Source organism: Entelurus aequoreus, linkage group LG10 (assembly GCF_033978785.1).
Source record: "Entelurus aequoreus isolate RoL-2023_Sb linkage group LG10, RoL_Eaeq_v1.1, whole genome shotgun sequence".
Classification (NCBI taxonomy): domain Eukaryota; kingdom Metazoa; phylum Chordata; class Actinopteri; order Syngnathiformes; family Syngnathidae; genus Entelurus; species Entelurus aequoreus.
Genome location: NC_084740.1, coordinates 3,988,754 through 4,060,842, shown reverse-complemented (window position 1 = coordinate 4,060,842; position 72,089 = coordinate 3,988,754). Strand labels below are relative to the sequence as shown.

At 36.5% G+C, this 72,089-nt stretch overlaps 1 protein-coding gene across 2 annotated transcripts; it reads left to right on the top strand.

Moving 5' to 3' along the window:
- Nucleotides 1-19,488: 19,488 nt before the first annotated feature.
- Nucleotides 19,489-55,507, top strand: LOC133658166 (hypermethylated in cancer 1 protein-like). 2 transcript variants are annotated; one of them, XM_062059864.1, is made up of 3 exons: nt 19,489-19,989; nt 20,101-20,323; nt 51,221-55,507. In XM_062059864.1, the coding sequence occupies exon 3, from the start codon at nt 51,238-51,240 to the stop codon at nt 53,428-53,430; it is 2,193 nt and encodes a 730-aa protein (XP_061915848.1). In that variant the 5' UTR covers nt 19,489-19,989; nt 20,101-20,323; nt 51,221-51,237; the 3' UTR covers nt 53,431-55,507. The 2 variants fall into 2 exon arrangements, with proteins under 2 accessions (XP_061915848.1, XP_061915847.1); XM_062059863.1 differs by lacking the exons at nt 19,489-19,989; nt 20,101-20,323 and adding an exon at nt 39,088-39,346.
- Nucleotides 55,508-72,089: the final 16,582 nt, after the last annotated feature.

The window sequence follows — 72,089 nt, the reverse complement described above, 5'->3', positions numbered from 1 at the left end:
ATTAAACAGTGTGTATGGGAGAGTGTACTTAGCTGCTGCTGCTAAATGGTTACATATAAAGAAGTTGAAACGTAAAACGGTGTCCTTATTCCCTAATCGGAGTACGCTCACGGGTGAAGAGTCCCAGCACAACAACAACATCAGTTCTTTAATAGGCGTAATATGATCTAACTTTATTATCGTAGTCAAAAGTCGCATTTTTGGACCAACTGTGATCTTTTAATGCTGGACATGGAAAGCCCTGAAAATAATAAGTTACATTAGGGCTGAGCGATATGGACAAACAAGTATACCTCCATATATTTTTACTTAAACTCAATATTCGATATATTTTCTGGTGAAAGTATACATACACTACCGTTCAAAAGTTTGGGGTCACCCAAAAAATTTTGTGGAATAGCCTTCATTTCTAAGAACAAGAATAGACTGTCGAGTTTCAGATGAAAGTTCTCTTTTTCTGGCCATTTCGAGCGTTTAATTGACCCCACAAATGTGATGCTCCAGAAACTCAATCTGCTCAAAGGAAGGTCAGTTTTGTAGCTTCTGTAACGAGCTAAACTGTTTTCAGATGTGTGAACATGATTGCACAAGGGTTTTCTAATCATCAATTAGCCTTCTGAGCCAATGAGCAAACACATTGTACCATTAGAACACTGGAGTGATAGTTGCTGGAAATGGGCCTCTATACACCTATGTAGATATTGCACCAAAAACCAGACATTTGCAGCTAGAATAGTCATTTACCACATTAGCAATGTATAGAGTGTATTTCTTTCAAGTTAAGACTAGTTTAAAGTTATCTTCATTGAAAAGTACAGTGCTTTTCCTTCAAAAATAAGGACATTTCAATGTGACCCCAAACTTTTCAACGGTAGTGTATAAAGATATTCTTTTTTGAGCAAAATTCAGTGAAATTGAAGTAAATGACAACTGTACTGTAAACAGTCAGTGGCACTTTTATTAACCCAGTTAGTCAAGATGGGTTTTTACAGCCCAGAACATTAACTGTTTAAGTAGCACAGAATTACATAACATAAATAAAATAGAAAAATATTCTTTCTATGTAAAATAAATAACATAAGCCTGCTCGGTGGCCTAGTGGTTAGAGTGTCCGCCCTGAGATCGGTGAGTCGTGAGTTCAAACCCCGGCTGAGTCATACCAAAGACAATAAAAATGGGAGCCATTACCTCCCTGCTTGGCACTCAGCATCAAAGGTTGGAATTGGGGGTTAAATCACCAAAAATTATTCCCGGGCGCGGCCACCGCTGCTGCTCACAGCTCCCCTTACCTCCCAGGGGGTGGAACAAGGGAATGGGTCAAATGCAGAGGGTAATTTCACCACACCTAGTGTGTGTGTGTGTGTGTGACTATCAGTGGTACTTTAACTTTTTAACTTTAGCTGTGCAAATAATACAAAATGATAAAAACTACATTTGCAGGCACTTTTTAATTCCCAGTGGACGACGTAATGGACTGTCACACACGTACGATTCCGTGGTCCTACTAGACCAGTCGGCGCGAAATAAGTGACTTGACTTCATTGTGCGGCTATGATCTTGTTGTTTGTTTCAAAATCCATCCATCCATCCATTTTCTACCGCTTATTCCCTTCGGGGTCGAAATAATTCAACTATTCAATGTCCAAAATATAGACAGTAGAAATAATGACCAAAATGTCAGCTACTGTCTTGTTGTAAAACACCAGTGCAAATGAAATGTATTATTTAGATCAGTGTTTTTCAACCTTTTTTGAGCAAAGGCACATTTTTTGCATTGAAAAAAGCCGGAGGCACACCAAATCATTAAAAAACTAAACTCAGTTGACAGTAAAAAGTCGTTGTCGCAATTGTTGGATATGACTTTAAAGCATAACCAAGCATGCATCACTATAGCTCTTCTCTCAAATTAGGTGTACTGTCTTCACCTGTCACATCACACCTTGACTTATTTGGACTTTTTTGCTGTTTTCCTGTGTAGTGTTTTAAGTTCTTGTCTTGCGCTCCTATTTTGGTGGCTTTTTCTCTTTATTTGGTATTTTCCTGTAGCAGTTTCATGTCTTCCTTGACCGATATTCCCCACACCTGCTTTGTTTTAGCAATCAAGAATATTTCAGTTGTTTTTATCCTTCTTTGTGGGGACATTGTTGATTGTCATGTCATGTTCGGATGTACATTGTGGACGCCGTATATACATGTGAATAATATAAATACAGTCTATTATACAGCATTATTCACATGTGAATAATATAAATACAGTCTATTATACAGCATTATTCACATTGAATAATATAAATACAGTCTATTATACAACATTGTTCACGTGTGAATAATATAAATACAGTCTATTATACAACATTGTTCACGTGTGAATAATATAAATACAGTCTATTATACAGCATTATTCACATGTGAATAATATAAATACAGTCTATTATACAGCATCATTCACTTGTGAATAATATAAATACAGTCTGTTATACAGCATTGTTCACATGTGAATAATATAAATACAGTCTATTATACAGCATCATTCACTTGTGAATAATATAAATACAGTCTATTATACAGCATTATTCACATGTGAATAATATAGATACAGTGTCACGGCGCGGCCTCGAACCCGCAATCCTCCTGCAGCAAGTGTCTGCAGCACTCATGTTGGCAGCATGCCAGGACACGCCCCCGCACTAGCCAGTCACTTCACGCCCACGCAAAGACGAAGCTGCAGACTATCAGCAATCTGCGCATCTGGAGGTAATCAGGACTGCAGCATAAAAGCCAGTGGACCCTTGGAGCCTACGCCGGAACGTCGTTAACTCTTCGCAGTAAGCATTCCGTCTCTGGCTTCCCCCGTGTACTTGCTCTTCCTGTCATCTTTGTTTTTCCCGCGTCCCATGTCCTTTGTGCTTCCCACAGTACCCTCCCTGTTCCGTGTGCTCGAGTTGGGTATCTCGACCTCCCTCTGGACTTTGGACTGCTTTCCCAGATCCTCGACCCTCGCTTGGACACGGACCTCGTTGTTTTTCTCCAGCCCCTGACCGCTCGCCTGCCCACGGATAACCTCTTTCCCTCGCCCCTCGGGACTGACGAAGGATTCATCCATCACGCGCCTACAACATCGTCTGGTATTATTCACATGGTTAAAATCACACATAGTCCCGCAACAAACACATAGAGTTGCATACCCCTCCCACACATTCATCAAAGGTTACAATAAACCCGGTAACCTGAGCTTCTTCGTGGTGTCGTCTCCTTCCACCCCTCGCGTACATAACATACAGTCTATTATACAGCATTAATCACATGTGAATAATATAAATACTGTTACGGCGCACGCGCAGTCCGCTTTTCCCTCTTCTGCGGGAGCACCTAGAAGCTCCACTGAGAGCGCCGCTAGACACTCCCCCGCGCTCGCTGCGCTGACCGCGCCCATGCGCCACCACAGCCGGAGACAATCTGCAATCAACGCACCTGGGACTAATGAAAGGCGCCCTGTGTACAGTAAGCTTCGCGTCTCTGACTTCCCGCCTGCTCTCTCTCGTTTTGCTTGTCTCCCTCGTGCCTCGTCCTGATTGTCCTTGTTGTCTCTTGTCCCCTACAGCCCTCCGTGTCTCAGCTTTTTCTGTGGGCTTCTGCTGCTGCTGTTTCCCCTGGACCTTGATTGCCTTCCCCAATCCTTGACCCCACGCTTGAACTCCTGGACGCTTCTCTCCTGCCCCACGACCCCGCTCGGACCCCGGACCTCTTTGCGTCTTCCCCTCTGGACTTGATCGCTGCCACATCCAACAAACCCCCCGGTATTTACATAGGGTTAATTTCCATACATAATATTCCATTCACACACATAGTAGCATACACACCCCATGTAATCATCAAGTGCTCAATAAAACCTGTTGAGCTTGGTCCTCTGTTGTCATGCCGTCTCCTTCCCCCTTGTCGACACATAACAGTACGTTCCAACCAAGATGGAATCAGACGGTACACCAAAGTCCCAGGCCGGCCCTCTGTCCCGGACTTCCCCCACTACTGACCTGTCAGCCATCCAGTCTGTCCTCCGACAACATCAGACCCGCTTTTCTACCCTGGAGGACAAATTGGACGTCGCCTTCGCCAGCCTGTTGTCTAGGTTAGACACCCTCGGTCCCGGTCAGGTGACACCTCCCACACCAGCCTTGAGCACCTCGGCGACACTCGCCACTGGAGGACCGTCCTCACTCCGGGAACCCAAGATAGCCAGCCCTAGAACCTTCGAGGGGAGTTTCGAACTTTGTCGCGGCTTTCTGGTCCAATGTGAGTTTATCTTTCAACACCAGCCTTCCCGGTATGCTAACGATGGGGCCAAGATAACTTTTATGTTTTCCCTACTCTCGGGACCTGCATTTAAGTGGGCCACATCAGCCCTTAGCAAGACTTTGGGACTAAATTCTGACTACCGTATTTCCTTGAATAGCCGCCGGGGCGCTAATTAATTTAAAACCTCTTCTCACTCCTGCGCTTACCAAAGGCATGCGGGATACGCAAGCATGCGCTAATTATTTTAAAACCTCTTCTCACTCCGGCGCTTACCTTATCATGAAAAGCACATTTAATAAAAAAAACGTTATTATGGTCTTACCTTTACCGTATTTTTCAGACTATAAGTCGCAGTTTTTTTCATAGTTTGGCCATGGGTGCGACGTATACTCCGGAGCGACTTATGTGTGAAATTATTAACACATTATTGTAAAATATCAAATAATATTATTTATCTCATTCGCGTGAGCGACGAAGCAAATGGCAGCCATCGTCACACACACGTCAGCAATCGTCACTCACACGCCAACCAATAAGAATTCGGCGGGGGCGGGTCATGGCAGAAGTGCATTGTGGGTGTTGGAATGCTAACTGCTATATGCTATACGCTACTGCCGGAGCTATTAAAATGGATCATATCAACGTTGGCGGTAACTTATAAAAACTGAGAAGGACTGAACTAAAATGGCACGGAAAAGGAAATCATATACTGCAGATTACAAGCTGGACGTAGTGAAATATGCAGCAGAAAACGGCGATCGAGCAGCAGAAAGAATGGACGCTAGCGGGGCATACCAGGAGCGACACCGGGGAGGAAGATTTCATGTTATTTAGCGATCGGGAGTGACAGATTGTTTGGTAAACGTATAGCATGTTCTATATGTTACAGTTATTTGAATGACTCTTACCATAATATGTTACATTAACATACCAGGCACGTTCTCAGTTGGTTATTTATGCGTCATATAACGTACACTTATTCAGCCTGTTGTTCACTATTCTTTATATATTTTAAATTGCCTTTCAAATGTCTATTCTTGGTGTTGGCTTTTATCAAATACATTTCCCCCAAAAATGCGACTTATACACCAGTGCGATGTATATATATTTTTTTCTTCTTCATTGTGCATTTTCGGTCGGTGCGACGTATACTGCGGAGCGACGTATAGTCTGAAAAATACGGTACTTATAAATGAGTCCATGCGCAGCTGCTTCTGATCAAAGTCTTCCTTATCTTTCTTCAGTTTTAAAAGTCTCTCTGTCTCGATGGAGATCTTTCTTTAATTATTACCTCCTGCTTCGATTGAAAGTCCAGTTTAGAAAACTGTTTTATTTTAGATATGTAATCCTCCATGTTAAAAGTGCAAGCAAATGATCGCTTCCTTGTTGCTGCTTGTTGTCTTCTTCTGCAGCACCGGTCTTCTGCAGCAGAGTACCGGTAGTCGCAAGAAGGATCACTAGCGCCCTCTACCACCAGGAGGCGGGAGTCATTTAATGACTCATATTTGACACACGCAGCTACGGTATATTAATAAAACATACGGTAGCTGCTTACTGTTCTTTTTAGCATATTCAATAGCTTGGACCTTAAATCCTACTGAATAGCTCTGTATCTTCTTCCCTTTATGCGATTTTAAATTATTGAAATTAGCCTCCTCCATTTTGGAAAATGATGCCTTGAAAGGTGAAGTGTCACTCGTGACGTGACGAGTTTGACCCGGCGGTGAAACGAGGCATACCGGTTTTTCAAAATAAAGCGCTTTGAAAGACGCAAGTCCAACAACAAAAAGTCAGCTCTCCACCACTACAAACTAACAATATTAATAATAAGAATTGCAATTACCGGTATATAATAACACAATATTGATATTTTTCTTCCCTTTATGCGATTTCAAATTACTGAAATCAGCTTTCTCCATTTTGAAAATGATGACAGGGGAAGTGTCACTCGTGACTGACGAGTTTGACCCGGCGGAAATTCTAGGCATATGCTAATTATTTTGCGAAACGAGTTTGACCCGGCGGAAGTGCCAAGCATGCGCTAATTATTTTGCGAAACGAGTTTGACCCGGCTGTAATTCTAGGCAGGCGAATACTATATTCCCGGCTGCAATTCAAGGAAATACGGTATGCAGCTTTCCGTAAAGAATTTCAGGCGGTGTTTGATCACCCTGCTGACGGAAGAGACGCCGCTTCCAGACTTCATTCCCTCCGACAGGGCCCCCGCTCCATGGCCGCTTACACCCTGGAGTTCCGCACCCTGGCGGCTGAGAGTGGATGGGGTGACAAGGCACTTCAGAGCGCCTACAGGAGAGGACTTAGTGAGACAATTAAGGATGGATTGCTGCGGGATAGGTCGTCCTCTTGCCATGAGCTCATCGAGCTAGCCCTGTTATTCGAGCAACGACTTATGGAACGTGAAGCTGAGAGGGAGAGTGACTATAGCAGCTCCGCGTCGGCAAGACCCCCTCGCCCTGCCGGCCGATCACTCACGAGACAGACAGGCACAGATAATTTGGTTCAAATCACTTCCCCAGAACCGATGCAAATAGGCAGGTCCCAACTCACTTTTGAAGAACAGGAGCGGAGGTTCCAACACCGTCTCTGCCTCTACTGCGGTCTGGGGGACCACCTTATCCACAACTGCCCCTCTCGGCCAAAAGATCGAGCTCACCAGTCAAGGGGATCCTAGTGAGTCATACTACTATCCCCACTACACCTTCTAGGAAGGATCCGGGTATTCTGTTTCCCGCAACTTTGACTTGGGAGGCTAGGACATTATCTGTGGGCGCCTACCTGGTCTCCGATGCCGACGAAAGTTTCATTGACCTTGAGTACGCACAAAAGACAGGTATTCCCTTAATACCTCTGGAGACATTCATCTCCGCCCAGGCCCTAGATGGTCATCCTTTGGGTCCTATCAAACATCGCACCAGACCTCTGTCACTGACCGTTTCTGGCAATCACACAGAGAACATTATCTTCTGGGTTCTGGACGCTCCGGTAGCCCCCCTCGTCCTCAGCCGATCTTGGTTGAGTCAACATGACCCCCATATTCCTTGGTCTACTGGCAAGATCTTGGCCTGGAGCAGCCACTGCCACGCACACTGTCTCAGGTCTGCAGTGGTTCCCCCCTGGTAAACCAAGACCAGTCTCACCCGAGACTGGTCTTGATCTCTCCCGAGTCCCGAAGATCTACCATGATCTAGCCGCAGTATTCAACAAGGAGCAAGCTCTGTCCCTTCCGCCTCACAGATCTTACGACTGCACTATTGAACTCATTCCCAAGGCTGTCCTTCCTTCCAGCCGCTTGTACAACCCGTCTCCTCCGGAGAAGCAGGCCATGAGGGACTACATCACCGAGTCTCTCGCCTCCGGTATCATCAGACCATCAAAGTCCCCTGTGGCCAAGGGTTTTTTTGTCAGCAAGAAGGATGGACCCCTCAGGCCCTGCATCGATTACCGTCAACTCAACTGCATCACCATAAAAAATAAATATCCACTACCCTTGCTGAACTCGTCCTTCGAGCCTCTCGCTCCCGCCACCATCTTCACAAAATTGGACCTATGCAACGCCTACCATCTGGTACGCATCAGGGAGGGGGATGAATGGAAAACTGCGTTTAATACTCACCTGGGCCATTTTGAATATCAGGTGATGCCTTTTGGACTGACCAATGCTCCCGCTGTTTTCCAGGCCTTCGTTAACGACATCCTCAGAGACATGATTGACTGTTTTGTAGTCGTTTACCTAGATGATATTTTCATCTTCTCTAAAGACCCACAGGAACATCATTAACACGTCCGCCTCGTCCTGCAACGTCTACTGGAAAACCGTCTCTTCGTCAAAGCGGCAAAATGTGAGTTCCACATCTCATCTGTTGACTTTCTTGGATTTGTAATAGAGGAGGGGCATATCAAGGCTGACCCCAAGAAGGTGAAGGCGGTGGTGGAGTGGCCTCAACACTACACGAACTGAGCTGCGACGTTTCCTGGGATTTGCCGGGATCTACAGATGATTCATTAAGGACTTCAGTATGCTGGCCGCACCCCTCCATTCACTTACATCCACCAACATGCCTTTTCAGTGGAACCGTGAAGCTGGAATGGCTTTCTGGTGCCTTAAGAGGAGTTTCGTCTCCGCGCCTATCCTCGTGCACCCAGACCCAGACTGCCCATTCATCGTGGAGGTGGACGCTTCCGACTCCGGTATCGGGGCAGTCCTCTCCCAACGCTCCAAGCAGGACAACAAGATCCATCCACGTGCCTTCTTTTCAAGACGTTTATCCCCTGTGGAGCAAAACTATAATGCTGGTAACCGGGAGTTACTTGCTGTCCACGAGGCCTTGAGGGAGTGGAGACATTGGCTTGAAGGGGCCAAACACCAGTTTCAGGTCCTCACGGACCACCGCAACCTTCTGCATGTCCGGTCGGCCAAGAGACTCAATGACCGGCAGGCCCGATGGTCCCAAATTTTTGGTCGTTTTGATTACGTGCTCTTTCAGACCAGGCTCACGTAACACCAAGGCTGATGCCCTATCCCGCCAGTTCTCGGAGGAGCTCACCTGCAACACTTCGGAGGAAACCATCCTTCTCCCCTCCAGAATAATCGGCATGGTCACCTGGGAAGTGGAAGGACTGGTCCGAGACGCCCTGCAGGTTAGGCCCGGACCAGGTGGGGGACCCCCAACAAGCTCTTTGTTCCCTGTTAGCTACGTCCTCGAGTTTTGGACTGGGGGCATTCCAGTGTCTTCTCCTGCCATTCGGGGTTCCAGCGCACCCTCTCCTTCATCCGCCGGCGGTTCTGGTGGCCATCCATGCCTACCAATACCCGTGAGTTTATCGCAGCATGCAGTACTTGTGCACAAAATAAACCTTCCCACAGACTGCAGGCAGGACTGCTGTGCCCTCTTCCTGTCCCCAGTCGCCATTGGTCACACATCTCTCTGGATTTCATCACTGTTGTTTCCCCTTTCCCAAGGTAACGCCACCATACTCCCCATCATTGATCGTTTTTCCAAAGCCGCACACTTTGTCCCTCTACCCAAACTTCCCTCTTCCTTCGAAACGGCTGACCTTCTCACTACTCACATAGTTAAACAACATGGCATCCCTATGGACATTGTCTCGGACCGTGGCCCCCAGTTCACATGCCGGGTGTGGCAGACCTTCTGCAAAGGAATTGGGGCCACGGTCAGCCTTACCTCTGGTTATCACCCTCAGAGCAACGGTCAGGCAGAAAGAGCAAACCAGAGTGTGGAAACCATGCTGCGCTGTATTTCCGCCCGCCAACCATCATCATGGAGAAATTTTCTGCCCCGGGTCAAGTTTGCCTACAATTCCATGAAGAGTTCGGCTACTGGGTTGTCACCATTTAAGTGTTCCCTAGGTTACCAGCCCCCGATGTTTCCTCAACAGGAAATTGAAGCTGCAGTCTCTTCCTCTCGTAAACACATCAGGAGATGCCATCAAGTCTGGAAGGCCGCCCGTGCCTCTCTGCTTTAAGTCCTCCGAGAGGATGTGCCGCAGTGCCAACCGGCGACGCATTCCAGCCCCCTCGTACTCCCCGGGTCAACAAGTGTTATTACGGGCCAAGGATCTTCACCTACAGGTACCATCCCGTAAACTCGCCCCCCGATTTGTAGGACCCTACCCCATAGAAGCCATTATTAGCCTGGTTGCAGTTAGACTTTCTCTACCCCCCTCTGTCAAATACAAATACAGCATTATTCCCATGTGAATTATATAAATACAGTCTATTATACAGCATTATTCACATATGAATAATATAAATACAGTCTATTATACAGCATTATTCACATGTGAATAATATAAATGCAGTCTATTATACAGCATTATTCACATGTGAATAATATAAATACAGTCTATTATACAGCATTATTCACATGTGAATAATATCAATACAGTCTATTATACAGCATTATTCACATGTGAATAATATAAATACAGTCTATTAAACAGTATTATTCACATGTGAATAATATAAATACAGTCTATTAAACAGTATTATTCACATGTGAATAATATAAATACAGTCTATTATACAGCATTATTCACATGTGAATAATATAAATACAGTCTATTATACAGCATTATTCACATGTGAATAACAAATATAGTCTATTATACAGCATTATTCACATGTGAATAATATACATAGTCTATTATACAGCATTATTCACATGTGAATAATATAAATACAGTCTATTAGACAGCATTATTCACATGTGAATAATATAAATACAGTCTATTATACAGCATTATTCTCATGTGAATAATATAAATTCAGTCTATTATACAGCATTATTCACATTTGAATAATATAAATACAGTCTATTATACAGCATTATTCACATGTGAATAACATATACAGTTTATTATACAGCATTATTCACATGTGAATAATATACATAGTCTATTATACAGCATTATTCACATGTGAATAATATAAATTCAGTCTATTATACAGCATTATTCACATTTCAATAATATAAATACAGTCTATTATACAGCATTATTCACATGTGAATAACATATACAGTTTATTATAAAGCATTATTCACATGTGAATAATATAAATACAGTCTATTCAAATGTGAATAATATAAATACAGTCGGCCCTTCTTAAAGTTATAAATGACATCCGTCTAAACACAGACTCTGGCAAAACTTCAGTATTAATGCTTTTGGACCTCAGTGCTGCATTTGACACTGTCGACCACTCAATACTTTTGGACAGGTTGGAAAACTGGGTGGGGATCTCAGGCACAGTTTTAAGCTGGTTCAAGTCATATCTACAAGATAGGAACTATTTTGTTTCCATTGGTGACTTTGTATCAGAACCAACCAACGTAACGTGTGGAGTCCCCCAAGGTTCAATCTTGGGGCCGACTTTATTTAACATCTATATGCTCCCACTAGGACAAATCATGCAAAATAATAACATTGACCATCATTGCTATGCCGATGACACCCAAATCTATGTAGCGCTATCACCAAATGACTATCGCCCCATAGATCTTCTGTGCCAGTGCATTGAGCAAGTCAAACACTGGATGTGCCAAAATTTCCTACAACTAAATGAAGATAAAACTGAGATAATTGTTTTTGGTGCTAAAAAAGAAAGGTTTAAAGTCATCCAACACCTTCAATCACTGTCCCTGAAAACCTCAAATAAAGCCAGAAATCTTGGGGTTATTTTAGATTCTGATTTACATTTCGACAGTCACATCAAATCAGTAACAAAATCGGCCTACTATCACCTCAAAAATGTAAAAAGACTTAGAGGGCTCATGTCAGCTCAAGACTTAGAAAAACTTGTACATGCCTTTATTACCAGTAGGCTAGACTATTGTAATGGTCTCCTTGCAGGTCTTCCCAAAAAAACTGTCAGGCAGCTACAGCTTGTTCAGAACGCTGCTGCTAGAGTTCTAACAAAGACCAAAAAATGTGAGCACATTACACCAATTCTTAAATCCTTACATTGGCTCCCTGTACATCAGAGAATAGATTTCAAAATCCTCCTGCTCACATATAAATCACTACATGGTCTAGGGCCCAAGTATATCACTGATATGCTCCCACTATATACGCCCTCTAGATCACTAAGATCTTCTGAGAGCAATCTGTTAGCGGTTCCAAGAGTAAACTCAAATCAAGGGAGAGCATCATTCAGTCACTATGCAACACATAGCTGGAATAAACTTCCTGAAGATGTCAGACTCTCCCCAACTCTCACTACTTTTAAAACTAGACTGAAGACTTTTATGTTCACCTTAGCTTTCAGCTAAATCTTTTAATCTTTTAACTTTTAACGTCTGCACTGTTCTTATTTTTATTGTCTGCATTTTAATTTTGCTTTTATTTTCTTTCATTTCACTTTGTTGTCTGTGAAGCACTTTGAGTCTGCCTTGTGTATGAAAAGCGCTATACAAATAAAGTTGCCTTGCCTTGCCTTGCCTATTATACAGCATTATTCACATGTGAATTACATAGTCTATTATACAGCATTATTCACATGTGGATAACATACAGTCTATTATACAGAATTATTCACATTTGAATAACATATACAGTTTATTATACAGCATTATTCACATGTGAATAATATAAATACAGTCTATTCAAATGTGAATAATATAAATACAGTCTATTATACAGCATTATTCACATGTGAATAATATAAATACAGTCTGTTATACAGCATTATTCACATGTGAATAATATAAATACATTATACATTTATAGCAGAGTCTATGCCTAATATTAGGCACATCTGCACAGTGGTTTTGTTTACTGTGTGAAAATGTAACATTTAGTGTGTAATCAATTGGAAAAAAACTGTCATGAAAAAACAGAACCTAAATGTTTATAAAAGGTCAAAGTTCAAGCCTTCTTTGGCGTAGTCTCCCCTGCTCTGTCATTAATCACTGCGGGCGTTTGGCGAGCAGGACCCGACAACAAAGGCGAAGAGTTGACTGAGAGAACAAGGACGTGCACAAAGCCTGCTGAACACATTGCGGACCGCCAGTGACTTAAAAACAGCCACATGAAATGCATCCAACGCTGCATTCTTTGGATGCTTGTGTCTGAAAAAGATGGAGGGTATAAAGTCAACTGGCATGACTTAGCCTGCAGAGGAACCGCTAATTATTTGGCATCAGTCGCTTTTGCCGCAAGGTGTGCGCACCTTTCACCCGCGCCGCCTCCCCCTTCCTTCCACAGACCTGATTACCCAGGTGGGAATGAAATGGAAGGGGGGAGGAAAAAAAAAAAAAAAAAAAAGCGAGATACAATTTCCAACCTCCGCTGCGCTCACCCCAACGGGCCTCCCAGAGTGCTTTGCTGTTGACATCACCTCGCAGAAACCTGGCAAGCCTGTCCCCCCCTCTCCTCGCTTCCTGCCCTCATGATGTCACACAGCATATGGTTTTCAGCAATATCAAGCCGGAAAGGAGATTTAGTCCATGGAGGGGAGACGGAGGGAAAAGGTCTGGAAAGGGTGTGTGGGAGGGGGGGCTGCAGAAAACAAAAGGCTCTTCCCTTCCTGTGACTTGAAGAAGGTCCATGTGTCAGACACCTCAACTATGGCACACAACTTCAGTCTATACCAGGGTTGTACGGTATACCAGTACGAGTATAGTACTGCTATACTAATCAATCATATTCGGTACTATACCGCCTCTAAAAAGTACCTGTCCCCCGCACCCCGTCGTCGTCACGTGGGGACATTGCTGGTTTTACGAGCAGATGAGCATGTTCGGCAGCGCGCACACACAGAGTACTTACAAGCAGACACAGTGTGTAGACAGAAAAGGGAGAACGGACGCATTTTGGTGTAAAAAGTAAAGATAAAGGTGAAGTTATAACACTGAAACACCCTCAGGAAGAGCTGCTTTAAGACATGGCTATCTAGCTAGCAGTTAACGTCCATCCACAGTGTTTTAGCTATTTTTAAATCACTAATCCTCGCCTCCATGGCGACAAATAAAGTGCGTTTCGTACAAGTTGCGTTCTCACTGGAGGACGAGGAATAGCTAAACATGCTTCACTACACACCGTAGGAGGATACAATAGCTCACCTGCGTCACAATGTAAACAAACGCCATGGGTGGATCTACACCTGACATCCATTGTAATGATACCAAGTACAAGAGCATATCTAGTCGATACTACTATGATTACATCGATATATTTTAGCATAGCTTTTTTCCTCTTTTAAAAATTCATATTATGTTTATAAAGTCAGTAAATACGTCCCTGGACACATGAGGACTTTGAATATGACCAATGTATGATCCTGTAACTACTTGGTGTAGTATCATCCAAAACTAATGTAAAGTATCAAACAAGAGAAGAATAAGTGATTATTACATTTTAACAGAAGTGTAAATAGAACATGTTAAAACAGAAAGTAAACAGATATTAACAATAAATGAACAAGTAGATTAATAATAGATTTTTACAGTTTGTCCCTCATAAAGTAGACAAAACAATAAGTAGATAAATGACACAATATGTTACTGCATACTAATTAGGAGTCTTTGTTTGTTTACTTACTACTAAAAGACAAGTTGTCTAGTATGTTCGCTATTTTATTTGAGGACTAAATTACAATAATAAACATATGTTTCATGTGCCCTAAGATTTTTTTGTTCAAATAAAGACAAAAATGACATTTTTTGTAGTCCCCTTCATTTAAAAAAGTATCGAAATACATTTTGGTATCTGGACAACACTAGTCTATACACGAATGCTATATTTGGATTAATATTCATTCAATGTTTTTATTTTTTTGTGGTCTAGTCCAGACCCAGCTACTTGAATCTGAATCCCTACACCAAGTAGGAAGACAACTCTACTTTAAAGCGGTTCTAATTCTTCAATAATTGTTTATTGACGGTGAGGCCGGTGATTCCCAACCACGTTAATAATTCTAATGAATAATACAATGAACTGGAAACCTCATGTAAAAAATATACAACATAAAGTAGCAAGAAATGTCTGATAATGTCTGACAGCTAAAAACGTTATGACAGACCGCCTTAACAATGGAATTTTCAATTTTTTTTACTGAATGAGACACCCAGAATGTACATGAAAATAAAGAATGTGGGATTTACAATATAACTATGAAGGATAAAACACTGAATATTGACTGATGATAAAATGAATTAGAAATCTCATGTAAAAAAATATACAACATAAAGTAGCAAGAAACACGTCAATAATGAATAAAGCAAAACATGTTCCGGACTAAAAATCACTTCACATTCTCTACTGCTCGCTAGTGTTACATATCTGAGTTATTGTGTAGAAATATGGGAAATAACTACAAAAGTACACTTCATTCATTAACTGTGTTACAAAAAAAATCAGTTATAGTAATACATCATGTTGGATATAGAATGTACAACAATTCTTCTCAACAAAAGAGGAGAATTATAACCTCCTCTTTTGTGTGTGTGGAATTAAATTATAGGATGGATTAAGTAAAGAAATCCAACAAAGCAGCAATATGATTCACTTTAAGAGACTGTTCAAACTACAAGTGTTCACTAAGTACACACAACAAGAATTATGATGAACATCTTGAACCTTTTTTTTATTTTTTGGTTAAAGATTATTTATGTATTCAATATGTGTTTACTTACTATGGCAAATTATTTATGTATTATTTATGTATTCACTGTTCTGTTTCAGAGAACAAGGAAATGGGATACAATTGGTATGCTTCTTCCTACTCCTTTTCGAACATGCTGTAATGAAACAAGTGGAAATATGTGATGCATGACATTGTATCGTGTGCATGTTGCACTGAAACTCAACTGAAAATTAGTGTGCCGTGAAAAATCATGGGTGGTGCCGCAAAAAATGATCCAATTTCACTTTGTAGAAAACAAATATTCTTTTGTAACAAGTTTGTGTTGCTAGTTTGTTCATCTCTCCAAGGAGGTGACCTTAAGTGACAGGCAGAACAAATGAATCATGCGCACGTCGGCTGTTAATAAGAACTTACCTTTGTTTCTCGTGTAGGTCAACTCTTTATTGCTCAAACCACACACGTGGTTTCTTAGACTTACTTCAGAGTTCTGTCTATGGCGCTGAGCCTTCTGGGTAATATAGTATGTAAATATTCACTTTTGACTTTACGTGTATTTATATACAGTACAGGCCAAAAGTTTGGACACACCTTCTCCTCATTCAATGTGTTTTCTTTATTTTCATGACTATTTACATTGTAGATTGTCACATCAAATCTATGAATGAACACATGTGGAGTTATGTACTTAACCAAAAAAAGGGTGAAATAACTAAAAACATGTTTTGTATTATAGTTTCTTCAAAATAGCCACCCTTTGCTCTGATTACTGCTTTGCACACTCTTGGCATTCTCTGGCTGAGCTTCAAGAGGTAATCACCAGAAATGGTTTTCACTTCACAGATTTGATTTAGTCGAGTCTAGTGGGAACACAAATGCTATATTCACTGGTTCTAAACTTACTGACCCCAATAAAAGCCAACCTGAATATAAGACGTCTCACTTTTTCAAGACCCTGTTTCAAAAGCCAAAATTGGATACCACAATGGTTCTTTTTACACAAAGTACCACTTCAAAATAAAATACAAAGACCATCTGTGCTTTTTCCGCTTGTCATTACCACCTTTTGTAATTTTATTCACTAAAATAATTGTATTTATTAAAACAGAATCTCAGACGTTCCTCAGTACCAGTCAGTGGCGGGCCGTGCGTTTCCCACCTAGGCCTTCAGTGATGTCCGACTTCAATGATGACCTCTCAAAATACCCTCATTGATGTCACCACATGACCATGCCTGGAGAAATACTATCCAGAAACACATTTACTGGACATTGAAACACATCAGCAGTGCACAAAACGGGTTATTTTCTGGCGCTTTTAAAAATCAATAAACCCGCATCAGCAATTAAAACATACCTTATGTGGTACTGTCAAAATTAAAATTGCAAAAAACATATTAAACGTGAAAAAATAAAGAAATTTAATATTTGAACTCACTATTTGTAGTACCCACCCGACGCCGTATAAGCCAGTGGTACCCCTCGTCGGCGGCTTATTCGAGTGGAAATGGCAGACATTTCCCCATTTCATCGCCAGAACAGCTGAGCTAGCTTCCGGTGTTGACCGATATGGTCTCACAAGATGTAGTTTCTCTTTAAATATCCTTAAAGAGAAATTACTTTTTTCAAAATGTCAAAAAGTCTGGATTTTTTCGTCAAAAAGTCTGGATTTTTTCGAAGTGTCAAAAAGTCTGGATTTTTTCGAAGTGTCAAAAAGTCTGGATTTTTTCATAATGTCAAAAAGTCTTGATTTTTTCGTCAAAAAGTCGGATATTTTTTTGTCAAAAAATCGGGATTTTTTGTAAGTGTCAAAAAGTCAGGATTTTTCGAAGTGTCAAAAAGTCAGAATTTTTTTGTTTAAAAAGTCTGGATTTTTTTAAGTGTCAAAAAGTCGGGATATTTTTTTTAAGTGTCAAAAAATCAGGATTTTTCTAAATGGCAAAAAAATCCAGAGGTTTTTCTAAATGGCAAAAAATCTGGATTTTTCTAAACGTCAAAAAATCTGGATATTTTTTTGTCAAAAAGTCTGATTTTTTTAAATGTCAAAAAATCTGAAATGTTTTCGTCAAAAAATCTGGATTTTTCTAAATGTCAAAAAATCTGGATTTTTTCGTCAAAAAGTCGGAATTTTTTCGAAGTGTCAAAAAGTCGGAATTTTTTCGAAGTGTCAAAAAGTCCGAAATGTTTTCGACAAAAAGTCGGGATTTTTTCCAAGTGTCAAAAAGCCGGGATTTTTTCTAATTGTCAAAAAGTCTGGATTTTTTCTAAGTGTCAAAAAGTCTGGATTTTTCTAAGTGTCAAAAAGTCGGAAATGTTTTTGTCAAAAAGTCAATATTTTTTTTAAGTGTCAAAAAGTCGGAAATGTTTTGGTCAAAAAGTTGGAACAGTTTTTTGTCAAAAAGTCTGAATTTTTTTTGTAAGTGTCAAAAAGTCGGACATTTTTTCCAAATGTCAAAAATTTGGGATTTTTTCTAAGTGTCAAAAATTTGGGATTTTTCCCAAGTGTCAAAAAGTCAGAATTGTTTTTGTCAAAAAGTCTGGATTTTTTTCTAATTGTCTTAAAGTCGAGTCTGGATTTTTTTTATGTGTCAAAAATTTGGAAACTCATTTGTTTTCAAAACGCTGACAAAAAAGTGGGACCCCAAAAATTTACTGTGAGACCCCAATTTTATGACTTGATTTTTAAAATTCGTAGCGCCAACACTGAATATGTCTCTAACTGTACGTGTAGCCACCAAGTCTTTTAAATATCCTTCTTGAAAATGGCCTTGCAAATATATGTGTTGTCTTGTCTAATCATAAACGATGCAGACGAGGTGTGTTGGCTGAATTCTTAAAGTTTACTCCACAGCGTGCTCGTCAAAAACATCCATCTGCCGGCATGTCTACATTTAACACTGTGCATACTCTTCACTACTGTGGCATGCTGGGTAATGGCGTTCTTATGTTACCTAGCTCATAACATCACAATATATATCTGCCTTAGGCCAGCTAGAAGGCCTTACTGACAACAACTCCTGATCTGATTGGTTATGGCAATCATCTATCAACTGTATGTGCCCGTTCACTTACAGTGCACACACATTGTTGATTCTGAAGGCTTTTATTGGTTGATTGAAACTTTTATTAGTAGATTGCACAGTACAGCACATATTCCGTACAATTGACCACTAAATGGTAACACCCCAATAAGTTTTTCAACTTGTTTGTCGGGGTCCACTTAAATTGATTCATGATACAGATATATACTATCAAATATATACTAACATCATAATACAGTCATCACACAAGATAATCATCAGAGTATACACATTGAATTATTTACATGATTTCCAATCCGGGGTGTGGGATATGGAAGGGGGGGGGTGTTAGGTTTGGTTGGTATCAACACTTCTGTCATCAACAATCAGCATCAACAATTGCATCATCAGAGAAATGGACATTGAAACAGTGTAGGACTGACTTGGTAGGATATGTACAGCAAGTAGTGGACATAGAGAGAGATATCAGAAAAACATTTGATTATTAGCAATCCGGGGAGGGTGTTAGTTTAGGGTTGAAGTTGCCTGGAGGTGTACTTTTATTGCGGTTTTGAAGGAGGCTAGAGATGCCCTTTCTTTTACACCTGTTGGGAGCGCATTCCACATTGATGTGGCATAGAAAGAGAATGAGTTAAGACCTTTGTTAGATGGGAATCTGGGTTTAACGTGGTTAGTGGAGCTCCCCCTGGTGTTGTGGTTATGGCGGTCATTTACGTTAAGGAAGTAGTTTGACATGTACTTAGGTATCAGGGAGGTGTAGCGGATTTTATAGACTAGGCTCAGTGCAAGTTGTTTTACTCTGTCCTCCACCCTGAGCCAGCCCACTTTGGAGAAGTAGGTAGGAGTGAGGTGGGATCTGGGGTGGAAGTCTAGAAGTAACCTGACTAGCTTGTTCTGGGATGTTTGGAGTTTAGATTTGAGGATTTTGGAGGTGCTAGGGTACCAGGAGGTGCATGCGTAATCGAAGGCAGATTTGGTACAGCATGGCAACATAAGCTAGCTGCATTGTGATTGGATACAAACTAAAAGTAAAAACAACAGCACTGGAAGGAGCATAATATGACATGAAGAGAATATGAATACTTTTACATATTTAGGGAAAGTAAATTAACAAATACTTTTATCTTTAATTATGATGATGATTTCTGGTTATGTTAGGCCAGCATAAGAAGGTCTTGCTGGTCATGACGCCACACCACTGCTACCAGTGGTGCTCGTACCACAATTTAATGAACCTTTTTTGTCAAGCTGTGAGTCAATTGTTTGAAGATTAGCCAACCTGCTCACAACCTTTGGGGCACTTTTTTTCGTTTTCGGTTTTGTGTAAGTGGCAGGAGAAAAAGCTCTGCTTACAGGGGAAAGTTGTTTGGCATGTATTAACTACTAGATGTTACACCTGCCGCCTCTCATTCTGCTGTGCACTCCACGTTCCTCTCCGACTCTACAATCAACACACCTGACGCTGATGAACCTCCTGCCTTCTTAAGGCAGCGCCGTCTTGCGTTCCAGTGCCAGAACGTAGCTACTTGTGCATGTACAGTAAGCCTCATACGTCTCCAGCTTTCCTTGCCTATGTGCTTCCTCGCTCTTTTGTGGTCCCTCCCCCCGTCGTGCTCACTGTGTCTCTTTTTGTGTCGTCATCCAGCAACGCGTCATCCTCCCCCTGGTTTCGAGCTGTGTGTCTCGTCTCCCACGGATCCCCTCTCGACTCTCTGCTGCCTCCCTGGATCTCAACCCTCTCGCTTGCCCTTTGACCACGACGCCTCGCTCCAGCCCTTAACCTCCTGCCTGTCCCCGGACCTTCGAGCCTGCCTTGCCCTTTCTGGACTTCAGCCCCTGGTCTCAACATGCACCTTCAACACCACCAGGTAACAACCCTCATATACTTGCTAGACATAGTCACACCTTATACATTTGGATTAAGTACACACAAGTCCCGGTCCCCATGCCATCTCCTTACACTAGATCCCACATTTACAGACCGTTTTTGTCAAAAAGTCTGGATTTTTTCTAAGTGTCAAAAAGTCTGAATTTTTTTTGTCAAAAAATTTGGATTTTTTCTAAGTGTCAAAAGTCTGAATTTTTTTTGTAAAAAAGTCTGGATTTTTTCGAAGTGTCAAAAAGTCTGGATTTTTTCGTCAACAAATCGGGATTTTTTTCGAAGTGTCAAAAAATCGGGATTTTTTCGAAGTGTCAAAAACTCAAGATTTTTTCGAAGTGTCAAAAAGTCGGGATTTTTTCGAAGTGTCAAAAAGTCAGAAATGTTTTCGTCAAAAAGTCGGGACTTTTTCCAATTGTCAAAAAGTCAGTATTTTTCTAAGTGTCAAAAAGTCAGGATTTTTTCAAAGTGTCAAAAAAAAATCTTAATTTTTTTGGTCAAAAAATCGTAATTTTATCTAAGTGTCAAAAAGTCGGAATTTTTTTTGTCAAAAAGTCTGGATTTTTTCTAAGTGTCAAAAAAAGTCAGGATTTTTCTAAGTGTCAGAAAATCGGAAATGTTTTCGTCCAAAAGTCAGGATTTTTCTAAATGTCAAAAAGTCTGGATTTTTTCGTCAAAAAGTCGGGATTTTTTCGAAGTGTCAAAAAGTCGGGATTTTTTCGAAGTGTCAAAAAGTCCGAAATGTTTTCGTCAAAAAGTCGGGATTTTTTCCAAATGTCAAAAAGTCAGTATTTTTCTAAATGTCAAAAAGTCAGTATTTTTCTAAATGTCAAAAAGTCAGGATTTTTTCTAAGTGTCAAAAAGTCAGAATTTTTTTTGTCAAAAAATCGGGATTTTTTCCAAGTGAGAAAAAGACGGGATTTTTATATAAGTGTCAAAAAATCGGGATTTTTTATAAGTGTCAAAAAATCTGGATTTTTCTAAGCGTCAAAAAGTCGGAAATTTTTTGGTCAAAAAGTCGGAAATTGGTTTGTCAAAAAGTCTGGATTTTTCTAAGTGTCAAAAAGTCTGATTTTTTTTGGTCAAAAAGTCGGGATTTTTTGTAAGTGTCAAAAAATCTGTATTTTTTTTGTCAGAAAGTCTGGATTTTTTTTGTCAAAAAGTCTGGATTTTTTCCAAGTGTCAAAAAGTCTGAATTTTTTTTGTCAAAAAATCAGGATTTTTTCTTACTGTCAAAAAGTAGGGATTTTTTCTAATCTTATCTTATATCCAGTTCCTCACCAAAATGTAATTTGTGTCACCCTGCTAACCGCATCAGTATTCATACGTTTACTCTGTGAACTGCTGTGAAGAAGGTCATTTAATGAGAGTGTTGCAGTGGTAAAGCAGCCTGTGTGAAAAAGAGCCATTCTTCGATGCTTCTAACCATGGCACCAGCATGTTTCATTGCCAGCAGATGTTCAAACCAAAATAGCAAGCAAACACTCAGTCACTCTCACGGCGGCTTCAGTCCAATGACATGCCGTGTGCGCCTGCCTTTCAAAAAATAAAAAAACGCACAAGTGCTCATTACAATGAAATAAGGCACGTCAGCGTGTAAACGCTGAAGCCATAGAGTTGAGAAAGGAAAGAAATATATATTTTTCAAACCTGCTTTTTTGACTCTACCTGAGCAGGCGCTTACACGAGGTTTCGTATGAAGAAGTGCATATGTAACTGAATTTTTTTGCCTTTGAATTTTGGGAACTGAATTTCTTTTATGCTGACAATTTATTTTCCTTAGCAAAATGAAGTGTTTTAAAATGCAGTGTATAACAGTTCAGTTTATCACAATTCATCAGGGATGGGCAAGCTACTTGGATAAAGTAGTAAGCTACAAGTGACTCTCCATTAAATGTAGCTAAGCTACAGGGGAAGCTATCCCCGGGGATTTGTAGCCAGTTACACTACAAGATACACGGCAAAAGTAGCTACATTTAACGGTATTTATATGTATGGGCCCACATGTGCAATATCAATGTTGATGTAACAGAGTGTACAATAAGGGTCCATTACTATTAACTATCTGTCATTTAGCTGGGAACACCCAACAACTACCTCTAGGGGTCCCCACACCCCACTTTATCAATCAATCAATCAATCAATGTTTATTTATATAGCCCTAAATCACAAGTGTCTCAAAGGGCTGTACAAGCCACAACGACATCCTCGGTACAGAGCCCATGTATTTATTTAGTTTGCCTTTTCTTTGGCCCACTCCTATAATGTTATTCATTTTCTCTGCCTACAGATACAAAAAGTCTAGATTTTTTCTAAGTGTCAAAAAGTCGGACATTTTTTTGTCAAAAAGTTGGGATTTTTTTAGGTGTCAAAAAGTCCGAATTTTTTTTGTCAAAAAGTCTGGATTTTTCTGTCAAAAAGTCAGAATTTTTTTGGGCAAAAAGTCGGGATTTTTTTTAAGTGTCAAAAAGTCGGGATTTTTTTTTAAGTGTCAAAAAATCTTGATATTTTTTAAGTGTCAAAAAGTCTGGATTTTTTCCAAGTGTCAAAAAGTTAGACTTTTTGACCAAAACATTTCCACTTTTTGACACTTGGAAAAAATCTTGACTTTTTGAAAAAAAAGACACTTTTTGACACTTAAAAAAATGATAAATGTATGCATTATCCTGTTATATCTCACATTCTATATTGTGTTCTGGTAAAAGGTTGTCATAAATGTTAAACAGTAAATTTTTGGGGGTCCCACTTTTTTGTATGCGTTTTGAAAACAAATTAATTTCCGACTTTTTGACACTTGGAAAAAATCTCGACTTTTTGACAAAGAAAATTCCAACTTTTTGACACTTATAAAAAATCCAGATTTTTTGAAACTTAGAAAAAGTTCTGACTTTCTGACCAAAAAAATTCAGACTTTTTGACACTTAAACACTCAAAAATCCTGAATAAGTGTCAAAAAGTCTGAATTTTTTTTGTCAAAAATTCTGGATTTTTTTCAAAGCGTCTCAAAGTCTGGATTTTTTATAAGTGTCAAAAAGTCTGATTTTTTTTTTGTCAAAAAGTCTGGATTTTTTATAAGTGTCAAAAAGTCGGGAATTTTCTTGTCAAATATTCGGGATTTTTTTCCAAGTGTCAAAAAGTCAGAATTTTTTTTGTCAAAAAAATCTGAATTTTTTTTGGTGAAAATGTCGGGATTTTTTCTAAATGTCAAAAAGTCGGGATTTTTTCTAAGTGTCAAAAAGTCTGAATTTTTTTTGGTCAAAAAGTGAGGATTTTTTCTAAGTGTCAAAAAGTCGGAATTTTTTTGGTCAAAAAGTCGGGATATTTTCTAAGTGTCAAAAAATCTGAATTTTTTTTGTCAAAATGTTTTTTTTTTTCCCAAGTGTCAAAAAGTCTGATTTTTTTGGTCAAAAAGTCTGGATTTCATTTTAAGTGTCAAAAAGTCAGAATTTTTTTGGTCAAAAAGTCAGAATTTTTTTGGTCAAAAAGTCAGGATTTTTTATAATTGTCAAAAAGTCTGATTTTTTTTCTAAGTGTCAAAAACTCAGAATTTTTTTCCAAGTGTCAAAAATTCGGGATTTTTTCCAAGTGTCAAAAAGTCGGACATTTTTTTGTCAAAAAGTCGGGATTTTTTTTAAGTGTCAAAAAGTCGGGATTTTTTCCAAATGTCAAAAAGTCGGAAACTCATTTGTTTTCAAAACGCTTACAAAAATTGGGACCCCAAAAATTTACTGTGGGACCTCATTTTTATGACTTGATTTTGAAAATTCCTAGCGCCAACACTGAATATGTCTCTAACTGTACGTGTAGCCACCAAGTCTTTGCACCGTCATGAACAGAAATGCAAGGAAGAAGTGTGAGAAAAATGGCGATAGTGTCTGCTTCAAGGTGTGAAAGTTGACATGTGTACTGCCCTGTGGAGCATCACGTGTTGCTGGCTCTGTCTGAGCAGATACCAATATCTGGTATCTGCTCCCAGGCGTCTGCATGGAAGGTACCTCCACTGGACCACCTGGTGCGAGGTACACAGCATGTCACATGTGTGCATGGAAGGTACCTCCACTGGTGCAAGGTACACAACATGTCACATGTGTGCCTGCAACACCCGCAGGAAGGTTGTGTCATTGACAGTGCGAGCGCATGCTTTGTCTCCACTTCTGCGGGGAAAGAGACAACTTTGCTCTCAGTGACACAAACTTCCTGCACATTATTGCTTACCACCAGCAAGTTTTTGCTTGGAAAAAAGAAAAAAAGAAGTTCATAAAAAGTTCAATGATTGGGGTTTATTAGCGCCAGACTGGATTTGTGTTTTGACAAGCTGAAGTTTGAAGTCCAGAGCAGGCCTCAGGAGGCTGATTGATAAGTCAGATAAAGTCTGCAAAGACACCAGCTGGGCTCAGAGGCACACGTGCAATTATATACTCGCTTTTTCCACAGCATGCAAGAAAAAAGAAGCACCGTTTGATTGTTGAGTCGTTAACCCCGTGTTGGACAATTAGAATTTCCACAAATGAGATTTCTTTCAGCTGTGGAATGTGCAAAATGCTCGTCTGACAGTGTGTGCAAAGTCTCAGGTGTTAAACCTCAACACGCTTTCACGTGGCCTGTTACTACCTACAAATGTAACCTCTCATTCCGTCTTGGTGCTTTTCACACAATCCCAGCATCTGCTACAGCTCTGATACTAACTCACATCTGCGGCTTCACTTGCATTCAACGTTGGTGATTTGAACACAAAAAGAACGAGACCATGTATTGTCGATGTGTTATGATGTAAAGGAGGGGTGGTTGAAATGTATAAGTATGTGTCAATGAGAGGACAATTTATGACTGTTCTTAATTTGATCACATGCTATAGTATAACTTTATGTTTTTGTATATATTTAATTTAGGCCAGGGACTATTGAGCTACAATCTGGTGCAGAACATATCTGTCTTTGAACTGAATGCCTCTGTGCATTGTCCCTTCAAATAAAGTGTCAGGTTCAAACACCGATGACATCTATTAAACAAGACAAGAAGCAAAGCAATCAAACAGAGACAGGATTCAATTTAGCTCACGAGGAGAGCGTGTCAACCTGTACCCTTGTACATTGTCGTCCCACGCTCTGACGAAAGGGTTCCACGCCTCCTCCTTTATTTGGGCCTTTTCCGATTACATAGCTGCAGCTGTTTCTAAGGGGGGGGGGGTCATAAACAGCTGCCGCACTCGGTCATAAAGAGTTCAAAGAAAAGGTGCCTGGAGCGGTGTCAGGTTTTCCCCCTCTCTGCTTTGTAAACCTCGGGTCTTGACGAGGTCTTCCTGTGGCTGTCCAATAGATCAAAGAAACCGACACCTCCACGTCGCATCCCATCGGTATCCCAAGCGGTAGGCCTTTTGCTTGACATAAAGACTCAACTAAACTAGAATCTGCAAAATTCACACATGCACACATGTATTAAACCAATAAAAAAATAATTAACGCAAGTATAAAACATGTAAAAACAATTTGATACAAACTACGTCAAAGTAAGAAATGAAATGAAAACATAAATAGCATAAAAGCAACATGGAACATCTTAAACAGTACAGTCAAGAAAGAATATCCTCAATACTTTTTAGATGGAGGCGGGAAAAAGGAGTCAGAGAACGTCCGGAAATATTGGACCAAACCTGGAAGAACGTATCCTAAATAACACAAAAACCCGATGATTCTGAAAGTAAAATAGACATCGATCCCAACTCAATTGGCCTAACCAATGTGAGAGTAGAGGACATAATAGCTACTGTAAACAAAAGCAAATCTAAAACCTCCACTGATCGATAAGGACTAGGAATCAATAGGAAAATGATCAAAAAGGGCATAATAGAAATATCAGAACCATTAATGTACATAAGTAACATTTCATTTTACACAGGAACATTCCCAGACCAAAGTAATACCCATTACTTCACTATAGACCAGTTGAATTACTCCCCTGATTCTTTCAAAGTAAAACAAGTATATTTAACAGCAGATTAGACAAATGTATAAACAAATGTACTTTTCTGTCAGCGAGCCGATACAAACACAGAGGAATGATATCAACATCAATAACACTAGTCGAAATATCTCAAGAAATGACTCACACAACAGATGGTAAACAGTGAAGTTTATGGATCTATTTGATACCATCAATTATTATTAGGGGTGTGGTTTCGAACTGGGTGAAAAGCTACTTAACCAATAGGAAGCAAGACTGTATATATTGTGGTGTACCCCAGGGGTCACTTCTGAGACCCAAAACTGTCTGACCTATACATGAACCCCGAAAGACCTCAAGTTAATATTATTTGCAGATGATCCGACTGCGTTCTGCTCAGGGGAAGTCATGGAAAACTTTGCCGTTAGAAAAACGAACAAACTTAAGAAATGATTTGATAAAAATAAATAATCCTTGGATTTAGGTCAAACTGAAATAATGTTATTTGGAAAAGATAAGTCAAACACTAATAGATGGTGTGGACATTGACATAGTACAGGACAATGCATTTGTTGGAGTTATCATAGATAATAAAATGAAGTACGTCAAGTACAGGCCAAAAGTTTGGACACACCTTCTCATTCAATGTTTTCTTTATTTTCATGACTATTTACATTGTAGATTGTCACATCAAAACTATGAATGAACACAAGTGGTATGTACTTAACAAAAAAAAAGGTGATATAACCGAAAATATGTTTATTTTTCTAGTTTCTTCAAAATAGCCACCCTTTGCTCTGATTACTGCTTTGCACACTCTTGGCATTCTCTCCATGAGCTTCAAGCACACCTGTGAAGTGAAAACCACTTCTTGAAGCTCATGCAGAGAATGCCAAGAGTGTGCGAAAAAGTACCGTAATTTCCGGACTATACGCCGCTACTTTTTCACCTCGTTTTGGTCCCTGCGGCTTTTACGACGGTGCAGCTTTTTTACGGTAACCAGGGGCGCGCACTACAGAGGATGCGCGAGACCGAGGCAGACATCTGGCGCCAGGTAACGAGAGCAAAACAAAGAGTAGGAGAGCGTCAGCGACAGTTTGCGCGAAGGAAGTGTTCATGCAAACACCCTCAATATGGAAAACAAATGGAGAAGTGCATATGATGCTGCTTTTAAGTTAAAGGCAATCGATCTGGCTGTCAAAGAAGGAAATAGAGCTGCTGCACGTACCCTTGACTTGGCTGACGACGCCATTTTGGACCAGTTCTTCTCCGACACCGACGAAGAGGATTTCAGTGGTTTTAGTACGCATGAGGAAGACGATGACACAATGATTAAAGACTGACTACCGGTAATACCGTTGTATTATTTGTACTCTGCACGAATGCTGTTCGCCATGTCAAAGATGTGAAAGTTTGATTGAAAGATTTATTGTTAATAAATGGGACGCTTTGCGTTCCCAAACAGTCATCTCTGTCCCAACAATCCCCTCCGTGGTAGCAGGAACCCCTATATACTACGCTAATTACACATCAAAACGCCTGCGGCTTATAGTCGGGTGCGGCATATATATGGAGCAATCTGTATTTTCCCCTAAATTTAACTGGTGCGGCTTATAGTCCGGAAATTACGGTAATCAGAGCAAAGGGTGGCTATTTTGAAGAAACTAGAATATAAAACATGTTTTCAGTTGTTTCACCTTTTTTTTGTTAAGTACGTAACTCCACATGTGTTCATTCATAGTTTTGATGTGACAATCTACAATTGAATGAGGAGAAGGTGTGCCCAAACTTTTGGCCTGTACTGTATATCAATATTGAACAAGGCCCAAAAACCCCTGAATAAAATATGGCTGCATACTTTGTACTGTTCTGTGGTACCCGAGTCACTGTGCGGCGATATAAGGTAAAGGAGCATGTGCGGTCAAAATAAATTGCGTGAGGAAATTTTGTTTACACGGGATTTATGAGCTTTTTTCCGACATGCTTCGCACGTCACGCAATGTAAGTTTGCTGGTGTCTTGACTCAGGAACATTATCCAGACTGAAGTTGAAACTGAATCTGGCAAAATGCAACAATATGCAAACCTGGAGAGAAACAAAGTGAAGAAACGTATTTAAGGGTTGAAATGTTGGCTCGTCTGATGATCTTTCTCCAGGAGGCCAGACTTCTATTGGGATTATGCATTTTTCCTCAAATAAAAATCTCAAAGATGGATTCATTAATCATGATGGCCGGGTTAATGGCGACCACTGCTCTGCTATGTAACCAGCTGCTTATTGTTTATTGATTTGGTGGATTATATGAAGAGCACCTAAGGTTAAAGTTCACCAGTAATGAGGTCAAAAATCAGTTTTCCACAAATCTCAAATTAGTAACGTGTCATCAAAGAGTAAACATGTATTTCTTTCAATATGCATCATAACAAAAAGGGTAATATTAAAAAAATGGATAGATGTTGATAGTCCAACACATACTGACTGGTATACACACATAATACATACTGACTGGTATACACACATAATAAATACTGACTGGTATACACACATAATAAATACTGACTGGTGTACACACACAATACACATAATAAATACTGACTGGTATACACACATAATACATACTGACTGGTATACACACATAATACATACTGACTGGTATACACACACAATACATACTGACTGGTATACACACATAATACATACCGACTGATATACACACATAATACATACTGACTGGTATACACACACAATAAATACTGACTGGTATACACACACAATACATACTGACTGGTATACACACATAATACATACTGACTGATATACACACATAATACATACTGACTGGTATACACACACAATACATACTGACTGGTATACACACATAATACATACTGACTGGTATACACACATAATACATACTGACTGGTATACACACACAATAAATACTGACTGGTATACACACACAATACATACTGACTGGTATACACACATAATACATACTGACTGATATACACACACAATACATACTGACTGGTATACACACACAATACATACTGACTGGTATACACACATAATACATACTGACTGATATACACACACAATACATACTGACTGGTATACACACATAATAAATACTGACTGGTATACACACACAATACATACTGACTGGTATACACACATAATATACTGACTGGTATACACACATAATACATACTGACTGATATACACACACAATACATACTGACTGGTATACACACACAATACATACTGACTGGTATACACACATAATACATACTGACTGATATACACACACAATACATACTGACTGGTATACACACATAATAAATACTGACTGGTATACACACACAATACATACTGACTGGTATACACACATAATATACTGACTGGTATACACACATAATACATACTGACTGGTATACACACACAATACATACTGACTGGTATGCACACATAATACATGCTGACTGATATACACACACAATACATACTGACTGGTATACACACATAATACATACTGACTGGTATACACACACATAATAAATACTGACTGGTATACACACACACATAATAAATACTGACTGGTATACACAAGCTATAGAGATGATAACAGTAGAAAAAACTGCATTTAGTGGAGATAATAATGAGTCATATATTGGAATATGGGATCCATTATTTAAATTTGTTTGAACTATTAAATGAACCTAAAGTATGACTTATTTTATCTTTTTGGTAAATATTGGACACAGTGTGTTGTCAAGTTTATGAGATGTGATGCAAGTGTAAGTCACTGTCACACTATTGTTCTTTTTTGAAATGTTTGAATTTTTTTTTTTTTATAAAAGGCTGTGATGATAATGTCAATGAGGGATTTCTAATCACTGCTATGTTGGAATTGTTATTAATATCGATATCGTTGTTGATATTATTTGACTACTTTTGGATTGTTTTGTGTCATGTTTGTGTGTCCTCTCAATTGCTCTGTTGGTGTTGCTGGGCCGGGTTTGCTTTTGGAACTGGGATTGTATTATTATTGTATTATTTTGTTGGATTGATTAATATTTTTAATTTTTTTTTAAATAGTACAGCCCAAATGACAGCCCCTTTTCCAGCTATAATTATAATAATAATAATAATAATTAGAGATTAAATAAATGCTTTAAAATGTAATATTGGAAATTATCTGTATCGGTTTTTTATTATCGGTATTGTTTTTTTGGTTTTTTTGAAAATAAAATCAACATAAAAAACACAAGATACACTTACAATTAGTGCACCAACCCAAAAAAACCTCCCTCACCCATTCACACTCATTCACACAAAAGGGTTGTTTCTTTCTGTTATCAATATTCTGGTTCCTACATTATATATCAATATATATCAATACAGTCTGCAAGGGATACAGTCCGTAAGCACACATGATTGTGCGTGCTGCTGCTCCACTAATAGTACTAACCTTTAACACTTCATTTTACTCATTTTCATTCATTACTAGTTTCTATGTAACTGTTTTTATATTGTTTTACTTTCTTTTTTATCCAAGAAAATGTTTTTATTTTATTTATCTTATTTTATTTTATTAATTTTTAAAAAAAGGACCTTATCTTCACCATACCTGGTTGTCCAAATTAGGCATAATGTGTTAATTTTACTCAATTTAATTAATTACTAGTTTCTATGTAACTGTTTTTATATTGTTTTACTTTCTTTTTTATTCAAGAAAATCTTTTTATTTTATTTATCTTATTTTATTTTATTAATTAAAAAAAAAAGGACCTTATCTTCACCATACCTGGTTGTCCAAATTAGGCATAATGTGTTAATTTTACTCACTTGAATTAATTACTAGTTTCTATGTAACTGTTTTTATATTGTTTTACTTTCTTTTTTATTCAAGAAAATGTTTTTAATTTATTTATCTTATTTTATTTAATACATTTTTTTTAAAAAGGACCTTATCTTCACCATACCTGGTTGTCCAAATTAGGCATAATAATGTGTTAATTCCACCACTGTATATATCGGTATCGGTAATTAAGAGTTGGACAATATCGGAATATCGGATATCGGCCAAAAAGCCATTATCGGACATCCCTAATAATAATAATAATAATAATTCATCAATATGCACTTATATAATGACATAACAATTTACAACATGTTTTACTTTGCCTGTTGAAGGTCACCAATCTCTGCCAATTTATTGAACCATTTTGACGTCCATCCATCCATCCATCCACTTTCTACCGCTTGTCCCTTTCGGGGTCGCGGGGGGTGCTGGAGCCTATCTCTGATACATGTTTAATTATGGGTAGCAAACTTCACAAATATGTGAAATAATATAAAATGAAATAAAATTAGGGGCTATTAAATTGATTGAACAGATCTGGTTGGAATTAGATGAATTTATACAATTTAGATTTATTAAAGATTTTAGTAAATAGAAGTGATGTGGAGACCAACACAGCGCGGTGGTGTACGTGTACGTTTAAACGCACCGTCTATGTGACAAAGTCCAACCTCTGTGGAAAAATAAAATGCATCCAAAAACTATTTTGGAGCCTGAATTGAAAGTGCGCAGGCTGGAGCTCCATGTCTGGGAGGTTATCAGCAGTTCATCAGGGGAACATGGAAGCCAGAGACAATGCGCTCATCCCCCTTCTAGGCTCTCGGGTGTTGCACCTCACTTCCGTGCAGCAGCAAGCAGCGGCACCTTCAACCGGCTCGGCCGTCCTGAGGAAGAGGAGCCGGCCTTATGAGATTATCAGATGCCGTCGCCATCAAAACAAACGTGGCTCAACGGTCGCGTCGCTAACGAGCCCGGTGGCGGTCCAGTTTGGGTCCTTCCTTGGGGAGCGAGGCTGACGGAGCAGGCTAAATCCCAGGCACAGTCCAGGTTTATGGAGGTCGTGACCTCTGCTAAGTGTGGTGGAAAGCCTAACAAGAGTTTAGCTTCTCGTTTCAAACAAACCACAAGTGCTGGAAAGTGGAATTGAAAACAAAAGCAAACTAATTCATTTTTTGGGGAGTCAGAAAAAACATTTGAAAATGATTAGGAATATTTACTGAACATTTATTCAAGCACAGACTTTTGACTTTTGTTGTGCACTTCAAAAATGTCCTGCATTAAAGATGAAACAGTCTAATAACTCTAATGTTACAACTCTGACCACAATTATTGAGTATTATAATTATGATTGTTTAATATCTAAAAATAATATGGCTATTCGCAGTCTTCATCATAATGACTTCAACATCATAATAATAACATGACGCACATGTGCTGAATTTGGTCTTAAATGAAACCTTTCATCGTTGTATTGATGGTTAGGTTGTAATTATTATATCATATTCTTTGGGCTTAAATCTTACAAGATAAACTTAATATGTGTCAAAGATTAATAACAATATTATTAGTGTTCATAATTACTTATTATGGTTCGTTTTTTGGTATTATTACAAATACATTGAACAGTCAAATAGCTTTTTACATCAAAAATATTTGATGTTACTCTTATGTAACTGCTCATGTGTGTTAATTGTACTGCACACATGAAGCCTGTGAGTTGAAGGTTCAAATCCCGTAGCAAAACATATATGGAAATGGTTATATGGAGATGGTTGTTATAATGTGTATATATATATATATATATATATATATATATATATATATATATATATATATATATATATATATACATATATATATATATTTGTATATAGATATATATATATATATATTTATATATACACACACGTATATATATATATATATATATATATATATATATATATATATTTGTATATACATATATATATATATACATACATATATACACATACATATATACACACATACATATATATTTATATATGTGTGACAATCATTGGTACTTGGTAATATATACATATATACATACGTATATATATATATATATATAAATATATATATATTTGTATATACATATACAGTATTTATACATATATATATATATAAATATATGTATGTATTTATATATACATACATATATATATATATATACATATATATGTATATATATATACATACATATATATATACATACATATATATATGTACATATATATATATATATATATATACATACATATATATATATAATATATATATATTTGTATATACATATATATATATTTATATATACATACATATATATATTTATATATACATACATATATGTATCTATATATACATACATATATATATATACACACATACATATATATTTATATATGTGTGATAATCATTGGTACTTAAAAATATATATACATATATATCTATATATATATGTGTGTGTGTGTATATATATATATATATATATATATATATATATATATATATATATATATATATATATATATATATATATATATATATATACAGAAAAAAAAGATGCTATGCATTGTTATTTTTTAATTAGAAAAAAATAAGTCAGACAGCCGTAGAGTAAATACTGTATTGACTAATATATATATATATATATATATATATATATATATATATATATATATATATATATATATATATATATATATATATATATATATATATATATATATATATATATATATATATATATATATATATATATATATATATATAAGGTGGTTGGGATGTATTTTATTCTGTGTATAGTGCTAACAAATATTATTTGGGCTAAGGTCCCTCAAAGTGAAATTAAACTACCGTAATTTCCGGACTATAAGCCGCACCTGACTATAAGCCGCACCAGCTAAATTTAGGGGAAAACACAGATTGCTCCATATATAAGCCGCACCCGACTATAAGGCGCAGGGTTTTGATGTGTAATTAGCGTAGTATATAGGGGTTCCTGCTACCACGGAGGGGATTGTCGGGACAGAGATGACTGTTTGGGAACGCAAAGCGTCCCATTTATTAACTATAAATCTTTCAATCATTCAATCAAACTTTCACATCTTTGACATGGCGAACAACATTCGTGCAGAGTACAAATAATACAACGGTGCAAAGTAATACAAAGTGCTCGCATGTACGTTATCAAAATAACCAGCCTACCGGTATATGAAAAGTCAGTCTTTAATCATTGTGTCATCGTCTTCCTCCTGCGTACTAAAACCACCGAAATCCTCTTCGTCGGTGTCGGAGAAAAACAGGCCGTAAATAAGCCGCACCCTTGTATAAGCCGCAGGGACCAGAACGAGGGGGAAAAGTAGCGGCTTATAGTGCGGAAATTACGGTACATATATTTATAGATATTTTGTTATTATTGAAAAAAATTGTTTCCATTTTAAAAATAACTCAAACACATAACATTCATAAGGTGTATAAAACAAACAAAAAAAAACTAAAACATAAATGGGAATGTTATTCTTAAAGTTAGAGTTTGTGCTGAAGTCTGCAAGGTCCTACTACTTACTGTCAGGTCCTCCTGTCCCAACCTGCTGTTACCTCAGTCCACCACTAGATGTCACTGTTGGCGTATAAGCTCTCTGGACTGCAGCTTTGCTTTTACACGTCCACTTAAAGACTTTCCTTCTCAATGGAGTACTTTAGTGAACCACTTTCCTTCTCATTGGAGTACTTTAGTACTTTAGTGAACCACTTTCCTTCTCATTGGAGTACTTTAGTGAACCACTTTCCTTCTCATTGGAGTACTTTAGTGAACCACTTTCCTTCTCATTGGAGTACTTTAGTACTTTAGTGAACCACTTTCCTTCTCATTGGAGTACTTTAGTACTTTAGTGAACCACTTTCCTTCTCATTGGAGTACTTTAGTGAACCACTTTCCTTCTCATTGGAGTACTTTAGTACTTTAGTGAACCACTTCCTTTCTCATTGGAGTACTTTAGTGAACCACTTTCCTTCTCATTGGAGTACTTTAGTGAACCACTTTCCTTCTCATTGGAGTACTTTAGTACTTTAGTGAACCACTTTCCTTCTCATTGGAGTACTTTAGTACTTTAGTGAACCACTTTCCTTCTCATTGGAGTACTTTAGTGAACCACTTTCCTTCTCATTGGAGTACTTTAGTACTTTAGTGAACCACTTCCCTTCTCATTGGAGTACTTTAGTGAACCACTTTCCTTCTCATTGGAGTACTTTAGTGAACCACTTTCCTTCTCATTGGAGTACTTTAGTACTTTAGTGAACCACTTTCCTTCTCATTGGAGTACTTTAGTACTTTAGTGAACCACTTTCCTTCTCATTGGAGTACTTTAGGGAGCCACTTTCCTTCTCATTGGAGTACTTTAGTGAGCCAATTTCCTTCTCATTGGAGTACTTTAGTACTTTAGTGAGCCACTTTCCTTCTCTTTGGAGTACTTTAGTGAGCCACTTTCCTTCTCATTGGAGTACTTTAATACTTTAGTGAGCCACTTTCCTTCTCATTGGAGTACTTTAATACTTTAGTGAGCCACTTTCCTTCTCATTGGAGTACTTTAGTGAGCCACTTTCCTTCTCATTGGAGTACTTTAGTACTTTAGTGAGCCACTTTCCTTCTCTTTGGAGTACTTTAGTGAGCCACTTTCCTTCTCATTGGAGTACTTTAGTACTTTAGTGAGCCACTTTCCTTCTCATTGGAGTACTTTAGTGAGCCACTTTCCTTCCCATTGGAGTACTTTAGTACTTTAGTGAGCCACTTTCCTTCTCATTTGAGTACTTTAGTACTTTAGTGAGCCACTTTCCTTCTCATTGGAGTACTTTAGTGAGCCACTTTCCTTCTCATTGGAGTACTTTAGTGAGCCACTTTCCTTCTCATTGGAGTACTTTAGTACTTTAGTGAGCCACTTTCCTTCTCATTGGAGTACTTTAATACTTTAGTGAACCACTTTCCTTCTCATTGGAGTACTTAAATACTTTAATGAGCCACTTTCCTTCTCATTGGAGTACTTTAGTACTTTAGTGAGCCACTTTTCTTCTCATTGGAGTACTTTAGTACTTTAGTGAGCCACTTTTCTTCTCATTGGAGTACTTTAGTACTTTAGTGAGCCACTTTCCTTCTCATTGGAGTACTTTAATACTTTAGTGAGCAAGTTTTCGCCATAAACACAGTAGAAGTTCAAAGTATTGAAGAGGGGACAGAATTGGATGATACAAAGTTTGAGAAGAGAAGAAGTCCAGACATGAGTCCGCCTCCAAGGTATGATGTCATGGTGCTGATGTGGACTATGATGGCACTGTCTATGAGAAGGATATGTTCACCTTTTGTGAAGGATACACACCTTTTGTCAGCTGGTGGAGACATGTTGCATTTATTCAAACATTTACAAGAACCAATAAGTAGCATTTCAATCAGAAGGTTCTGATGTAGATTTTGTCTTATTCTACTAACTACATTCTAGTGATGAGTATATATATATATGTATATTTATATGTATATATATATATATATATATATATATATATATATATATATATATATGTATATTTATATGTATATATATATATTTATATGTATGTATATATATATATACATATATATATATATATATATATATATATATATATATATATATATATATATATATATATATATATATATATATATATATATATATATATCCATTTCCATCCATTTCTACCGCTTATTCCCTTTGGGGTCGCGGGGGGCGCTGGAGCCTATCTCAGCTACAATCGGGCGGAAGGCGGGGTACACCCTGGACAAGTCGCCACCTCATCGCAGGGCCAACACAGATAGACAGACAACATTCACACTCACATTCACACACTAGGGCCAATTTAGTGTTACCAATCAACCTATCCCCAGGTGCATGTCTTTGGAGGTGGGAGGAAGCCGGAGTACCCGGAGGGAACCCACGCAGTCACGGGGAGAACATGCAAACTCCACACAGAAAGATCCCGAGCCCGGGATTGAACCCAGGACTACTCAGGACCTTCGTATTGTGAGGCAGACGCACTAACCCCTCTTCCACCGTGCTGCCCATATATATATATATATATATATATATATATATATATATATATATATATATATATATATATATATATATATATATACATATATATATATATATATATATATATATATATATATATATATATATATATATATATATATATATATATATATATATATATATATATACATATATATATATATATATATATATATATATATATATATATGTATATATATATATGTATATGAAAATATGTACATATATATATACACACATACATATATATATGTATATGAAAATATGTACATATATATATACACACATACATATATATATATGTATATATATGTATATATATATATATATGTATATGAAAATATGTACATATATATATATACACACATATATATATATATATATGTACATACACAGATTTATGTATATGAAAATATGTACATATATATACACACACATATATATATATATATATATATATATATATATATATATATATATATATATATATATATATATATATATATATATATATATATATATATATATATATATATATATACATATATATACATGTACACACATATATATATATATGTACATATATACACATTTATATAAATACGTACACATACACAGACATATGTATAGATAGATAGATGGATAGTACTTTATTGATTTCTTCAGGAGAGTTCTCTCAAGAAAATTAAAAGTAGTGTAATATATATGTGTATATATATATATGTATATATATATGTACATATATATATACATACACAGATATATACACACACAGATATATACACACACATATATATATATACACATTCACAGATACATACATACCCACATGCGCACACACACACACACATATATATATATATATATATATATATATATATATATATATATATATATATATATATATATATATATATATATATATATATATATATATATATATATATATATATATATATATATATATATATATATATATATATATATATATATATATGTGTGTAGCACAAAGCAATAAAAAAGATCTAAATATTTCCAGTACGCTCACCAGATAGTTAAGACACCAAAATAAATATAACACACCTAAATAAATTAAAGAATGAGACTGGGAGTCATTCAAATATAATCAGGGCAATTCATTGATTTTTATTTCAGAATTTTATTTTTTGTATACAGTATATATATATATTTGTATTTGCTTTAAAAACACACACTCGAAAAATAGTGAAGACACCAAAATAAAGAATAAACAAATGATCAATTGGATTGGATTAAATACATTTGTTAATAAATGTATTTGTTTAAATTTAAACAAAAAAAACGTTGTATTTTTCAAATGTTCGACAAACTCATCAAACTGATGACACCAAAATAAAATAAATAAGTAAACTAAACACTGAGATTGCCTTGAATGAAAACCCCATAAGGGCCCATTAGAAATATTTGTGTAAAAAAAACATACATTTTTGTTTTGCAATCCCACAAAGAGTGAAACACGGCACTGCAGTGCAAGAACAAACCGCAGCAAAAACTAATTCTCACGCGTGTAAAAAAAAAAAAAGGCGCTGTCTGTCTCTTTAAGACGATGTGTGGAGAAGTTCAAGTTGGGGTCACTGGAAGTTCCTGCCCTCCGTGTTACCTTTTTAACTTTTTTATTGTAGCCTGACATCACACTGCAGGCCTGCGCTCACATTCTCATGTTGCCTCCACGCTAACACCGCACAGGAAATTACCACAGGGCAAAATAGGAGGAAACTCATGCTTTTCTAAGCGCGTCTCGCTGGTTGTTTTTTTTTTTTTTGGTGTTGCATAGGAGGGGAAGAGAAAGAAAAAAAGGAGGGTTGGAGAAGAGAGAGAGAGAGAGAGAAAAGTGGGTGGGAGGAGAAGGAGGACGGACCTGAGGATCCAGAAGAAGTTGATATCAATTAATAATGGTAAAAAAGAGCTGGTAGACGTGCAGGAAAGCTGGCATGGGTTTGTGGAGGCTGGCAGTTGGGAGGTCAGACATGAGAGCAGCAGCCTGCTGACATGATCATTGAGGCAGACTTGGATGGGATGGCAGCAGACTTAGGGCATGCAGGTAAGAAGACTATCTAATGACCTCCATTTAACCTTATTCTTTCTTATTCTGCCTATTTGCTGCACGCACTTGCATTTCTAGTACTTTTTTACAACTTTTCTTTTACAAAGTCAGAACTTTCTAAGCGGTAATGACTCTTCTATACAGCGAGCAGGGGGGGGGGGGGGATAAAATAAAAAATCTGAGGCGTACACGTGTGATTTATGTGATGTGTTGCCACATTTGCATTGGGGTTGTTGGTAAAAGTTCACAATCGGGGGAAAAAATATATTTTTCAATACTAATGCTCGCAGGCGTGGAATGAGAAAGTGAAAGTCAAGTGTCGGGTAAAGGCAGTTCAAAATAAAAAGATGACTAGTAGACCTTAAAAGTAAAATAACGTCTAAAAAAAGAAGTGGAATCCCGTTTGATTTATTGACTGAAATTTAAAAAAAAAAGTATTTATTTTTTGTAGTTTCCTACTTTTGCTTATAAAAGTTGACAAGCTGAAAATTTGTTTTTTTTTTTACCAATTATTACGTTTTGAATGTAAAAACCTAAAACAACAATGTTTCATCCTTTGATTTGACCTTATTGTCATTATTTAAAAACAACTACAAATATCTTCACTGGTTATTACAAAATAAAAGGTTCCATCCCTTGAGACAATCTATATTATTGTGCATGTAAACATGCTGAATATCATCTTTGTTGATTTTTTAATTATTCTGTGTAAAAAGTCACACAAAGGAATGTTTTGATTCCTTCTTTTCCACACGTCAATAACTAAGTTATTTATTTATTTTTTTATAGTTTCCTACTTTGTTTTTGGTAAAATGGTTTTACTGACTATTACATTTTGAATGTAAAAACCTAAAACAACAATGTTTCATCCTTTGAATTGACCTTATTTTCATTATTTAAAAATAACTACAAATATATTCACCCTTATGTGTTAAAAGCTAAAAGGTTTCCTTTTAACAATCTATATTATTGTGCATGTAAACATGCTGAATATATCTTTGTTGATTTTTAATTATTCTGTGTAAAAAGTTACAAAAAGGAATGTTTTGATTCCTTCTTTTCCACACGTCAATAACTTTAATTATTTTATTTTTTTGTAGTTTCCTACTTTGTTTTTTGTAAAATGTTTTTACCGATTATTACGTTTTGAATGTAAAAACCTCAAACAACAATGTTTCATCCTTTGAATTGACCTTAATTTTATTATTTAAAAATAACTACAAATAGATTCACCCATATGTGTTAAAAGCTGCAAAATAAAAGGTTCCATCCCTTGTAACAATCTATATTATTGTGCATGTAAACATGCTGAATATCATCTTTGTTGATTTTTAATTATTCTGTGTAAAAAGTTACAAAAATGAATGTTTTCATTCCTTCTTTTCCACACGTCAATAACTTTAACTATTTTTTAAAACATTTTTATTTATTTATTTTATAGTTTCCTACTTTGTTTTTATGTAAAATGCTTTCACTGGTTATTACGTTTTGAATGTAAAAACCTAAAACAACAATGTTTTATCCTTTGAATTGGCCTTATTTTCATTATTTAAAATTAATTACAAATATCTTCACTGGTTATTACAAAATAAAAGGTTGCATCCCTTGTAACAATCTATATTATTGTGCATGTAAACATGCTGAATATCATCTTTGTTGATTTTTAATTATTCTGTGTAGAAAGTTACAAAAATGAATGTTTTGATTCCTTCTTTTCCACACGTCAATAACTTTAACTATTTTTTAAAACATTTTTATTTATTTATTTTATAGTTTCCTACTTTGTTTTTGGTGAAATGCTTTCACTGGTTATTACAATTTGAATGTAAAAACCTAAAACAACAATGTTTTATCCTTTGAATTGGCCTTATTTTCATTATTTAAAAATAACTACAAATATCTTCACTGGTTATTATATGTTAAAAGCTACAAAATAAAAGGTTCCATCCCTTGTCAGGGTCTATTGTGCATGTAAACATGCTGAATATGATCTTTGTTGATTTTTAATTATTCTGTGTAAAAAGTTTCCAAAAGGAATGTTTTGATTCCTTCTTTTCCACACACCAATAACTTTAAGTTATTATTATTATTATTATTATATATATATTTTTAAATAGTTTCCTACTTTGTTTTTTGTAAAATGGTTTTACCGATTATTACGTTTTGAATGTAAAAACCTAAAACAAAAATGTTTCATCCTTTGAATTGACCTTATTTTCATTATTTAAAATTAATTACAAATATCTTCACTGGTTATTACAAAATAAAAGGTTCCATCCTTTGTAACAATCTATATTATTGTGCATGTAAACATGCTGAATATATCTTTATTAATTTTTCATTCTTCCATGTAAAAAGTTACAAAAAGGAATGTTTTCATTCCTTCTTTTCCACACGTCAATAACTTTAAAGTTTTTTTATTTGTATTTTTTTATAGTTTCCTACTTGTTTTTTTGTCAAATGTTTTTACCGATTACTACGTTTTGAATGTAAAAACCTAAAACAACAATGTTTCATCCTTTGAATTGACCTTATTGTCATTATTTTGCATGTAAAAGTTGTCACGCTGAAAATATCTTCACCGGTTATTAATCCTTACGTGTTAAAAGCTACAAAATAAAAGGCCTCATCCCTTGTCACGATCCATATTATTTTGCATGTAAACATGTTAAAAATGCTCTTTATTGATTTTTCATTCTCCCACGTGAAAAGTTACAAAAAGGAATGTTTCGATTCCTTCTTTGCCACTCATGCTAAACATAATCTTGACCGATGAATAACCCTTAAATGTAGAACTCTTGAAATAAGAACATTATGAATTGATGATCATTTTCACTTTTATATGACACTTGGTTGGACCTTCTTTGATGATGTGGTTTCTCTGCTGAGACCAAAGCAGCGTGCAGCTCCTTGTGAGACGTGAGAATAGTCATTTCCCTGTCATTTTTATTTATTATTTAATTTGGACTTTTGCGCGATGACAGCAGGGATTTGTCAGCGTGACTTTCCATCGTTGTTGACAAGTCTCATTAGTGGATGAGTATAAGGTTGCCTTTGAGTCCGGCGAGCTGCAAAGTCCTGCGATCGCTGACTTTGTGTGTGTTCAACAAACACGGGAGGAGACCTTTGCTAATATTCCAGCAGAAAACGTCAAGTCGGTGTATTTTACACTTTTGACGCATGTGTTTCGCAAAAGGACGACACCCAATCTGATGTTAGGTGACTTTACCAGAGTGCTAACCCAGTTCCCATCACGATGGTGTGATGATTTATTTGATGCAATCAGACAGGAGTGGTGTGACCTTTTCACCTTTTGCTCCTTCAAACGCACTTCTGGTGGCATGAAAGTGCACTTCTGCAAAGTGGCGGAACGCATTAAAAACATGAGCATGATCAATAGTAATTGGACACACTGTTGACGACATGACAGCATGAAGTGACGACATGACAGCATGAAGTGACGACATGACAGCATGAAGGAAGGTGAAGAGAGGAAGATTGTGCTCCAAGTGCTTTTTGACAATGTGATTTTAATTTGGATATTTAACATAGTAAAGCCTTTTTAAAGTGATATTATTTAAGGACACGTTCTATACCAATCTTGTATTCCGGCATATTTTTTATTTTAATTTGGATATTTAATATAGTAAAATGATATTATTTAAGGACACGTTCTATACCAATCTTGTATTCCAACATATTTTTTATTTTAATTTGGATATTTAATATAGTAAAATGATATTATTTAAGGACACGTTCTATACCAATCTTGTATTCCAACATCTTTTTTATTTTAATTTGGATATTTAATATAGTAAAATGATATTATTTAAGGACACGTTCTATACCAATCTTGTATTCCAACATCTTTTTTATTTTAATTTGGATATTTAATATAGTAAAATGATATTATTTAAGGACACGTTCTATACCAATCTTGTATTCCAACATCTTTTTTATTTTAATTTGGATATTTAATATAGTAAAATGATATTATTTAAGGACACGTTCTATACCAATCTTGTATTCCGGCATATTTTTTATTTTAATTTGGATATTTAATATAGTAAAATGATATTATTTAAGAACACGTTCTATACCAATCTTGTATTCCAACATCTTTTTTATTTTAATTTGGATATTTAATATAGTAAAATGATATTATTTAAGGACACGTTCTATACCAATCTTGTATTCCAACATCTTTTTTATTTTAATTTGGATATTTAATATAGTAAAATGATATTATTTAAGGACACCTTCTATACCAATCTTGTATTCCAACATATTTTTTATTTTAATTTGGATATTTAATATAGTAAAATGATATTATTTAAGGACATGTTCTATACCAATCTTGTATTCCGGCATATTTTTTATTTTAATTTGGATATTTAATATAGTAAAATTATATTATTTAAGGACACGTTCTATACCAATCTTGTATTCCGGCATATTTTTTTTTATATTTTCCTAGATGTCCTACAGAGAAATCTAGAATTAGGTGCAAAGTTTCCAATTTGACTTAGACTTAGAAAAACTTTATTGATCCAGAAGGGAAATTGTTCCACACAATATCTTATCTTTATAATGTATATTTTCTGCTGGATCTACTCTTTATTTATGCTGCCTTTAAATTTTTATTTTTGTATTTTATTTTTTGCTGCAGCTGCTACATATACTGTAATATTGTACATGGTAATTGCAATATATTGTATATATTATATGAAAATATAATATAATATATCAGTATATATTATATACTGTATAATATGTAAATATTACATATATGTTATATTTTATATTGGTACATTTTTAGTCTACTTTTTACCTGCATTATCCTTTCCATCCTTACACTTTCCATCCTTTGTAACTGCGCTACTGTGTGGAACAATTTCCCTGGTGGATCAATAAAGTTTGTCTAAGTCTAATATAATATAATATAATATATCATTATATATTATATACTGTGTATATAATATGTAAATATTACATATATGTTATATTTATATATTGCTACTATGGTACATTTTTAGTCTACTTTATACCTGCATTATCCTTTCCATCCTTTGTAACTGCGCTACTGTGTGGAACAATTTCCCTTGTGGATCAAATAAAGTTTGTCTAAGTCTAAGTTTAGCCACAAAGGATGGAAAGGATAATGCCCACAAGGGCACAAAAAGAGGGCGAACACCTAAAGGTATTAAGTAGACTAAAAATGTACCATAGTAGCAAAATAAATATTTAGACTTAGACTTCCTTTTTATTGTCATTCAAATGTGAACTTTACAGTACAGATAAGAATTTTTTTGTTGTTGCATTAGCTGGTTTTAGTGCAAGATAAATAAATATTTATATATATATATGTAATATTTACATATTATATATACACAGTATATAATATATACTGATATATTATATTATATTAAACTAAGACTTAGACAAACTTTATTGATCCACAAGGTAAATTGTTCCACACTGTAGCGCAGTTACAAAGGATGGAAAGGATCATGCAGGTGTAAAGTAGACAAAAAATGTACCATAGTAGCAATATAAAATATTTAGACTTAAACTTAGACTTCCTTTTTATTGTCGTTCAAATGTGAACTTTACAGTACAAATAAGAACAAAATGTTGTTGCATTATCTCGTTTGTAGTGCAGGATAAAAAAGAAATAAGGTGCAGATATAAATAAATAGATTACTGTACAGATAAATATATTGCACTTTTGCATATGCATCCACGTTTATGGATGTATGTTATATAAATATCATATATTTATATAGCATATTATATATATTATAATATATATAAATATAACATATGTAATATTTACATATTATATATATCAGTATATAATATATACTGATATATTATACTATTATATTACATTACACTTAGACATACTTTATTGATCCACCAGGGAAATTGTTCCACACAGTAGCTCAGTTAAAAAGGGTAAGGATGGAAAGGATAAAGCAGTTATAAAGTAGACAAAACATTTACCATAGTAGCAATATAAAATATAACATATGTAATATTTACATATTATATATACAGTATATAATATATACTGATATATATTTTATTATTATACAATATATAACAATGACCATGTACAATGTTACAGTAGATGTAACCACTGCAGCAACAAAAAAAAGAAAAAAGGGCAGCATAAAATAAAGAGTAACAACATGATATTTTTCTAGAAACATGAATCCAAAGAAAACTGCTGTTTCCGACCATAGTGAGGAAGAAAAAGCAAGCACTAAGCTCAGAGCACTAAGCACAGAGCACTAAGCAGAGAGCACTAAGCACAGAGCACTAAGCAGAGAGCACTAAGCACAGAGTACTAAGCAGAGAGCACTAAGCACAGAGTACTAAGCACAGAGCACTAAGCTCAGAGTACTAAGCAGAGAGTACTAAGCAGAGAGCACTAAGCAGAGAGCACAGAGCACTAAGCAGAGAGCACTAAGCAGAGAGTACTAAGCAGAGAGTACTAAGCAGAGAGTACTAAGCACAGAGCACTAAGCAGAGAGCACTAAGCAGAGAGCACTAAGCAGAGAGTACTAAGCAGAGAGTACTAAGCACAGAGTACTAAGCACAGAGTACTAAGCACAGAGCACTAAGCAGAGAGCACTAAGCACAGAGTACTAAGCACAGAGCACTAAGCAGAGAGCACTAAGCACAGAGTACTAAGCACAGAGCACTAAGCAGAGAGCACTAAGCACAGAGCACTAAGCAGAGAGAACGTTGAGGACAAGAGTTGCCTAAAAGGTGCTTGGCTGGCTCGGTCTCACTGCTCTCTGAGTTTCATGCGACCGCAGGCTGAAATTTATGTTAAAATATGATAGTTCCGTAATGGAAGCCAGAAGAGGAAAGGCTTTAAATGACAGCTTGGGAAATAACGGCGTGTCAAATCCAAATTGTAATTCAACTTTCACATTCTTTAGATAAAAAAAGAATACTTAATGACTTCTTAAAAAGTATTTCTTCTTCTTATTTTTTTACCGACTACTTAAATGTGATTTTTTTAAAACTATGCAATAAAAAAAACAATTTCCTTTCCTCTTTATTTCAAGGACTATACTCCCATAATGCTAAATAATAAAAAAAAAGAGATCATTTTTGTGAGTGACTCTTTTTTTTTTTGCACACAATCTGCAAGTAGTGAGTCACTTTATTTATGTCTCAAAACCTCATCAGAAGTCCCCACAAAACCCAAAAATGGCAGACAATGTATATTTTTGGAAAACTTTTTTCCGCTAAAATGTCGTAAGGGGGGACCCTTACACAAAAATTAAAAAAAAAACGGACTTGCTTCAGCAGCACAATACTGGTGCTGTAGTTGTAGGAGATGTCTCAAAACCTCATCAGGAGTCCTGACTAAACACGAAAATGGCAGAAAATGCATATTTTTAAAAACTTTTTTGCTGAAATGTCGTAAGGGGGGACAAAACACACAAATTTAAAAAAACAGACTTGCTTCAGCAGCACAATACTGGTGCTGTAGTTGTAGGAGATGTCTCAAAACCTCATCAGGAGTCCCGACAATACCTGAAAATGGCAGAAAATGCATATCTTTAAAAAAAAAATTCTCAAAAATGTTGTAAGGGGGGACAAAACACACAATTTAAAAAAACAGACTTGCTTCAGCAGCACAATACTGGTGCTGTAGTTGTAGGAGATGTCTCGAAACGTCATTAGGAGTCCCGTCAAAACCCGAAAATGGCAGAAAATGCATATTTTTAAAAACTTTTTTGCTGAAATGTCGTAAGGGGGGACAAAACACACAAATTAAAAAAAACGGACTTGCTTCAGCAGCACAATACTGGTGCTGTAGTTGTAGGAGATGTCTCAAAACCTCATCAGGAGTCCCCACAAAACCCGAAAATGGCAGAAAAAGCATATTTTTGGAAAACTTTATTTTCGCTAAAATGTCGTAAGGGGGGACAAAACACACACACACAAAAAAACGGACTTGCTTCAGCAGCACAATACTGGTCCTGTAGTTGTAGGAGATGTCTCGAAACATCATCAGGAGTCCTCACAAAACCTGAAAATGGCAGAAAATGCATATTTTTGGAAAACTTTTTTTCGCTAAAATGTCGTATGACTTGTGTCCTATCTGCTATCAGAACAACCCCTAAAAGCAAATAGTTTTTGTCATTAAAAGCGTCCTCAGATGTGTGCTAGAAGGCGACATGTTGCATGCGTGACTTTAGTGAAGCTCTGACATTTTGAGCGTGCTGGAATGTTGCTGCTGGGAGATGAACCAGCATTGCATCATCATGTAAATAGAAAACACTGCAGGACAACCATCAATACTGATCTTTCAACAATGCCATGTAAATAGGAGTTCAGAACACCCCGATTGACCTAATCCTGTTAATTAGTGAAAGTAATGGGAATTGAAACAAATCATTAAAAGAGTGAAAAGTGAAGCTGATGTTCATGTTAATGATGCTTTGCTTTTTGGGTGTGCGTGAAAAAGGGGGCTTCACTTTAAGCCACTGCTCGCCTCCAAAAGACATTTTTCCGGGGTTTTCTCTCACGTTTGGAGGAAGTGAAGGCATGATGGATTTCCCCCCGATGATAAAAGCAGCGTCAGTTAAAGCCGACTGTGGACACGTGGGGAAGACTTCCGCTCGGGGGTTTGATTTGATTAGCAGGACCACAGTTTAGGTTTATTCAAACGCCGTCATAGTTTATTCTCTCTTTTTGAGCACAACAGGAAGTGCAAATGTTTGTCCGCTCATCCAGAAGAACGTTGGTGAGGTCAGAGGTCACCACAGAGAGGGCCTACAAGCTCAACATCTGTTGAAGTTCCAACCACAAACTTTTGATGGGGTTCTTCCACACCAAACTCATCTAAACGTACATACTAAATAGATCAGGCCTGGGCAATTATTTTGACTCGGGGGGGCCAAATTTTGACAAAAAAATGTGTCTGGGGGCCGGTATATCTATCTATATATATGTATATATATATTAGGGCTGCAACTAACGATTAATTTGATAATCGATTAATCTGTCGATTATTACTTCGATTAATAATCGGATAAAAGAGACAAACTACATTTCTATCCTTGCCAGTATTTTATTGAAAAAAAAAGTATACTGGCACCACTTATTTTGATTATTGTTTCTCAGCTGTTTGTACATGTTGCAGTTTATAAATAAAGGTTTATTACATTTTTTTTTTTTTTAAATCAAATTACATTTTTTTTTAAATAAATAAATGGCCTCTGCGCATGCGCACAGCATAGATCCAACGAATCGATGACTAAATTAATCGGCAACCATTTTTATAATAGATTTTAAGCGATTTGTTGTTTCAGCCCTAATATATATATATATGTATATTTATTATTATTATTTTTTTAATCAATTTTTTATTTTTATATATATATATATATATATATATATATATATATATATATATATATATATATATATATATATATATATATATATATATATATATATATATATATATATTAGGGCTGCAACTAACGATTAATTTGATAATCGATTAATCTGTCGATTTTTACTTCGATTAATCGATTAATAATCGGATAAAAGAGACAAACTACATTTCTATCCTTTCCAGTATTTTATTGGGAAAAAAAAGGATACTGGCACCACTTATTTTGATTATTGTTTCTCAGCTGTTTGTACATGTTGCAGTTGATAAATAAAGGTTTATTAAAAAAAATTTTTTTTTAGATACATAAATGGCCTCTGCGCATGCACACAGCATAGATCCAACGAATCGATGACTAAATTAATCGGCAACCATTTTTATAATCGATTTTAATCGATTTGTTGTTGCAGCGCTAATATATATATATGTATATTTATTTTTATTTTTTTTAAATCAATTTTTTTATATATATATATATATATATATATATATATATATATATATATATATATATATATATATATATATATATATATATATTAGGGCTGCAACTAACGATTAATTTGATAATCGATTAATCTGTCGATTTTTACTTCGATTAATAATCGGATAAAAGAGACAAACTACTTTTCTATCCTTTCCAGTATTTTATTGAAAAAAAAAGGATACTGGCACCATACTTATTTTGATTATTGTTTCTCAGCTGTTTGTACATGTTGCAGTTTATAAATAAAGGCTTATTAAAAAATTTTTTTTTTAAATTAAATTACATTTTTTTTTAAATAAATAAATTGCCTCTGCGCATGCGCATAGCATAGATCCAACGAATCGATGACTAAATGAATCGGCAACCATTTTTATAATAGATTTTAAGCAATTTGTTGTTGCAGCCCTAATATATATATATGTATATTTATTATTATTATTTTTTAAATCAATTTTTAGTTTATATATATATATATATATATATATATATATATATATATATATATATATATATATATATATATATATATATATATATATATATATATATATATATATTAGGGCTGCAACTAACGATTCATTTGATAATCGATTAATCTGTCGATTTTTACTTCGATTAATCGATTAATAATCGGATAAAAGAGACAAACTACATTTCTATCCTTTCCAGTATTTTATTGAGAAAAAAAAAAGGATACTGGCACCATACTTATTTTGATTGTTTCTCAGCTGTTTGTACATGTTGCAGTTTATAAATAAAGGTTTATTAAAAAATTTTTTTTTTTAAATTAAATTACTTTTTTTTTAAAATAAATAAATGGCCTCTGCGCATGCGCACAGCATAGATCCAACGAATCGATGACTAAATTAATCGGCAACCATTTTTATAATCGATTTTAATCGATTTGTTGTTGCAGCCCTATTATATATATATGTATATTTATTTTTATTTTTTTAAATAAATTTTTTATATGTATATATATATATGTATATATATATATATATATATATATATATATATATATATATATATATATATATATATATATATATATATATATATATATATATATATATATATGTATATATATATATATATATTAGGGCTGCAACTAACGATTAATTTGATAATCGATTAATCTGTCGATTTTTACTTCGATTAATAATCGGATAAAAGAGACAAACTACATTTCTATCCTTTCCAGTATTTTATTGGAAAAAAAAGGATACTGGCACCATACTTATTTTGATTATTGTTTCTCAGCTGTTTGTACATGTTGCAGTTTATAAATAAAGGCTTATTAAAAAAAAATTTTTTAAAATTAAATTAATTTTTTTTTTAAATAAATAAATTGCCTCTGCGCATAGCATAGATCCAACGAATCGATGACTAAATTAATCGGCAACCATTTTTATAATCGATTTTAATCGATTAGTTGTTGCAGCCCTAATATATATATATATATATATATGTATTTTTTTAATTTTTTTAATCAATTTTTTATTTATATATATATATGTATATATATATATATAAAAAAAAAAAATATATACATATGTATGTATTTATTAATATATATATATATATATATATATGTATTTATAAATATATTTTTGAGCTTCAAGCACACCTGTGAAGTGAAAAGCATTTTAAGGGGACTGCCTATTGAAGCTCATCCAGAGAATGCCAGGAGTGTGCAAAGCAGTAATCAGAGCAAAGGGTGGCTATTTTGAAGAAACTAGAATATAAAACATGTTTTCAGTTATTTCACCTTTTTTGTTAAGTACATAACTCAACCCCTCAACTGTGCAGTGGTAATATTACGTCTCATCAATGCTGTTGGTGCTCACACACCTGAAAATTAAAAACTGAAATCATCATTCCCATAACACAGATACGATTTCATTATGATGCTTTGAGGTGCCGTTACATCTCACCGTGGTCTCTCTTCGTGCAGGTGGCGGACTAAAGACGATGCTGGATGTCATGGAAGTTCCAAGTCATGCGAGGGATCTCCTCCTGCAGCTCAACAGTCAGCGCACCAAAGGCTTCCTGTGCGACGTCATCATCGTGGTGCAGAACGCCCTTTTCAGGGCACACAAGAACATTCTGGCGGCCAGCAGCCTCTACTTGAAGTCTTTGGTGGTCCACGACAATCTCATCAACCTCGACCACGAGATGGTGAGTCCCGGGGTCTTCCGGGTGATTCTGGACTACATCTACACAGGACGCCTCACAGAAGGGGACCCCGCCTCTCCCGCAGAGCCCAACCTGGGCGCCGTCTTGGCCGCGGCCAGCTATCTTCAGCTGCTTGACTTAGTGGCTCTGTGCAAAAAGAAGCTGAAAAGAAACGGCAAGTACCCTCCTCGCACTGGGCCGGCCTTCCTCACCTATGCAAAAATGGGGCCTGGTATGGGTTTAGGCAGTGGAGGTCGGTACAGGGTGTCCACACCTGTCATCCAGCCATGCCCTCCTGGGGGGATTATGAACAGCCACACACCCCGGCCTCCCCCACTCGAGGAGCTGGTTCCCCATCGGCTTGCCATCCATGCTGGTGAGCTGTACGCTCCCACCTCCGCTCAAAGCTCCCACATGTTCCCGTCCATGCAGTCGGTTCTGCCGGCCCAGCTTGGCCTACGTTCAGCGCTTCCGGAGAGAAACTGCTCCCCCAACTATGGCCTTGATCTCTCCAAGAAGAGTCCTAACTCCCAGTCCCAGCACACTCTCTCCCAGTCGCGTGTGGTCAGCAACCACAATGACGAGGAGCGAGATGGGACCCCGAACGGACGCACCAGTCCCACCAACGGAAGAGCCTTCCCCTCGGAAAAAATGGAGACAACAGATCAGGCTCTAACCCCGCCACCATTTCCCCATCACAATCATCCACTCGGTCCCCATCTCCCTCACCTCCATCGTTCCAGATCACAGGGTAGGGAGCGCTACCCGTTCCCCGCAAGCCCGGACACCCCCACTGAAAACGGGGAGTCCGGGAGAGAGGTGGGTAACATCTACCGCTGGGTGAAACATGAGCCTCTGGCATACACAGGTGAAGACGAGGAGGAAGAAGAGGAGGAGGAGGACGGGGGTGAGAATGGAGAGCGGCGACACAATCACAACAAGATTGGCGAGGAAAGCGAGGGCCCGGACGACAAGAGCGGCTCTGGCACTGAGGAGACGGGCAGCAGCGAGGGTCGCCCGTCCCCTTCAGGTCCGATGGGGAGGTTCCACGTGCCGTACGAGCCGGAGAGTTTTGGGGACAACCTGTACGTCTGCATTCCCTGTGACAAGGGCTTTCCAAGCTCAGAGCAGCTCAACGCGCATGTGGAAACGCACACAGAGGAGGAGCTGTACGGTAACTCAGGCGGGGAGCTGGCAAACAGCAACAACAGCAAGAACATCAACAGCAGCACCAATGGCTACGGGGGCTTGAGCAGCGCCAACAGCCTGAACAGCCTGTCCCACCTGGAGACAAAGTCCAGTCAAGCTTTGGCTTCAGGGGCCATAGCGGAGATGATCCGGCCATACCGCTGCTCCTCCTGCGAAAAGTCCTACAAAGACCCCGCCACTCTGCGTCAGCACGAAAAAACCCACTGGCTGACCCGGCCGTACCCCTGCAGCATCTGCGGCAAGAAGTTCACGCAGCGCGGGACCATGACTCGCCACATGCGCAGCCACCTGGGCCTCAAGCCTTTCGCCTGCGACTCCTGCGGGATGCGCTTCACCCGCCAGTACCGCCTCACCGAGCACATGCGCATCCACTCCGGGGAGAAGCCTTACGAGTGCCAAGTGTGCGGAGGGAAGTTTGCCCAGCAGCGCAATCTGATCAGTCACATGAAGATGCACAGCAGCGGGGGCTCCATGGGGGGCCTCGCCACCGAAGGAAAACTGAAGCTGGACTTTGCCGAGGGCATCTACCCACTGAGCAAGTACACGGCGGAGCATCTGGGGCTGAAACAGGAGAAGGCCAACGAGCTCCTCATCCAGGCGCAGCAGCAGCTGGTCGCTGACGCCAAGGCCATGGAGAGCCTCTACCCGCTCTCCAAACTGGCGTCCGAGCACCTCGGAGGCCTCGTCCACGACAAGATGGACGGTCTGTGCCAAGTTCTGCCCCCTCCCCAACAAGCTCTCTCCGAGGCCCGCACCATTGACCGCTACTCGCCCAGCTAATAGCACACAGCCCCACGCCAAGGCCGAGCCCCAGATGCCACACGCAGTATTCTGACACCCGCGCACCTCAGCTGAATCTGCACCCCAGACTGGAGAGACGTCAGTCTGCTGGTGCACGCCAAACTGTGTTGACTGTAAGTGCCTTTTCTACGCATCTAACCTTTGAAGCCTCCTTCCTCAAGGAGCACTGTGCTCTCTCTCCTGTGACCAAGGGACACTCGCTTGACAGAAGCACAGTATTTATGTGTGTGTTTGCAGATATTGAGCCAAAGCAACAAATTGAAAACCAAAAAAAAAAGAAAGAAAGAAAAAAAAAGCTTATTTATTTTTTTGTATGATGAAATCCAAAGAGAAACCTTACCCTTAAGCCTGTGTTTATATAAACAAATGCACATAAAGGACAAGATTCAGGGTTTTTGTCCAGATCTTTTAGCAAATAATAAAGTCAACTATTCTGGACTTTAAAAGAATGGGAAGATCCATCCATCCATCCATCCATCCATCCATCCATCCATCCATCCATCCATCCATCCATCCATTTTCTTCCAGACTTCCCTCTCCCCAGCCACTTCATCCAGCTCCTCCCGGGGGATCCCGGGGCGTTCCCAGGCCAGCCGGGAGACATAGTCTTCCCAACGTGTCCTGGGTCTTCCCCGTGGCCTCCTTCCTACCGGTCAGACATGCCCTAAACACCTCCCTAGGGAGGCGTTTGGAGGGCATCCTGACCAGATGCCCGAACCACCTCATCTGGCTCCTCTCCATGTGAAGGCTTTACTTTGAGCTCCTCCCGGATGACGGAGCTTCTCATCCCTATCTCTAAGGGAGAGACCCGCCACCCGGTGAAGGAAACTCATTTCGTCCGCTTGTACCCATGTGCCCCGTGTGGAGGTGTTCAAGTACCTGGGAGTCTTGTTCACGAGTGGATGGTGAGATGGACAGGCGGCGTCTTCAGTAATACGGACGTCGTATCGATCCGTTGTGGTGAAGAAGGAGCTGAGCCGGAAGGCAAAGCTCTCAATTTACCGGTCGATATACGTTCCCATCCTCACCTATGGTCATGAGCTTTGGGTCATGACCGAAAGGACAAGATCACGGTTACAAGCGGTCGAAATGAATGGGAAGATAATTTGTTGAGGGAGTATTATAGACAACTGTCCAGCTCCTTCCTCGCATTCAAGCATATCTTCAAGTCATTTATAGTAAGAGCAGCATGTTTAGAAAAAAAAACGCATACCGTATTTTTCGGAGTATAAGTCGCACCGGCCGAAAATGCATAATAGAGAAGGGAAAAAACATATATAGGTCGCACTGGAGTAGGAGTCGCATTTTTTGGGGAAATGTATTTGATAAAAGCCAACAGCAAGAATAGACATTTGAAAGACAATTTAAAATGTCTAAAGAATAGTGAACAACAGGCTGAATAAGTGTACGTTATATGAGGCATAAATAACCAACTGGTATGTTAACGTAACATATTATGGTAAGAGTCATTCAAATAACTATAACAGTGGTTCTTAACCTTGTTGGAGGTAGCGAACCCCACCAGTTTCATATGCGCATTCACCCAACCCTTCTTTAGTGAAAAATAAAATGTTTTGTTTTTTTTCAAATTCAAGATAAAGTTATATGTTTTTGGTAACACTTTAGTATGGGGAACATATTCTAAGTAACAAAGACTTAATTTAGAGTTTTTTTGGACTCTTAAGGGAACATATTCTAAGTAACAAAGAGTTAATTTAGAGTTTTTTGGACACTAGGGGAACATATTCTAAGTAACAAAGAGTTAATTTAGAGTTTTTTGGACACTAGGGGAACATATTCTAAGTAACCAAGACTTAATTTAGAGTTTTTTTGGACTCTAGGGGAACATATTCTAAGTAACAAAGACTTAATTTAGAGTTTTTTGGACACTAGGGGAACATATTCTAAGTAACAAAGACTTAATTTAGAGTTATTCGGACACTCGGGGAACATATTCTAAGTAACAAAGACTTAATTTAGAGTTATTTGGACACTAGGGGAACATATTCTAAGTAACAAAGAGTTAATTTAGAGTTTTTTGGACACTAGGGGAACATATTCTAAGTAACAAAGACTTAATTTAGAGTTTTTTGGACACTAGGGGAACATATTCTAAGGAACAAAGACTTAATTTAGAGTTATTTGGTTAGGGTTGGGGTTAGAGGGTTAGGGTTATAATAAGGCCATGCCGAATAAGGCATTAATAAGTACTTAATAATGACTAGTTAAGAGCCAATATGTTACTAATTTACATGTTAATAAGCAACTAATTAATGGTGAATATGTTTCCCATACTAAAGTGTTACCATGTTTTATTACTGGTGCACAAACTGAAGCGTGCATGAACATCACCTTGTTCAAACAACAAAACCAACACAGTGCATAAACTCACAACAAATGACACACCTGCAAATCAGTCAGCTGTTGCCGTATCCGTAATACGCCGATAGGGAGAAGTTTGTATTTACACGATGAGTCGGGTGTGTTTTGACCTCCGCCGAACCCCTGAGGCCGACTCACCGAACCCCTAGGGTTCCATCGAACCCAGGTTAAGAACCACTGAACTATAACATAGAACATGCTATACCAGGGGTGTCCAAACTTTTTCCACTGAGGGCCGCACACTGAAAAATCAAAGCAAGCGGGGGCCATTTTGATATTTTTTATTTTAAAAACCAATACAATAAATGTATAAAAAAAATATACATTTAGGCCTCCACTCAGGCTTGATCCCGGTGAACCCAAAGGGTTTTGGTCAAAAAAATATAAAAAATGTGTCATTATTTATTATTATTATTATTATTCAAAGTTTAAATCTCTAGATCAACATTAGGTGTATCTGTCAAAAAAAACGTATTTAAACATTTAAGTTGTATGCCCTTTTTGTCAAAGAAAACCCAGGTTTTTTTTAATGGAAAAAACCCCCACCAAATATGTAATATTTTCCCCCAATTAAATTTTAAAGTAGAATATTTGAGATGATAAAATAATTGGAGCGTTAAAAAGGTCAATAACTCATAACACCATTGACATTTTTTGAGCAATGACACACGCAAAAAAAAAATCCCACTAAAATGATTGGGGATCCAAAAGGGTCCTACTCATTAAAGTGTTAAAAAATAAATTATACTTTTTTTTTTTTTTTTACTGATTACTTATAGCACAATAATCTCGAGATCAGCTTCAGATCTGTCAGTTTTATTGTTGTTTATGTTTTTTGTTTGTTCGTTTTAGGCCCTTCTTTTAAAAAAACAACAGCTCCGTTTTTTATATGGCAAACACAAAATATGCAACATTTCCCCCAAAGAATATCTCAAAGTGGAATATTTAATGTGACGTAATTGGAGCCTTGGATAGGTCAATAATTCATAATGACTTTGATTTTGATTAAATATTATTTTTTAACGTAAGAAACAGCCTACATGGCAGCTTTGTGTTATTAGAGTAAACATTGCAACATTTTATTGTCACCTGTTTGCTCCTTTACACCACGTTTGTTTGGGGTTTTTTTTATCGTATTTTTAGAATGTGTCGTGGGGCCCGTTAAAAAATGACCTGCGGGCCGCACTTTGGACACCCCTGTGCTATACGTTTACCAAACAATCTGTCACTCCTAATCGCTAAATCCCATGAAATCTTATACGTCTAGTCTCTTACGGGAATGAGCTAAATAATATTATTGGATATTTTACGCTAATGTGTTAATCATTTCACACATAAGTCGCACCAAACTATGAAAAAACTGCGACTTATAGTCCGAAAAATACGGTATCTTGAAGTCATTTATAGTAGGAGCAGCATGTTTAGAGAAAAAACCCCCGCATACCCGACTGGTGAAAGGAACAAAAAGCCCTGTCCGTCACACGGGCGTTGCCTTGAGGAACATGTTAGGGTGAGGTCCCGATCAGTAATGGCTCCATTAACGGCAGATTGATGATGAATCCCATCAAGGACCTGCTACTGTTGACGTGCCAAAGTCAGCGTTTAACACACACACACACACACACACACACACAAAGTGAGTGTTTAACACACACACACACACACACACACACACACACACAAAGTGAGTGTTTAACACACACACACACACACACACACAAAGTGAGTGTTTAACACACCCGCTCGTTATCTTTCCCCATTTCACACACGCTTAGCGAAGCTGCTAATCTGTCAGTGATACGAGCACGGAGAAGGTTGTAGTTGAGGCCAGCTGCTGTGGCGCACTAATCCCTGTGAAATCTCACTTTCTTGGGGACAATTCACACACCATGCCCCATTTCATGCCTGCCATTCTCAGGCCCTCCACCCCATGCACCCCTCCTCCTCCTCCTCCTCCTCCTCCTCCTCCTCAAGCCCCCATCAAAAAACCACAGAACAATTAAAGGTATATATTTTTTTTGTGCATCGGGCCGAAAACAACAAGAGAGCACTTAAAGCTTGTGGCTTTCAATTTCCCCCTTTTTCCCTTTGAAATGTTTATTCCGTTTTTTTGGTGATTATTCTCCACTTTTACTAGTCTCTTTAATTTAGAGCAGAAGTGTCTGACCACTTTAGTGCCGACGTCAACCTCAGAGGGTGAATGTGAAGACTTAAAAGCCATCGAACACACTGTGAGTGATTTATGCCACTTCCAAATATCCACAATGTGCAGTTAAGTTGCAAGTTTTTCTTTCAAACATTTTTTTTTTTAACAAAAAGGGCTTCATTTATGTCACGCGTTGACTATCCTGTCACCTTTTTGGAGTAACGTAGTGCACATGAAACTGGTGCTTAACTCAGGAACACACACACACACACACACACACACGTATTTCTGACCTTCTTGAGACCTCCGAAAAATGCCTCCCTCTTTAGGACCACCCTTTCTAGATATATAAAACACACACACACACACACACACACACATATTCTTGTGCTTCTTACCTTCTTGAGACCTCCAAAAAGTGCCTACGTCTTTAGGACCACCCTTTCTAGATATATAAAACACACACACAAGCACACACACACACTCTTGTATTTCTTACCTTCTTGAGACCTCCGAAAAATGCCTCCCTCTTTAGGACCACCCTTCCTAGCTATTTAAACACACACACACATTCTTGTGCTTCTTACCTTCTTGAGACCTCCAAAAAGTGCCTACGTCTTTAGGACCACCCTTTCTAGATATATAAAACACACACACAAGCACACGCACACACTCTTGTATTTCTTACCTCCTTGAGACCTCCGAAAAAGGCCTCCCTCTTTAGGACCAACCTTTCTAGATACATAAACACACACACACACACACACACACACGTATTTCTGACCTTCTTGAGACCTCCGAAAAATGCCTCCCTCTTTAGGACCACCCTTTCTAGAATATAAACACACACACACACTTGTATTTCTTACCTTCTTGAGACCTCTGAAAAATGCCTCCCTCTTTAGGACCACCCTTTCTAGATAAATTAAAAAAAACACACACACACGTATTTCTGACCTTCTTGAGACCTCCAAAAAATGCCTCCCTCTTTAGGACCACCCTTCCTAGATATATAAACACACACACACACTTGTATTTCTTACCTTCTTGAGACCTCTGAAAAATGCCTCCCTCTTTAGGACCACCCTTTCTAGATACATAAACACACACACACACACACACACACATATTTCTTACCTTCTTGAGACCTCTGAAAAATGCCTCCCTCTTTAGGACCACCCTTTCTAGATGTATAAAGGCACACACACACGTACACTCTTGTATTTCTTATCTTCTTGAGACCTCTGAAAAATGCCTCCCTCTTTAGGACCACCCTTTCTAGATATATAAACACACACACACACACTCTTGTATTTCTTACCTTCTTGAGACCTCCGAAAAATGCCTCCCTCTTTAGGACCACCCTTTCTAGATATATAAACACACACACACACACACACTTGTATTTCTTACCTTCTTGAGACCTCTGAAAAATGCCTCCCTCTTTAGGACCACCCTTTCTAGATACATAAACACACACACACACACACGTATTTCTGACCTTCTTGAGACCTCCGAAAAATGCTTCTCTCTTTAGGACCACCCTTTCTAGATGTATAAAGACACACACACACACTCTTGTATTTGTTACCTTCTTGAGACCTCTGAAAAATGTCTCCCTCTTTAGGACCACCCTTTCTAGATAAATATAAACACACACACACACACACGTATTTCTGACCTTCTTAAGACCTCCAAAAAATGCCTCCCTCTTTAGGACCAACCTTTCTAGATATATAAACACACACACACACACTCTTGTATTTCTTACCTTCTTGAGACCTCCGAAAAATGCCTCCCTCTTTAGGACCACCCTTTCTAGATATTTAAACACACACACACACACATATTCTTGTGCTTCTTACCTTCTTGAGACCTCCAAATAGTGCCTACCTCTTTAGGACCAGCCTTTCTAGATATATAAAGAAGTGTATTTACAACATTAATAATATATACATACTGTGCAAACATAAAAAAAACGTTGTTGTGAAAAATTATTTGGAATTTCACAAGAAAAAGGTCACAATTTCACAAGAAAAACTTAGAATTTTGGCAGTATTATAATAAAAGTCATCATTTTACTCGACGGCAAGTGAAAATTTTACAATAAAAACTGAACATTTGTGCGATATGATAAAAGTTGGAGTTTTACTCAACAACAGCTGCAATTTTGCAAGAAAAGCTTCAACTTTTGGCAATTTTATGAAAAGAGTCGTAATTTCCCTCGACAAAAGTCATAATTTTACTTGAAAAATGTCACTATTCTACAAGAAGAACAACAAAAAAATTGGCAATATTGTGATAACAGTCAAAATTTTATGTGACAAATGTCCCCATTTTGCATTAAAAAGTAATAATTTTACATGAAAAAGTAATAATTTTACGAGAAAATATTACAGAAACAGAAAGAATATGAGAAATTGTTCCCGATTCTATGAGAAAAAAGTCGACACACAGAAAAAGACAAAATTTATATACAGTATTTTTGAATTTTTTGTTTGTAATTGGATTTTAATCTTCATTATTTACTTCAAGTTATTACAGTATGTCTCAATATACATATTTATTTATTTTTTTAATTTATTTTGGCCAAAGGGGGCGCATTTCAACTACTTACACACCACTTGTTATTTCCTATGTTGACTTTTAAAAGCGACACACAGTCAATGTGAAAAAATCCCTCCTTTTTGGGACCACCCTCATTTAGATAGATGTCACCAGCAAATGAGACATTGTCTATTAGATGCAATGTTATTGATTTATGTCATCACTTGTTCACACCTCCTCATATGGAAGATACTTTTCCTTCTTCATGTCTCAAGAAGGGACACACACACACACACAATTTTGTACATTACAGTCTAATTCAGGGGTCTCCAAACTACGGATCCGGCCCGCCAGCGTCCAAATATGGCCCAAATTTAAAACAGAAAATGTATACCGGTATATATATATATATATATTTATTTTTTTAAATGTTTTTTAATTATTATAATTATTTTAAATCTGTCCTTTCTAATCCATTTTCTACCGCTTGATACTCTCGGGGTCTCCTCGCCACTCAGGCATATCATATTGTCTAAAAATTTATTTTCCCATTGATAACGTGACATCATCGCGCTCGGAATATATGTATGTATATATATATATATATATATATATATATATATATATATATATATATATATATATATAGATGATGTCACGTTATCAATGGAAAAATACATTTTTAGACAATATATATATGTATATATATATGTATATATATATATGTATATATATATATATATATATATATATATATATATATATATATATATATATATATATATATATATATATATATATATATATGTATATATATATATATATGTGTGTGTGTGTGTATATATATAGATGATGTCACGTTATCAATGGGAAAATACATTTTTAGACAATATATATATATAGCCCTGCCCCTGGTTAAATTTTTTTAACCCGATGCGGCCAAAAGTCCAAAAGTTTGGGCACCCCTGGTCTAATTGCAGCATATATGGCATTAGATATTGTCTTTTTATGATCATGTTCTATTATGATGCAGTACATCCGCCTCTTAGTGTCTTTGCAACAACACGTATTTCGACGACGTCATGTTCGCGGTTGCCGTTTACGAACATCTGAACCAGGACTTATGCCATTTGAATGTTTGTCGGGCGTTAAGAGATGCCAGGGACTTTCACAGTCCCTTTCACCCCACAAACACAAACACTGGGAGGCCAGATTGTGTTTGGAGGATACTTTCCCCTCCTCTCCTTTGGGGGAATTTCAGCCATTTCCACTCCATCTCATCCACTAGTTTGAATCAAAATGTCATGTGTCCTCCTTTTTTCTCTGGGTAAAAGCAACAAAAAAGACTTTCCACTGTGGCTCCAAATGTAGATAGGGAGGCGAATTGTCAGATAAAAACTCAACAATGGGCCAATGCTAACAATCTGCATTCAAATGCTGTGTTTTTGGGGATATTTTCTTCACTGCAAGAGGTCCCCGTGATGTGTGTGTGTGTGTGTGTGTGTGTGTGTGTGTGTGTGTGTGTGTGTGTGTGTGTGTGTGTGTGTGTGTGTGTGTGTGTGTGTGTGTGTGTGTGTGTGTGTGTTCTTGTATTTCCATATGAGGAGGTGTGAACAATTTAGGACATACATCATGGTCCCAATACGGAAAAACCATTGCATCTAATAGAGAGCCAAATACTAGAGTCCGTGAACATTGCTCCAAAGTCAGGATTTTTGGTTGATTTAATGTGCATACAAAAGTAAACATTGACAGGTGCAAAGGCAGCAATATATGATAAAACAAGCTAAAGAAGGACTTCCCTGTGTGTAAAAATTTTAAGTGCTCCCCCTCTGGCCAACATATGAAATAACAAGTGTGTGTAAGAAATTGAAATGCGCCCCTTGGGCCAAAATTAATTAAAAATAAATAAATAAATATGTATATAGAGACATACTGTAATAACTACATAAAGTAAAATGGTGAAATTTTTTGAGTAAAATGATGACTTTTGTCTTAATTTTGTCGAGCAAAATTCCGATTATTGTTACAATATTGCCAAAATTCTAAAGTTTTCTGACAAAATTGTGACTTTTGTCGGGTAAAATTACGACCCTTTTCATAAAATTGCCAAAATGTGAAGCTTTTCTTGTAAGCTTTTCTGTAACATTGCAATATTTTCTTGTAAAATTATTACTTTTGTATGTAAAATTATTACTTTTTGAATGCTAAATGGCAAATTCTGACTTTTATCACAATATTGCCAATTTTTTTTTTTTTTTGTAAAATACTGACATTTTTGGAGTAAAATTATGACTTTTTTTGTCATAATTTTTGCCAAGTCAAATTTGAAAGTTTCCTTATAAAATTGTGACTTTTGTTAAATAAAATTCGACCCTTTTCATAAAATTGCCAAAATGTGAAGCTTTTCTTGTAAGCTTTTCTGTAACATTGCAATATTGTCTTGTGAAATTATTACTTTTTGTATGTAAAATTATAATTTTTTTAATGCAAAAATGGCAAATTCTGACTTTTATCACAATATTGCCAATTTTTTTGTTGTTCTTGTAAAACAGTGACATTTTTTGAGTAAAATTATGACTTTTGTCTTAATTTTGCAGAGCAAAATTCCGATTATTGTTACGATATTGCCAAAATTCTAAAGTTTCCTTACAAAATTGTGACTTTTGTCGGGTAAAATTACGACCCTTTTCATAAAATTGCCAAAATGTGAAGCTTTACTTGCAATATTTTCTTGTGAAATTATAACTTTTTGTATGTAAAATTATTACTTTTTAATGCAAAAATGGCAAATTCTGACTTTTATCACAATATTGCCAATTTTTTTAAATTTTTTTTTTAGTAAAATACTGACATTTTTGAAGTAAAATTATGACTTTTTTGTCATAATTTTTGCCAAGTCAAATTTGAAAGTTTCCTTATAAAATTATGATTTTTGTTGAATAAAATTCGACCCTTTTCATAAAATTGCCAAAATGTGAAGCTTTTCTTGTAAGCTTTTCTGTAACACTGCAATATTTTCTCGTGAGATTATTACTTTTTGTATGTAAAATTATTACTTTTTTAATGCAAAAATGGCAAATTCTGACTTTTATCACAATATTGCCAATTTTTTTGTTGTTCTTGTAAAACAGTGGAATTTTTTGAGTAAAATTATGACTTTTGTCTTAATTTTTCCGAGCAAAATTCAGATTATTGTTACAATATTGCCAAAATTCTAAAGTTTCCTGACAAAATTGTGACTTTTGTTGGGTAAAATTATGACCCTTTTCATAAAATTGCCAAAATGTGAAGCTTTTCTTGTAAGCTTTTCTGTAACATTGCAATATTTTCTCGTGACATTATTACTTTTTGTATGTAAAATTATTACTTTTTTAATACAAAAATGGCAAATTCTGACTTTTATCACAATATTGCCAATTTTTTTTTGTTGTTCTTGTAAAACAGTGACATTTTTGGAGTAAAATTATGACTTTTTTGTCATAATTTTTACCAAGTCAAATTTGAAAGTTTCCTTATAAAATTGTGACTTTTGTCGGGGGAAATTACGACCCTTTTCATAAAATTGCCAACATGTTTTTCTGTAACATTGCAATATTTTCTCGTGAAGTTATTATTTTTTGTATGTAAAATTATTACTTTTTTAATGCAAAAATGGCAAATTCTGACTTTTCTCACAATATTGCCAATTTTTTTGTTGTTCTTGTAAAACAGTGACATTTTTGGAGTAAAATTCTGACTTTTTTGTCATAATTTTGCCTAGGAAAATTCCAATTATTATTATAATATTGCCAAAATTCTAAAGTTTCCTTATAAAATTCTGACTTTTGTCGGGTAAAATTACGACCCTTTTCATAAAATTGCCAAAATGTGAAGCTTTACTTGTAAGCTTTTCTGTAACATTGCAATATTTTCTCTTGAAATTATTACTTTTTGTATGTAAAATTATTACTTTTTGAATGCTAAATGGCAACTTCTGACTTATATCACAATATTGCCAATTTTTTTTTTGTTCTTGTAAAACAGTGACATTTTTGGAGTAAAATAATGACTTTTTTGTCATAATTTTTGCCAAGTCAAATTTGAAAGTTTCCTTATAAAATTGGGATTTTTGTTGAATAAAATTCGACCCTTTTCATAAAATTGCCAAAATGTTAAGCTTTTCTGTAATATTGCAATATTTTCTTGTGAAGTTATTACTTTTTGTATGTAAAAATTATGACTTTTTTAATGCAAAAATGGCAAATTCTAACTTTTATCACCATATTGCCAAATTTTTTTGATGTTCTTGTAAAACAGTGACATTTTTGGAGTAAAATTATGACTTTTTTTGTCATAATTTTTACCAAGTCAAATTTGAAAGTTTCCTTATAAAATTGTGACTTTTGTCGGGTGAAATTACGACCCTTTTCATAAAATTGCCAACATGTTTTTCTGTAACATTGCAATATTTTATCGTGAAGTTATTATTTTTTGTATGTAAAATTATTACTTTTTTAATGCAAAAATGGCAAATTCTGACTTTTATCACAATATTGCCAATTTTGTTGTTGTTGTAAAACAGTGACATTTTTGGAGTAAAATTATGACTTTTTTGTCATAATTTTGCCTAGCAAAATTCCGATTATTATTATAATATTGCCCAAATTCTAAAGTTTCCTTACAAAATTGTGACTTTTGTCGGGTAAAATTACGACCCTTTTCATAAAATTGCCAAAATGTGAAGCTTTACTTGTAAGCTTTTCTGTAACATTGCAATATTTTCTTGTGAAATTATTACTTTTTGTATGTAAAATTATTACTTTTTAATGCAAAAATGGCAAATTCTGACTTTTATCACAATATTGCCAATTTTTTTTTTTTTTTTTTTTTTGGAAAATACTGACATTTTTGGAGTAAAATTATGACTTTTTTGTCATAATTTTTTCCAAGTAAAATTTTAAAGTTTCCTTATAAAATTGTGACTTTTGTCGAGTAAAATTACGACCCTTTTCATAAAATTGCCAAAATGTTAAGCTTTTCTTGTAAGCTTTTCTGTAACATTGCAATATTGTCTTGTGAAATTATTACTTTTTGTATGTAAAATTATTACTTTTTTAATGCAAAAATGGCAAATTCTGACTTTTATCACAATATTGCCAATTTTTTTGTTGTTCTTGTAAAACAGTGACATTTTTGGAGTAAAATTATGACTTTTTTGCCATAATTTTGCCTAGCAAAATTCCGATTATTATTATAATATTGCCAAAATTCTAAAGTTTCCTTACAAAATTGTGACTTTTGTCGGGTAAAATTACGACCCTTTTCATAAAATTGCCAAAATGTGAAGCTTTTCTTGTAAGCTTTTCTGTAACATAGCAATATTTTCTCGTGAAATTATTACTTTTTATATGTAAAATTATTACTTTTTAATGCAAAAATGGCAAATTCTGACTTATATCACAATATTGCCAATTTTTTTGTTCTTGTAAAACAGTGACATTTTTGGAGTAAAATAATGACTTTTTTGTCATAATTTTTGCCAAGTCAAATTTGAAAGTTTCCTTATGAAATTATGATTTTTGTTGAATAAAATTAGACCCTTTTCATAAAATTGCCAAAATGTTAAGCTTTTCATGTAAGCTTTTCTGTAATATTGCAATATTTTCTTGTGAAGTTATTACTTTTTGTATGTAAAATTATGACTTTTTTAATGCAAAAATGGCAAATTCTAACTTTTATCACCATATTGCCAAATTTTTTTGATGTTCTTGTAAAACGGTGACATTTTTGGAGTAAAATTATGACTTTTTTGTCATAATTTTTGCCAAGTCAAATTTTAAAGTTTCCTTATAAAATTGTGACTTTTGTCGAGTAAAATTATGACTCTTTTCATAAAATTGCCAAAATTTGGAGTTTTTCTTTTAAAATTGCGACTGTTATTGAGTAAAATTCCAACTTTTATCATAATATCGCACAAATGTTCCGTTTTTCTTGTAACGTTTTGACTTGTAAAATAACGACTTTTATTATAATACTGCAAAAATTCAAAGTTTTTCTTGTGAAATTCCAACTCATTTTTCACAACAAGCTTTTTTATATGTGCATATTAAGTATATATTATTAATGTTGTAAATACAAATCTTTATATATCTAGAAAGGCTGGTCCTAAAGAGGGAGGCATTTTTGGGAGGTCTCAAGAAGGTAATAAATACAAGACTGTGTGTGTGTGTGTGTGTGCAGAGCAGGATGTGTGTGTAGCAGGCCCAGGCAGATTGGAGAGGAGAGGTTCTGGGCCGAGCACAGCAGGGTGGACCTGAGCCATTGTCTGGCTATGAAAGCTTGCTCATACTTTTAAAATGCTCCATTCACAAAACAAGTCAGCGGTATCTCCTCTTTTCCTTCCCTTCTCAGCTCGCTCGGAATAAACTCCTGCTCAGTGTCACCACCACCACGCGTGTAATGGAGGACATTTAAATTCACCTTTCTGGGGTTTTTTTCCCAATTCTAAACAATCCCTCCAGGATTTCGCAGGCTTTTTTATTGTGTGAAAGTTACGGCCTAAATGTCATCAAGTTGCGGCAAAGGTTGTGATTTTGTGAATTTTTTTCAATTAAATTAAATCAAATCCAAACCAGTGCTAAGTGTTCCTAACATTCCTAAAACGCACAGGATTTGAAGCAAAAACAATGGGAAACAAATACTGTAACAATGTTTTACTCTACGCGGACTTCAAAGTAGACACTAAACGGCAGTCAAAGCACAAACTCCGAGCTCTTTGTCAAATTTATGTACCCTTTTAAATAATTATAACTAATCATTTTATGAATTGATACAAATTGCTGAAAGAAACACTGCACAAAGCTTCCTTATTGTCCGCAAGCCTGTTGAGACATTCTCCGTGTATGTTTTACGCTTGAAAAGTGTTTGTCCATCTTTAACATTCAGGTATGTTGCAACTAGGGTTCTCCTGATACTATATATATATATATATATATATATATATATATATATATATATATATATATATATATATATATATATATATATATATTCCCGATACCAATATTTTGGTACCAAAATGTGTTTCGATACTTTCCGATACTTTTCTAAATAAAGGGAACCACAAAAAACGTCATTATTGTCTTTATTTCAACAAAAAAATGTTAGTGTACATGAAACATATGTTTATTATTGCAATTTAGTCCTTAAATAAAATAGTCAACATACTAGACAACTTGTCTTTTAGTAGTAAGTAAACAGACAAAGACTCCTAATTAGTCTGCAGTAACATATTGTGTCATTTATACACCTATTATTTTGTACACATTATGAGGGACAAACTGTAAAAGTTGATTATTAATCCACTTGTTCATTTACTGTTAATATCTGCTTATTTTCTGTTTTAATATGTTCTATCTACACTTCTGTTCAAATGTAATAATCACTTATTCTTCTCTTCTTTGATACTTGACATTAGTTTTGGATGATACCACACTTTTAGGTATCAATCCGATACCAAGTAGTTACAGGATCATACATCGGTCATAGTCAAAGTCCTCATGTGTCCATGGACATATTTCCTGACTTTATACACATAATATGAATTTTTTTAAAAGGAAAAAAGATTTTGAGATGCTAAAAAATATTGATGTAATCATAGTAGTATGGACTAGATACGCCCCCGTACTTGGTATAATTACAGTGGATGTCAGGTGTAGATCCACCCATGGCATTTGTTTACATCAAGTACCGTACAACCCTAGTTGCAACACATCTAACCCCGCACGTTAGAAGCATTTGCGATAAATGGCTGTCATTTTTGTCAGTAAATGACTGACTATTATCACACTCCAACATCTCTATCATTGATAGGTTGTCATTGCAAATAAAAACCTGTTCTTTGGACAAAGTTGCAAGATAAACTGCGGAGATTGGTTAAATGTGTTTAGGCCGACGTGATGGCCACATTGCAATTTCCTGGAGGGACTGATTACATATCATCATCGTGGAATTAAATCATGTTTCATTTTGACACACATTTCATTGAATTAATAGTCTGTATTGAATATAAAATCCTGACCAACTCGATCTCTAGAGGCACTGCTGAGTAGTTAGTATATTGCCCGTAATTCTGAACATCCCCAAAAAACCTATGATTATATGTGGTTATTGTAGCATTTTTGACATGTATTTATAATGGTTCGATACTGCTTGTCCTGTGCCGGTTTAAAGGGTAGCACAGGGAGGCTTTTCCTACACTCAAAAAAAATAAAGTAATTTAAAAAAAATATTTTCTCGAGCACATTTTGTAGCACTTTCTAGTCAACCCCGTCTCTATTTACTCTCTGATTGTGGAAACTAAAAACATCTGTTCATTTTGTTTTTCAAAATAGGTCATTTAAAAAAGGAAGATGTCTCGATAAAGTTACATGTCTTTAATTATCGGGTGCACGCCCTTGTCTTTGCTAATTGGATTTATTTGGCCTCCGTAGTTTAGTTGAGGCTGTTTCAAAAGCGGTAAAAAAATAATGTTTTGAAAAATATCATTAATTGTATAAATAAAAAAATCTGAAATGTGGTTTATTACATTTTTTTCTTGATTTCATTTATTCCCTAAAAATGTTAACAACCGTGCAATTTCAATTCAATTAAATTTCCTTTATTTAACCAGGTAAAGACTCATTGAGATTAAAATCTCTTTTTCGAAGAAAGTTACGATAATAATGACAACGAGACAACACAACAGAACAACAGCAGTCGTACCACAACAGCTCCAAAATAAGTTCAAATGTTTTAAGTAATAATTCCATTTAAAAGCAAGCGCATTTCCCAAGAGAACTGGGGCCGTACTTATCAAGCTTCTTAGAATTACTCCTAAGAAGTCTGCTAAGAGTTGACTTAAGAGTAAATAAATTCTTCGCTGAAAGCTGCACTTAAAAGTTAGTTATCAAGCGTCTTACTCACACTTTCAGCGAAGTGTAGGACTGAATCTTAAGTGTCACACTCAGAGCTGAATTACGACATTACTATGTGCCGTAAACGCAATTTTAGGTGACGTCATTTCTGTGTCCATAGAAATGACCAATCACGGAAGGGAATCCGTTGTCTAAGAATAAAGAAATATCTTGGAAATATTTAAGTGGACAATGGGAGTGTATATTTTGACAATAAACTACAAAATAATACAAAACAAATTAGTCCCCGCCGGCACTCACGCTACCGCTCCCTCTCTTCTCTCGCCCACACACTCACTGACGTCACTCACCTCACGGCCACACACATACGCTACTGTCATAACATTTTCTTTCCAATTCATTAATTAGGCAACTCATTTGAAACTGGTGTGGGTGGCTCTATATATACTAGCCCACTGCAGACACATGCAGAAATCAACAAAGAATCGAAAAGTATTAAATCTGTGACAAAAATAATATCCGTTTGATCAGCTGCTCGTCATCAAAAAAAACAACAACAATGTTCCATTCCCTGAACGTTGGCACACGTCTCTCTCGCCTCAGTGCCATCCCCTGCTGGCAACTCCTAACCACTTAAGACACCTCTGAAGGTCTCTTAAATATCGTGGAGAGTAGGAGTGATTCTTAGACTTAAGAACGTTGATAAAAAGCTTTTATTCTTAAGTTTGAGAGTAGGACTAAATTTCGCAAATTCTCAGGACTTAAGTGTAAAATGGCACTCTAAGAAGCTTGATAAGTACGGCCCCTGATTTCTCTATCTTTTTAAAAATGGACTTAAACTCCCCCAAAGTGATCAAATCTGATCATCAATGCAAGACACAACCATGGAGAAGTCAAAAAGGACCTGGCTGAGCTCTTTTCGGTCGATAAGGATAAAAATGTAAAAAAAATAGCTCATGTTTTTATCGCCGTACATGTCGCAAAGATCTGATATGACTGACAAATCTGTTGACAGTTTTTGGCTTTAAAAGGACTTCAATGACTATGCAACTAACCCTTTTAGCGTGGGCAATAGTGTTTATCTAGTGTTTTTCATGTTTTTATTTCTATTTAAATTTTCTATTATATATTCAAACTTTCTATTTTTATTTTTTACCTTTTTTTTAAAACATTTGTTGTATTTATTTATTTTTTATTATTATTTCTTGTAATACTTTTTTAACAAATGTAAAGTGCGTTACAAACGTAATTCATTATTATTATTATTATTAATCATAAAGAGAAAAAAAACATGTATTATCCGGTGATTATTTTTTACGAGACCTAAAATTTAAGCTGCTGTCCAATGACATCGTGCTGTTTTTATAGTGGGAGCTAAGAATGGACCGTGAATAATAGTATAATAATAATAGGTATGCTCACACAACAATGGAGTCATCTTGGTGCACCTATGAACACCCTTCAGTGGAAACTAATCTTAAAGTATTCAATCAATCAAAGTTGACTTATATATCCCTAAATCACGAGTGTCTCAAAGGGCTGCACAAGCCACAGCGAAAATTCTTCGAGCTGCACTTTTGAGGAGCACATTGTGGTGCCTTCTTCTCGAGTACAATCCCCTAAAAGTGCCAGAGTTTCCCTCCCGGCCGTCTCCTGCAGTTCCTCCTGACCTTCCACTCCACATAACCTCCCTCGTCCTGATCCACTTACTTCCAGCTGCTTCTCATGCTGAAGAAGACACTTGTCTAAATGTTTACACCCGGGCTACTTTCTTTTTCTCCCAGCCCTGATCCATTTCCAAAAAAGCCAAACCCCGCCGCTGACCTCCGCCGTGTGATCGTTACCCTCGGCCCGGGAGAGGCCGCCTCGCCAAGGAGACGGACGACGGTGTTGTGGAAGAAATGTCGGAGAAAGATGCCAGCAAAGTAAACATGTATGAGATTGCACAATCGAGCAGCCCGGATGACGGGAACACAAGCAGAAGACGGGGGGGAAAAAAGCAAAGCATACAGAGCGTGAGCCTTAGCTTAGCTTTTACTTGAAGCTTCCATACCTTCTGGAAATGATGCGGCCCCAAGTCAGACATCTTGGAACCTCGAACAGCCGAATTCTGGTCACTGAATCTTTAATGAGAAGATGTTCTGTACAACCAGAAGCGAGAGTTGTGTCCGGGTGCTTGGATGTAAGTCAGATCCGTTTCCAGTGGGGGTTGGTCTCCGCCAGGGCTGCGCTCTGTCACCTATCCTGTTTGCGATTTTCATGGACAGGATTCTAGGCAGAATCGTGACCATGGCGGAGTCTGAGGCGTCACTGCTGTTTGCAGATGATGTGGTCCTGATGGCACCTTCGGTTGGTGACCTTCAGCTCTCACTGGATCGGTTCGCATCCGAGCGTTCGGCGGCTGGAATGAGGATCAGCATCTCCAAATCGGAGACCATGGTTCTCAGCAGGAAACCGATGGCTTGTCCAGTCCAGGTAGAGGACGAGACTCTGTCCCAGGTGGAGGAGTTTAAGTATCTTGGGGTCTTGTTCACGAGTGAGGGAAAGATGGAGAAGGAAATCAGACGGAGAATCGGAGTATTGCAGTCTCTCTGCCGCACTGTTGTGACCAAACGAGAGCTGAGCCAGAAGGCAAAGCTCTCGGTCTACCGAGCTATCTACATTCC

What these genes read in the sequence shown, in the direction of transcription:
- LOC133658166 (XM_062059863.1), top strand. Translation starts at nt 39,295, where the DNA reads ATGATCATTGAGGCAGACTTGGATGGGATGGCAGCAGACTTAGGGCAT. An exon ending in AGCAGACTTAGGGCATGCAG is followed by an intron (nt 39,347 to 51,220) that starts GTAAGAAGACTA and finishes CTCTTCGTGCAG; the next exon opens with GTGGCGGACTAAAGACGATG.